Here is a 70,207-nt window from a genome sequence, read left to right as displayed (position 1 = left end):
TAACAAATATTTTTAGAATGATATTTCTCCACCAGCTAAGTGGAGAGTTCTCTAAATCAAGAATCATCCATGTTTCTGAATTTATATTTATAAAAAGGAACTAGCAAAAAGTATCTAATGAAAAGTACATTTTCAAATGTATCTCTTTTCATTTGTTTCATTTGATAAAAATGCTATTGTATTTGGATAAATCTTCTTATCATAGTTTCTATTCCCAAAATAATAATAATAATAATAGTGAGTCCTGCACAAAACATCCAGACTATCCAGTTAGAGAAGGATTTCAAAAGATCCCTTCCACAAGTTTGCCAAAGATGAAGATAAGTCACCTAGATTCAGGAACAGTTTGGGATTCTGCTTGCTGATGTCTAGGCGGGGCCTGCTCCCTGTTTTGTACATAGTTAATCCCATTAAGTTGTGAATGAGGACGACTTGGTTGAGTCACTTGATCCCTTTGAGGAAACTGCACTCCAGCACTCTAGAAAAAAGTAAAACAAAGCATTGACAAATAATAAACTAGTATTGACAAAAAAGTGTTTCCATATGATCATTTGTATCATATACACACACAAAGAGGGAATAGGAGAGTCATGACTGTCTATAATTCAGGTAGAAAATATGTCAGAATTTTTTAAGCAAAAATAGATACTCTAAAGCCATTCCCAGCATACTTGCAGACCACCCACGGGCTCTCTCTAAAGGAAAAATACCACAATTTGCTGTAAACAGAACTAACTTAGGATCACTCTTCCCACTTAACACAAACTTCTCATATAATCATTACAAATTTATAGCTGCGCTCCATACACTCAAAACGGAGAATCGGAGACTACCATATGACCCCACCATACCCAAATTTAGCATATATAGTAAAAACAAAAACCTTATATATTTTAAAACCCATAACACTTAAATTACTTCACTTCTTTCATACTCTGCTAAAACAATAGTCTAGCTGCCACTTATTAATCAAATAATCTATATCAGAATCATAAGGAAATCTCAGGGTTGTACTTCACTTATCTGTACCTACCACCAAATCATAATATGCATTATAATATTGTGGAAACTTTCCAGAAGCGCCACCTAGGGATGTTTGTGTGGCATCTAGTAGGAGAAATATCCGCTCCCTTACAGGCAAATCTGACTGCATGTAAAGGGGAAAAAAAAAACAGAGAGAGAGAGGGGATTAAGGAAAAAATGAAAAATAACTTTGCTAAAGAACAATAGTCAGTGTGGATAAATACTCACTTTTTTCTTCACAATTTTCACAAGAATAGGAATAATTCCTGTATCAATCACCAGCTGGTGAACAAGATCTCCAATATTGTTCATCAACATTTCCAGCAACTAGAAAATCAACAGATGATACACAAGTTAGTACCACACCATAATGCAGGAAACCAATTAATATAAATATTCAAGAGAAAATCACATAACCAATCTTCTCCATTTCAGGTATGGTGCAGGTAAAAACTATTTAGAAAATTCTCATGAAAAATTATAAACAGAGAAATACAGAAGCTGTTATACGCACCACAACTGCATAAAGTTGAATGTTAGGATTCTTGTTACCCAGCCTCTTTTTTATAGCTTTAATAACATCTCTAGCTTGCCTGAATATTCAGAAAAACAAAAATATGATGATCATGAACATCGACATTGCTTGGAGCCTAGGATTATTCTGGCACATTTATGATTTCATAATCATGTGACAGGCGGACAACCAGGCTCGAGCATCTAGGAGTAGCAGTGGACAAGTACCATGATCAATACAAAGGAAACAACATTATCAAGGTCTTAAATTATGGTCCCGGTCGCAATTGCGGCATTGTCACAATCCTTGATATTGTAAAAAGTTGCAGCAGTTGATGTGGCTGCAATTGTGATTGTGACATAGTCGGAAACTCCAAAAACCTTGATGTTGCCGTTGCAATTACAGTCAAGGACTATTTTTTAAAACCTTGAATATCATATAAGGAAAATAAAGCTTTGTGGGGTACCTTTGATCATGAGCTACTAATTCACAGATTTCAATATTTTTCATCCAATCAGTTTCAGCCAGTTTCTCACTTGTTGCAGCGTTGACCAGAGCTGCCATCTTTTTCTACATAAAAAATATAGGAATTCAATAAAATATAAAATTTATAAGATAGTTCAGAATAGAAAGCAAATATTAAACAGAGAGTAAATATCAATTAAAATTAAATTAGGTCCACTTTCACTAACTAGAAACACACGAGATCTATCTGTATAGAGACAAAATACAAACTTAAATAATAATTAAGCCAAACTGAAAACCAAAGAGAAAATAAGCATTTGTGCCTTTGAATGAACAGCACTACAGAATATAGTACTATAAACTAAAACTTGGATTCCATATTACATTAGACTGTTAACCATATACATAATTTCACAAGGGAAGTGCAAGTTAATTGATCCACAGCACACAAAAAGTTGCTATCGCAAGACTCAGAATTTGTCCTATATAAAACATCTTCCACCATAAGACAATTAAAGTGACCTCAGAAAGAGATGAAACTCACATGTTGTGGCAGAAGCAGAAGGGTAGTGCTAAACTAAATGCTTAGCAAGTAGCGACAAATTCTGAATTGCCTGTATGTCATGAACGACCTGCAACACCGAAAAATTTAAGGCTAGCTAATTCAGCACTTAAACTCAATTTCAATGTCAGCTCAAAGAAATGGAATTCAGAAAAATGGGCAAAAATTATAATCTTCATGCCCACAACCCAAATGATCAGATCTTAATACTTGACACATCAAACAAGTAAGTGGAATAAAAGAAAAAATGAAACATCAAAAATCAAACTTGCAGTGCTTATGATTTATGGCCAATATAGAGCCCACTCAATAAACAAAATAACTACAACAATAATAAAATATATATATATATATATATATATATATATATATATATATATTTTAACCTTTAGAAGGACAAAGATTATGAGGAAGATACCAAGGGTTCACTTATAAGCCTCGTAGAGCTTCAGCATTTCAATTGCAGCCCAGACCGAAGATCAATTTGGTTGCTGCTTTTTTTCTTTCACAGAGAGTTATTCTTTATGGTTAACTTTAAAGTGGGAAGCTTTTTGGCATATGACGATGAAATAGTTAATTGGGCAAGTAAGTAGTAAAGTTAAAGTTGGTGACAAATTGTCAGTTCCTCACAGAAAGTGAGAGAGAGATGATTATATGAATGTGTGAAGAAAGAAAGAATGAAATCTAAGTAAGGTTTGGGTTTGGTGTTGAACAAACAAACTTCTTCAGCACCGCCATCAGACTCTTCCAAAGGAGAAGCTGCATTTTGATAACCTCACCTTCCCCTTGTCTACTCGCCTATGCTGCTTCATGACACGTATGATTCAAGTTTTTAATTTAGAAAAAATCTTGAATTCTTCGATACTGCCTTTTTGGGCTGATTTAGTATCTAGTTATTGGCATTGTCAGTAACAAAGTAAGAGAAAATAATACGTATATATACTGGGAGTATATTTTATTATTATTATTAAATCATAAATTATGATAAATATTAATTTTTTAATTTTAATAGGAAATAATAAATATTTTAAAAGCTATATAAAAAGGGATTTTTAATTAATTGACAACTTAAAAAGGTAATTCTAGTAGCATATGATTTAGTTGACAAACAATTGTGGTCTTTAAATATGCGAGTAAAAGTATCTTCAAGTTTAATTCAACAAAAAAAATATCTTCAAAATGAAGTCTGTCTATATAAAAAAACGAGAAAAATCAATCTCTAATAAATTTTAGTACGCCAAAAAACGAATATTGTTATCTGATTTTGGAATAAAAAATATCTCCAATTTAAATTAATATAAAACCTGTATAAAAAAACAAATATGTTTCATTATTATCTTTTTTATATATATGTTTAATGTTGATTTAATTTCATAATATTACCAACATTATGTTTTATGAAAAGAGGAAAAGAGAATAAAGCAGTATCATGGAATATGATGTGAAGTTGTTCCCTCAGGCAGAAACAAAGAAGGTATGGTCCTCTGGAGTACACCACACGTCGTCGTTTTCTATACTAACCTTTTGTTGATTTGTAGTTCACTAACATTACCAACATATCGAGAAAAAAAAAATGAAAATGCGATTTGATTAGTAGCAAGTGATTGTACAGATATTTATATATTTTTAAATTAAGTGAAACTAAAACTTAAAATATATATTTAAAATGACCAGATAAATATGAACAACTCATTTAAAACAAAATAAATTTTATCAACGTAGAAAAGTTATATAACACTGTTTAATTAACCAGAAATTAAAACACTTTTTGTTTATATGTCGATTCAATGCGTAAGTGTCTATATCTAATCCACTCTTATGTTGGGATTTATATTCTTAAGCAGGGACAAGAAGGGAAGGTCAAAAGGATTGTGGTTAAATCATATTTGTTAATCTTTTTACAAGTAGGAGTTAACCATGGTCTCCTTAATGGTCATTTTTGCTACTGTCTTGTAATATATCAGTACTCCTTGTACTGCTTTATATTTATATATATTTTATTTGGTTGATAATAAAAATATAATCCACTCTTATAATACCTATTGAGCCATTTTTTTTCAAAAGGAAAACAAATTATATTTACTCCTTTTTTGTGGCTCTCATTTTGTTACATATATTTTATGAAACTTTATATTAAATTAATAGATTTTCGGATATTTTAATCAATATTTAATTTTTCTATTAACATTTTACAACTCAACATTAAAAAAAAAATTCTATAAGGAAATTATTTTTAATACTTTTCAAACTAAATGATATGAGTCATTTTTTCTTTTAATCTGTATTTATATATATATGAATAAATATAAAGAAAACATATAAAGAATGAAAATAATTAATCGTATCCGTTGAATTAAATTAGACTATTAGAATTAACGTCTCACATGACTTGTTTCTCTAACAATCGTTTTTGATCAATTTTCTTTGTTAATGTAAGTATGATAATTTATATTTTTTTGGTCATAAAGCAGTTAACCAGAATAGGTAAAGTATTAATAAAACATTCTCCACAGCAGATTTCACCCCTTTATTTCTTCTCAACATATTATTTTGATCCCTCAAAACGCATCAAATGACTAGCAGTCACCCAATTCTGAAATCCTCTCTCGGATTCGCTATCCACTAAATAAAAGAATAGCTGAAATCAACCAACACCACAGAGAAAATAAAATACGATGCAGAAGTTGTTCTTTGTCATCTCTGAACATATAAGGAGAAAATAAGAATCATAAGATGCTATCCATGGACTCAAACCAACCAAATTGCAGGGATTTTCTGGATTAGAAGGTCATGGCGGGGAAATATAAATCCAATTTGGGCTTTTCTACAAACTAATCATATGGGCGGCAATGGCCTAGAGAGTAAATTAGACGCTGCTGTTAATTGTGATTTTTAGACAAACAGGTCATGTGAGCCATTAGTCAGATTTTAAGTGACTAATTTAATCTTAACCGTCTAATCTAATCTAAGACATGAGATCAATAATTTTCATGTCTAGTACTCTAGTATATTTTTTTAGTTTTTAGAGTAAATTACATCCGTATTTTTTTAAACTGCATCTCATATTTCTTTTACATTATTTTTATTTTTATCTTTAAGGTTCTCAATTAATATGTAGAGACGAAAATATTTAATAACAAATTAATAATTGATCTTAGATCTTTGTTAAAACAATACTAATTTTTTTTTTAATATTTAACTCTTATTTCATTGTTATTTTACTAACACTTCTAAAAAATATAATTCTAAATTAAGATATTATATCAAACACTTAATCATAAAAAATAAATATTTAAAAGAAAATTTATCAATCAAATGATTCAACGCATAAAAAAATTAAACTTAAAAGAAAAAGAAGAAAAAATGATGTTAACACATACATATCAAGTTGAAAATAGTATTATATCTTTTATGGAGTTAAAGAGAAAGAAGATAAAAATATTTTATACATAAATTTTCATTAAAAGTCATATAATTAACCTATACTTATTTTCTGTTAAATTATTAAATAATGTTTAAGAAGAAAAAATCAACATGTAATATCATCTAAACAATTCAAATATTTTTTTATAGAATAAAAAAAAAAGAAATATTAAGTTCAATTTAGAAAAAAAAACACATAATGCGAGCGTAAACTTTAATTTTTATTATATAAAATTGTATAAAAGTAACTGTATCATCATATCATATGTTTTATCCGAATACGCAAGATTGGTCTTATCAAAAGGTTATTATCAAAATACTTACTTTATAAATAATTTACTGACTACTGCATGTCCTGTTAATTTCAATAGAAGTTTTTCAAATCAATCAGGTTAAGTTTCGAATCGATAAATTTCAAGTTTTTTTTTATTTAAAGTTTTTGAATTTATACTATTTTTATTTGTTATTTTAATTTTTTATTTGTATTTTATTTATTTTAATTAAATATTTACACGTGATAATAATAATTCAATTCAAATCAATTATCTTTTTATGAAGTATTCGATTTAAATAAATCTAAAATTTTAATTTAATCAAGTTAATTCAATATAGGCTGAATATAAAATTTTAAAAAAATTCATTCTCCCTCATTTAAACAATTTGGATCAATATTTCCTTCTAATTTAACACTATTCGACCTATGACTCCAACATTATTTTTTATTTTACAAAAAAAATTACATTAATTTCTTAAAAAAATCACCAATGTTAATCATACCATATTTATCCTTGATCGAGGAATTAAAAAGTGTTAGAACAAATAATGGCTTACCCATTAAAATAAAATAAAAGAAAGTATACTTGATTATACAAATATTTTTAGTAGTGACAATGGATTTGGCATTTGCTGCAAGTTGTATTATAGGTTGAGTTGAATATTAAGGTAGTAAGATGAGACGTCAAGTTTGGATCTCTATCTCATTGTTGATTTAGTATTAAATTTCTATGTAGTTGTTGTTTGTAGTAATCATCAACTCACTCAGTTGCCGTAGGTTGTCGTGATCCATCACAACACTTTGTCACTGAAATTCAGAAAAATGGCATCAGCAATGTTTCGTAGGAACATCATCACCCACTACTCCAAGTTTGCTTCTTCTTTGTCTTCGTTGCCTCGCCATTCCTCAATCTACAACCCTCTCTCTATGTCTGTTTCTTCATTTCATAGCGAAAGTGTTGGTGGTGGTGGTGGGTTGCCATCTTCCATGCGTGGAGCTGTGTATTGGGAACCGAACAAGCCGCTAACCATCGAGGAATTTCACATGCCTCGCCCCAAGGCCGGTGAAGTTCTCATCAAAACAAAGGGTAAGGGTACCCTTCAATTCTTGTGCATCCGCAACGTTAATGGGAACAAGGGTCTTCCTCAAAATTCAATTTTTATTTATTTATTTATTATACACTGATATGATTCTGAGGGTGTGCTTTGTACAAGTCAAGTGAGAAATGGAAGAGCGTTAAAAAAAGAAAAAAAAAATTGAAACCCTCATGTAGAGTAGTCAACTTTTTAGATACTAACCACTCTGAGTGATTGTTTTCAAAGTATATATAAAAAAAAAAGAAAAAAAAAGAGGGGGCTGGGGAAGAATCATAGTGTTCAATGGAGGGAATGAGATGTGTTTTTGGGAAGAGGTTTCTTATTATTGAATCTAATTGTGTTATGGTGTAGCCTGTGGAGTATGCCACTCTGATCTACATGTTATGAAAGGTGAAATTCCGTTTACCAGTCCTTGTGTTGTGGGGCATGAGATTACCGGTGAGGTTGTTGAACATGGAGCACTCACTGACAGCAAAACCATAGAAAGGTGAAAGTTATTGGCAATGTCAAACTCTTTTGCTGCTACATTTTTTGTGTCGTGATGTTCTACTCAATGGAAATATAATTTATTCTAGATAATGACTAGTAGGAATGACAATTTTGCTTCTCTGTGTTTCAGGCTTCCAGTTGGATCTCGAGTTGTTGGGGCCTTCATCATGCCTTGTGGCAACTGCTCCTACTGTTCAAAGGTAAAATATTGTGTTAGACACTTCACTCTTATATGTTGACTGGATTCATGTTCATTGTTGATGTTGTCTCCAAATGTTATACAGGGCCATGATGATCTATGTGAAGCTTTCTTTGCCTATAACCGGGCAAAAGGAACCCTCTATGATGGTGAAACTCGACTCTTTTTTCGAAACAGTGGTTAGTATGATTTACCTATTATTTCAACCCTAACTATTGTTATTGCTACTTTTGCCCCATGTGTACTATCAGCAGCTGCAGTAGTGATTTGGATATTATTCGAAAGTCTTGTAATTTGACTTTTTTTATCTTATTTATTCATCACACTGCTACAAGCAGCACCACTGCAGACACCTGAGCTACTTTTTTCTTGATAGTATACACATACTGCTGATATTACTAATCCTGAAGCACTGCAACTTCCTTTCTCATCAAAGAAGGGCCTGTTCTCAATATTTTTCATTTATTATACAAGCTTAATTGTAATGAATTATAACTTCATGCTAAGGGTGTGTGTCTATTATTCCCATTTTTCTGTACTATGATATTCTATATTCAGCTAGTACAAATTTCAATGTTCTTCAAGTGCATTTATCCCTAATTATGGGATCATTCATTATTGAAAATTTGGAAAACTGAAAAAGTTTGCAATTTATAGGAAAACCAGCATACATGTATAGTATGGGAGGGCTTGCTGAATACTGTGTTGTGCCAGCAAATGGAGTGTCTGTGTTACCAGACTCATTGCCATATACAGAGTCTGCAATTCTAGGATGTGCTGTTTTTACTGCTTACGGCGCTATGGCTCATGCAGCTCAAGTGCGTCCTGGTGATTCTGTTGCTGTTATTGGAACTGGAGGTGTTGGTTCTAGGTAAATAATCAATTTTTGGAAGATTTTTATGCTTATAAATCTTCACCAAGCTGTGTCTATTGCCTTTTGTAGTTGTCTTATAATTATCTTGAGTTAGTAAGAAGAAAAAAACAGACAGTTCTTGTTTATGATATGCAAAACATTATATGTGCTAGCCACTAGGCAATTGAGAACTTGAGAATAGCTATATAAATTGTAGAAACCCCACTGATCACTGGATTGGTTGATACTCATTTACGGTATAGTTGGGAATCAGTAGATTTCCTATGTTGACTGTGTATCAGCTCTATTGGCTCTAATCAAATTGTGTTTCCTTTTAACATTATCACCCATTCCAGTTGTTTACAGATAGCTAGAGCCTTTGGTGCCTCAGATATAATTGCTGTGGATGTACGGGATGAAAAGCTACAGAAAGCAAAGACATTTGGTGCTACTCACACTGTAAATTCAGCAAAGGAAGATCCCATTGAAAAGATACTTGTATGCACATTTCTCTTTTGCCTCATTGTTTACATCTCTATATGTATCTACCTTGAATCAGAATTTGTTAGATGACTTCCATTAGAAAACTTTCAAAGCAAAAAACCTTCTATGGCTCTTGAGTGACTTCTATATCACATAATTTAAAAAGGATTTGCTGTGTATTTCAATATGTAAAAAGGAAGAGCAATTCATTCATTACATGTTTATATTAACCTTGACATGCTTAATGGTTTGTGTACACTACTAAATCACCTTTTTACACATACACACACGCTCTGCCTATTGACTCCTGACATGTCCGCTCAAAACTATCAGGGCATCATTCTGTTCACTTGAAAAGACCCCTTTTTTAATTGTTTGCAATAATCACACAGGAAATTACTGGTGGAAAGGGTGTTGATGTTGCTGTGGAAGCCTTGGGGAAACCACAGACATTTGCTCAATGTACACAAAGTGTGAAGGATGGGGGAAAAGCTGTGATGATTGGACTGGCACAAGCTGGTTCTTTAGGAGAGGTGGATATAAATCGGCTTGTTCGCAGAAAGGTGTGTTCTCTGTACTTATATACTTAACTGTTGTAAATGTGGTTGTTACCGGTACTCCCACATGTTAATGGTTACCAGTATTTTAAATTGTTTCTTATGATTATACCATATTGATGTTTGTTTTCTTAGCAACTTTGGCTTTCTTTTTTCCAATTTCTCTTCTTAGTAGTCTTTCTCTTTCCCTGGCCAAACAAGTTTGGCTTTGAAGGACTAAATAGTAGAAGGTTTTTTTTTTGTCAGCAACTAGAAAATAGAAGTAATTTGCCTTTACTTGAACGAACAGAACTGATTGAAGATGATCTTTCGGCTGAAATTGTACATGAAGCAAGCAAGGAATGTTTAGAGGGTTAAGATCATGATGCACAGAGTGGATACGTTCTAACTAACTTTAGAGGAGCCTTGTTTTATCTTAATACACCTTCAGTACCTAAAATGAATATATTCAAACATTACAGAGTCTTAGTTTATCAAACACACTCGTTTAATATTGATTTGAGTTTTGTTAACATGTGAAATTAAAATAGAAACTATTAACTGAAAAGTAAAGCATTTAATATATTGAAAATCCAAAAAGCATTCGATATTTTCTTCAAATACTAGGATATTTTAATCAGGGATAACAAATGCTTCTTAGCCTGTGTAGGACGCATGTTAACAAAACCTGTTTGTTTTCCGTAATGTTAATGATTGTATTCTCTTTTCATCTAAACATGTTAAATTCATATTTGAGCAGATACAAGTTATTGGCTCCTATGGGGGCAGGGCAAGGCAAGATCTTCCAAAGTTAATTAGACTGGCAGAAACAGGTATCTTCAATCTTGGCCATGCTGTTTCAAGAACATACACTTTTGAGGAGGCGGGAAAAGCATTCCAAGATCTCAATGAAGGAAAAATTGTCGGTCGAGCTGTGATTGAGATAATATAGCTCTATATTCCCAGAAATGCTTTTCTGCAGCAGCAATAGCTATGCTTTTCACACCCCACAAGATATACATGCTTTGGAGTTGCAAGGTGTTGGTACCCTGAGAACATAAATAAATAGATGTCTTCTGATGTTTCATTGCAGGGGCATGTTCAAATGAAAACTGTTTTTCTTTTTGTGCATTTCTTTGCTTCTAACTCATGTAATCAGGTAGGTACACCAAGGTGAAGAATAATAGTCTCTGAATGCTCATCATTGGCGTGTCGTAAAACTGATGATGAAAATGCAGGAAAATAACAGAAAAGCTAGAGATGCTCCAAGAAAGTAAATTAAAAAAAAATGTTTCCGACATAAATTTATGTGCAGATTATGGGTGAATGCGGCTTTTACTTTTTAACTTAACGTACTTGAGCACCCAAATTCTTGAAAATCCATTGTTAAATAATTATTGCATCTCCAAAATGTCAAACAGGATCCTAATTCACATTTGTTAGTTGGTACTCTCCAAGGTATAGATTTAAATCCTAGTGGTCAGCAGTCCCACTAAACAACTCCATAAACTTAACAAACTTGATGATGTTAACATACCTTAAAAATTATTCGAAACATATATCCAATGTTAATTTTTAACTTTCCAAACTCCATAACAATACAACCAAAAGTAGAGAAAACCAATATTGATTAATGGTTTACTTTGTCAAAGTTTACACGATCACAGGAATTTGATTAAAAGAATTTACCTATGATTCAACTACATACCCGATCCAGATCATGTCAAAACACCAATTAAATTAGTGTAACCAAGACCTAGAAGTCTCGCTTATTGGATTTTTGGTTCAATTTTTAAAATACTGCTGCTAAGAATTTTTTCAGTTTGACAAGCACGGTCTCGTTCAATGGTCATTCCTTTCCAAAGAGATTCCCTAATGCCCAGGAGATAAAAGTGAGTTGTGTTCATGTAAGAAAATCCTAAAGGATACATACATGTGCCCTGGCAGTACTGGAATAACTTATCCTTGCTACCACAATAAAACAGAGGGAGTAACACGGCATTCAATTTTGCAGTTTCAGATATTATTGAATCGAATAATAAGTAATGTACAAAATTTCTGAAACAAGCACACACATGCTTGTCGATCATCCAAAAATGGATCGGAAAACTACTTAATCTCTATTACTGTGAAGGCAATGAATTAAACTCAGCTCCTTTAAAAGTGCCAAGTTCCATTTGTTTGAAGGTAACTTTACTGAATTTCCCCTTGCACCTCCTATTCTTCTTTATAGTACTTGTTTCTATATCTGAGGCAAGCATCGGAGGGGTTCTGCCTAGGTTGAGCTCTAACACGAGTAGACCTACGAAGCACAGACTCATCTACAAACCTGTGCATCAAATCCTTCGATGTTTTCTGGAGTTCTGAGCTGAAAACATAGAAATAAAAGGAATGAATCTAAAAAAACAAGGGAGGGAAAAATAAAAAATAAAACTTCAAGAATTAATAAAGTGAACACGGAGAGACCTTAGAAGCATCCTTCTACATAAGTAGAACATTGCAAACTAACATCACACATACAACAGCAAAATTTTATCTGCTAACAGTATAAGAGACCTTAGAAGCATATGTGCACATTGGACAAGTCGAAAAACCAAAGCTTCTGCTGAAGTATGTATGATATAACTTAATTACTATGCAAATAGAAAACAAGAGAAAAAGCTATCTAGGTAATCATACATTGAAAAACAAATCTGACTCACCATATTGTATTATAATATTTTTCTAGATGCTTTTGCAGTGCCCTTTCCCGCTCACCCTTGCAATTCAGTGAACTCATCAATGTATCAAGCTATTCAAGCAAGCCAACAGAAAATTAGGAAAGAAAAATGTGGACAGATAACAATGGAAATATAGAAGGCTGTTTTCATCTAGTTACCTCTTCCTTACTGCTGTAGTATCCCCAATTCTTGGAGTCACAGCTTTCAACAAATATCCTCCCATAGCGACAGAACCACCAATACCTATTGTGATCTCTGTCCTTACCTAATGGGCTTCTACGAATAAACCGTTTCTCCATCTCCCGTTCGAAATATTCTTTCTGCAATAGGCAATGTCAATAAAAGATCAATTTAAGGAACAGACAACAATCTAAACAGGGAGATAGGCAGCACCCTCTGTTCTTTACTATTCTTCTCTGATGAATCCTTATCAGCCTTCAACTGTTTCGGTGATTCCTTTCTGGATAATTCTTTTCCATTTTCCGTTGGTTCTTTCAGCTCTGAATTTAACTTCTTAAGTGTCTTTTTCGGAGCAGGATTTAAATGCTTGATCCCACTACAAATTCATTTTTAAAAGGAAATAAAGTGAAATGTAATAACCACCAAATAGAATAAGCCAATAAGGTATTTTGTAGATATATATTGGCAAGCAGAAACAGCACACATGATAAAATCTAACCTTCTACCCAATGGATCGTTTTGCCCTGATGGTTCTATCTCTATAATTCTTTTCTCTCCCACGTCTCCATTTTGTATACCGTGAATATTATTTGCTAGGACATTTGCACCGTTTAGATGCCCATCCACAAATCCATTGCTTTCTGACTCAGCTTTCATCCGCTCCTTTTCTTCTCTTCTCCTCCTACCATTTTCCAATGCTTCTTCCCTTCTAGTGGCCCCAAGTGCCTGCCGCTGTTCAATAATCTCATCTAACTTTTCCCTGAATATTGCAGTTTCAAGGGCTCGATTGACCAATTCGCCTAAGATTTTTAATTTAGCACTGGCATCTACAAGGCCATAATGTCCCCGTTTTATAGTTGTTTTATGTTGCCGTAGTTCAGGAATATTGATCATCTCTAGAAAATGACATAAATATTCTGTCCAATTATTGGTTGTAATCTGGAAATAAAAATGAATGAGACATTGTCAGTTTGTCACATTAAAAACAATGATGAAAAAACCATTCACCAAGTCACAAAGGAAACCGGGATAGGAAGAAGAAATGTTCAACTAGGGTCAAGCCATCTCACGAAATATGGACAATTATCTATAGCTGATACTAATAGTCTAATACTAACAAAAAATAAATGTAAGTGAGATGGTAACCTTAGACTTCAGTTTTCGGTTCTTCACAACCAAGGAGTATTCATCCTTATCTTTGATGAGAAGTCGAAAAAGTGCTGCATGAGATTCCATAAGGAGAGCCACATTGCTATCCTTATGGCAGATTGCAAATTCAAAATCTTCTAGAGAGTAGGGGCTCAGCTGCAACAGTCTACCAAAGGAACTAAGAAAATCCCAAACCATCAAGAGTTCCCCTACACAACTCATTGGAATATTGAAGTCTTTTGCTGGAGAAGGACGATCAGTGAATACAGGATCATCTGGACTAGGCGTCACCAATAGATCATCAATGGGGTATTTGATTGCTTCATCATTGTGTTGACCATTTTCTGGAAAATTTGTGGTTTCAGAAACCTTTTAGATAAAATTGAATCACAAGGGTAAGGGGTTTCATGATTTTTTTGTTAAAGAGATATTATGTATAATTATAGCTATATGATGTAAAGGGAAAATATATCAGACCGTTGTAGTTTCTAAACCATAAGAGAAAATGCTTTCTACATAGTACATAGGTAAACAACAAGAAGAGATGCACCTGCACTGCAGTCCCACCACACCATCCAATTCCAACAAAATAAAGACAAAGAGGAGATAAGGGAGAAAAATTAATTCCATAACTCCAAGCCTTATGGTAAGTATTTTATCAGGAAACAAATGAATTAAACAACTTCACACAATAAAAGGACAGAACCAAATTAGCATGCGGTCAACAATGATTTCAATCTCTAAAGTCTAAACTCTACCTTTCTCTTGGCTAGAATCGTCAACTTGTGCGCCATCCAACTTCTTCCTTTTACAGTTATCAGTGTCTTCCAGTGATTCCTAAACATGACAAATTTAGGACAGAAAATAATGCAATAAAATTCATTAACAAAATAATAAACAAATCATAAAAGCCATATATTAGGATATCTAAACCATGTTCCTATACTATCTCATTTATCAATAATATAATACTTCTATAGAAGAGCATAAAGAAATAGAAACTTTCATATTTTCCTTATCCTATCTACCTCGTTTTTCCTTTTCTTGGAGCAAACTAAAAGTCCATATTTGTAGAAAACCCTTCCTTGTAAGTCCTCAGGAATGTCAGTTGATATTCCATGATTTTTTGCTAGCTCATCATGTAAAACCCAAGGGGCATTCCGATATGTAGACTCACGAATAAAAGACTTCAAAATATTTCTACTAAAAAGCGGCTTCTTATGCACCAAATCTTCTGCGCTGACTTCTGCTTGTTCTCTAATATTCTTGTTTTTGTCAAGCCAAGCTACCTCATAAGAGACTGTGTCAACTCCTTTCTGAATGACTTTTAATATTTTGCATGGATGAACTCCATCATCCTTTTTCCCATGTAGTTCAGCACCCACAAACAAACATTCCTGCAATTTCTCAGCAATAGAATCAGCAAGATCCTTCAAAGGGAGCATACCTGCAAAAACAAAAGATCACTGATCAGTCCACTACAAAGTGTAAAATATTGCAAAACTTTGGATGAAAAGCAATGTATAATCAAACTTGAATCAACAGGTGGTATATTTATCAATAACATTACATGTAGCAATTCGTAAACATGTATGGCTTTTGTAGTTGAGAATCTCAATTCTCAGAAGCATTTCTTTTACTATTTTTCATAACTGTTCACAAAACACATTTTAAGGAGTCATAACTCCAAACAACTTTTGCTAATCACTTAACCACTTCTAGTTTATATCTGCAAGTGCAGCCAGCATTATAGCTCAAATAGTCAAAAGTCTAATATAATGAACAAAAATATATGATATACCTCAGATACAAGGAGAATAATCAAAATTATCATTGCTCACAATGTCAATTAGGACTTCTCTAAGAAAAACAGAAGTCTTTATATTCATCCAAAAGATAAACCTAGGACATTAGAAATATTCATGTGCAGAACAAAAAGAAATATCTGCAGAAATGCATAAAGGAAAAAAAAAAAAAAAAAAATATATATATATATATATATATATATATATATGCATAATTGTATCAACATATATTTCTTCATCACAGAACTCAGAAGAGAATAGCTCTTACTGTATTGAATAATGCTTAAAGCAACAGTCATCAGTTCTTTAGGAAACTGTTGAACTTTCTCGGTAGCAAGTTGTTCAGACACCAAAGCCTCTTCATAAGTCAAGCCAGTTTTTCCAGTGACTTTACACATCCAAACCCTCTGGCGGTATAGATTCAATTGCTTCAAATAATCACTACTCCATGTTAAGGAACCATTATCTCTCATTGCCGGGACTAAGTATGAAATAACAAAGACATATATTATTAACTAATTCACTTTGCAACAACTAGCCTAAAATGCTAAAAAATTAGACAAACCAATCAATGTATTTTAACCACTTTCAAGTTAAAGACAGTTAAAAAGCAACAATGCCAAAAGTAAAAAACAACAATAGATAACTATATAGGATACTGATAATCTTGAAAGATTTCTTTCGTAAACCGAATTTGGTAAACAGGCTCATATTGCTTCAAATCCTCAGGAGGCTCGGCCAAGGCCAAAGGCTTTCTCCTTATAAGTGGCATTGCGGAAGAACCTCAGTTCTCATCAAACAGAGAATTGTACCCTACACCGACAATTTGACAGAACAAAAACCAGTCAGTGGCATGACCTTAGCAGTTCCGTTGATTAGGGGGCAAAAAATAAAAGAATCTCAACAGTTCTGGAACAAGCAATGAGCAACCACAACACAGAAGCCACTCAAATAGTATATCTCAGCACTGCAGTTAGTTATAACTGTCTGAATTATCTTTAAGAAAATCACAAAATCTGAATATTGATAAAGAATATTACAAAGGAAGGGAAGAAAAAAAAAAGTGTCTTCATTGTTTTCTATTTGATCTCCTTCCTCAATCACAAGCAGCTTAAAAACTAAACAAGATGAAAAATATGACCAGTCTAACCCAAAACAAGCAGATAAACTTTCCTCACTAAAATACACAACTTTGAACCAAATAACAATCTCATGTCATTCAAACTCACTCGTCGCAGCTACTATTCTCAGAAGCAAGAACCCTAAGAAAATCCCAAATACTAAAATTGATAATTTAACAACAAAAACCAATCCACAACAATCTTCACGACAAAATTGAAAAACACCACAAAAGCCAAATCTAAAACCAATGCAACATACTAAAAAAGCAACAAGAGGTTGAGACAAAACCCCAAAAGACGTCGGTTCCAAAACCCAAAAAACAAAAAAAAAAGGGGGAAAAGACGACAATTACACCTTTTTTTCAAGTAATGCACGCTACGTAAAGCCCAATATTGAATATCGAAGCGTAGAGCATCGTAGAGTCCCATGAAGAAACCCCGACGCAAGAGGATAGAAGAAAACCCTAGAATGAGACCCTATTAGGGATCTCATAATAACGCGTAAACTCTCGGGGCAACGAAATACGCAAACGCCACTGCAAAACGCGGCACGGAATGTCCAAAACGCAAACAGAGAAAGGAACGAAGGCGCCATCCCGCAGTCACGAGAAACACCGAAACCAAAACGAAGATAAATCTCGAATCGGCGAAAAAAACCCAGTTCCCGCCACAACCAAATAACAGTTGAAAATTAAATAAATAAGTCAAAAGTTGCAGAGTGGAAGAGAGAAAAAGTGTGTGCTGTGTGTGAAATGCGAAGAGAGAGAGAGAGAGAGAGAGAATCTTACAGTGAAGAAGTTTGGTGAATGTTTGAAGGGAGAAGCGAAGCGAGACAGTTGAGTTGTGTCGTGTGTTCGTTTTCTTTTGTATATTCGGAATTGCGAGCGAAGAAGTTTCTAACGTTTTCGCTCTCCCCTCCTTGTGTATGGGAAAAAACACACACTTCTCTTTTTTTTTTTTTTATGTACTTGTAAGTTGTAGGAATAATAAATAAAGAATATATTTCTATTTCCATGGCAAATTTGCAATTGCACCCCTGCTAATTTAATATTGTGGCCCTCGACTCCGACACGTGTTTATTCTCGCTGCATCTTGTGGAATTCAAATTTCAAGTTTTCAACCCAACATTTACGGTGATCTTGGGATTTAATGCTTGAGTTAGTCTTTTGGGTTTAAGTAATTATTATTTTCCACCTTAATTATAATATTTTTTTCAATTAATTTAGGTCTCTTAATAAAAATAATTATTATATTAATTTATCAATTATTTATATTACAATTTTAAATTTTTTTTTATTTACGTAGTTGATTTTCATTAATGTTTAGAGAAAAAATGATTAAGTAAAGATATGTAAAAAAATAATTAATATATTTAAAAATTATAAAAAAATCTTATAAAAAGAGAAAAATAAATTTTTAAAAAAGATTTTATAATTAGAAAGAGAGGAAATAATTAAAGCATTGGCATTAACTAAAAAGGACTGTAAGTTAAGAAACACAACCTAGCATAATTTAGCAAATATGAACTTCTCTGTTTTGTGAATGAGCTTGTGTTGTTGGACTGGGTGAGATTATTAATTAAGGGAGGACCATGAGGGGCAAAGCAGAAGAGGCCAACGAGGTTGCACTAATAAATACAATAATTAAAGTGAAAAAGAATTACTATGATTTTGTTATGGGACTATCCCTTACACCAAAGAGTCGGGATTTCATATGAGCAATAGTTGTCAAGTTAAATTAACTAAGTTAGCACATTTTCTTTTAGTTAAGACCATTTTTTTATGGTAGAAAGGTTAGGGCCATACAAGACAAATGGATTGGAGATTCAATGGAAGTTTTGAACGACAATTATGCCCAACATCTGAGGCTAGAAGAGATTATGGTGATGGATTTGATTGTTGGAGAATCAAATCATTGGGATAGAGCAAAAATTGATGGGATCTTTCCAGCAAGAGTAGCTGCTCAAAGATAAATTGGTACGGAGATATACAAGAGATGGGAACTATACATAGAAATCTGGGTATATGGTGGCAAAAGGTGACTCTCATGGAAGTCATGCATCAACTAGTGCAGTTCCAGGAGATTTTGAAAGTAAAGACAGTCCCAGAGTGTAGTAACTTGATTTGGAGGGCGTGTAAGGGGATATTACCAATGAAGAACAATATGATGAGAAGAAAGATTTTTGAAGATTCTTAGTGCCTAGTGTGCGGGGATACGGAGGAAACGATAAAGCATGATACTGATCAGGCCCTAGCTACGTACAACAACACTTTTTCCTACCCTCTGACTATGATCCTCTCTGATTGTTGAATCATTAGCTTTTAAATGGAGCATTCAAGTGGTTGCTCATATGTGTTTTTCCCACACATTTTTGAAACTGATAGCCAAATGTTACATGAACTTTGGAAGCGCAAAAGTACACATGACCTCTCTTATGCTGCCAGATTTCTCAACGAGTGTGGAACTTTGTCTCACGTAGGTTTCAACATCCCACTCTCTTTCACAAAAGGAGTTGAGAATATGGTGGCGAACCATTTAGCCATGCTAGTTTTTCTGTTTACCGAGAACTGTTGGTTGGTTGGAGGATATGCCCCAACAAATTTTATCTTTAATACAAGCTGATGTAATGGCCTTGGATGACATTTCTTTTGCTGAATAAAATGTTATCTTTAACGTAAAAAAAAAAAAAAAAAAAAAACAATTTTTTATGTGTTTTAGTATGCTCAATTATATGTAGGTGAAATTGTTAGATTGCATTGGGATTCTCATTTCTACCATTTCTTATCAATGATTTCCCAATTCACTTAACAGTTAGGGAGGGCATTTCAAAAAGCCTCGGGGACACATTTAGATCTCAACACAACCTTTCATTTGCAAATTGGTAGAGACAAAATAGACTAATTAGATGTTGGAGGGTATGTTATGGGCATGTGTGTTAAATTTTGGGGTGATTGGGATAAACATTTTCCCGTGATAGAATTTGCTTATCATAATATTTATCAAAGCAAATATTTAAATGAAATATTTTGAATAACTTTTTGGAGGACAAAGTAGATCATCAGTCGGATGGTTTGAATTAAAAGAGACTAAATTTTTATGGCCAAATTTAGTACTAGAGTCTTTAGAAAAAGGTTAAAGTGATTCGAGAAATATTATTGGCAGCTCAAAGTAGGCAAAAAATTTATGCAGATTGTTGTCATTTAAAGTAAGAATTCATGGTAGAAAATCAAATATTTGTGAGTCTCACCGCACGAAAGGGATGGTAAGTTTTGGAAAGAAAGGAAAGTTTAGCCCACAATACATGGGTTCATTTGAAATCATGCCAATTGCAAAAAAAATAAGGACATATAGGTTAGCTTCCAAGGGAAGCAAATTAGCTCCCACTTCTAATGCCTCGGAAGCAAAGTTGCACACATATTTCCTTTTGAAGAAAAATGTCCCATTTCTATGTAGATGTGTTAATCGTCATTATGACATGTTAAGACTGTCTGTGTCCTAAAGATGACAAAAATGGATGAATTTGATACGCTCGCTAATGTGGAACTTAAACTTTAAATTTTGAGCCAAAATTAAAATAGGTTTTTTTACCCTAAATCAATCATGTCCCAGTGTGGGTTTAGCCCATAAAAACTTGTCGAACAACCTAAAACAATTTGACTTTTACTACACTTAGGCTTCACTTTAGAGGTTCAATTTCAATTTTTGAGGGTTCATATTGTTATAACTAGCTATTTGCGTTGGGCTAGCTCACATTAGGTTAGGAAGTCTATTTTGTCACCTCTATGTGTCCCCTTATTGTTGTATGTGTTTGTATGCTAAAAGGCTTTGGTAGGCTCTAAAACCTTTCTCCATTAGGCTTGAGTCTTTAAGGCCAACTAGTTTTGGTAATTCTTCTAGGCGATTGAATAGTGAGTGTGTTTCTTGTGCTTCAAGTTATTCATGGTTTGTTAATTTGGAAGGAAGGATCATATATCAACAACATCGACCAGTAAAAAAAAAGACTTTTTAAGCACAAGCGTTTGTTGAAGTCGACATGTTCGATTAGACAATTCAATATACAACGTTAATGTCGCAATCACAACCACAGTGGAACAATGAAAATAAATTAAATATAAGGAGTTACCACCATAGTTTATTAAGGTAAAACCCATGGAAAAATCCTAAAGAAAAGGCCTCAAACCAAAAATGAATTTAGGAGACAATTACATGTAGGAAGGTATTCACATCCTAAGACATTTGTTATAAAAATATTCCTTGGTATGTAGATAAAAGATATCCCACAAAAAATAAACCACAATGATGAGTGACCAAACATGTAATTTTTAAATTTATATTATTAGAGATATAAGGCTAGACTAATGGTTGGAAAGATGCAAGGGTAAAGAGAGAAAAAATAGGTTATGAGTTCAAATTCCTCCTCTGACATTTATAACAAATTAACATTTACCAATAACAAATAATTTGAATCTAATGGGCACAAAAAAAAAGTGTCAACAACAAAGAGTTATAAAGCATAGACAAAAAAAAAATAACAATAAAAAAGTAATAAAACAGAGAAAAGGAAAATAACAATGAAAAGTAATAAAACATATAGAAAAATAAAGATAAAATTGATGAACTTACCTCGAGACGACCATGATGTGTACAGTAATAGTTTGGGGCTCCAAGAGAGAAAACTACTAAGCCTGCACTTTTGGGATGAATTTATTGGTTAATGGTCTCTTCCTTATACAGGGTAAAGAGCGAATACTTAAGGGTAACTTGCCTAATGTGAGACTTCTTAAGTGAAGGAAAATAAAAGTGAAAGGAATGTGGGACTAGGTTTGTAACATGATTAAATAACCTAATTTGGGGTTGATTTTCATTAAGATAGAACTTGTTTTTTGGTGTATTTGGTAGAGACATGAGTCCTAGATCTTTCTCCAAACTTTCCAATTACACAATAAAATACTTCAAACAATATTTTGGAATAAGATTCGTTGATGTATCTACTGTGGAAAAGTCTTGCCAACACAAAAAAAAAAAAAAAATAGTACATTGTAAATTATACAAATATCATTGGTCAATAGTTTATGTAACATATGAGAAGTAAACATAAGGATGACATATATAAAATTAGAAAAATGCTATAATTCTTTTTTATTGTAGAAAAAAACAAGTAAAAAGAAAAACCAAAGTAACATGTACTAAAATTTTGGGAGGAGTATAGAAAAGTAGCATGTTTATATATTGCAATTTAATAAACTTACAAATTTTTTTTAATCTTTTTTGCTTTTTATAATTTTGATGAATTTTTCAATAGCCTATAAAGCAACCTTCAATGTTGTCTTTCATTTAATTTAAGTCTCCCAAAAGCTTTAGATATCAACATCCAATTGGACAATTTTGTACTCACGTAATAAAATCATAATAATAAAATAGAAATAACTAATATTACTAGTAGTTTAGAATGCATATGAGGACCAAAAGCTAACAAAAAATATATGATATATGAAAGTAAATCATAATAAATAATATATATTAAATAATCACATTAATTATATATAATAAACTAATAATGATAGTAATAAAATATGATAAATTATTTAAAGCATAACACATATATAATACAATAAACTAAATAATAATAATAAACTAAATAAAGCAAAATATGTAATATAATAAAATAATAATAATAATAATCATATATGCTTTTTTATGTGTGGTATGAAATTTAATTTTTTTTTTTAGTAAATGGGTCATGTGGTGATTGGTTCGACCATTGACTTCTACTGGATGACTATAACTGAATCAGATTTTAAAATTATGTCGTAATGACATTTTCTTTATGTTCATTAGATGACTTACATTTCCCGTCACTGGCATATATGCAGATTTTATAATTTATTATAGAGATGAACGATATGCTAAGATCTCCACGATATTTTCTGTTTCATACTTGACTTCCACATATGCAGATTTTTCATATTATAGAGACGACCGATACTCAAGTAACGAATAAAAATATGAAAACAATTATGAACATATGAAGGATAGACAGACATGTTATACAACTCGTTCTGTGTAATTTAAGTTCTCTGCTGCAGGTAGACGGGCTTATAGAATATTATACTGTATTTCGGAAATTGATGGGATGAGAGCTTGCATTATGCAATTGTTGAGAATTTTGGGAAAGGAAAAAGGGTCCAATATGTGTTGATGAGAAGGGTTAGAAGCCATTAACCATCCAACGTGTGGCATGCATGCTATGACCAGACACAGTGACATACTTAATTACCGTTAGTGAAAACTTGAAGGCTATTGAAAAAAGGGGAGCTGGGAATCTTGCTATATATATGACATTTTTGGCCAACTCGATCCTTAGCTATTATTGATATTGATTTTGACCCGACTCTTTTCCTGTTCATCCTTAATTGCATGTCGTCTTATTTATAATTATTATCACTTGAGTATACAAGAGATATTGATGCGGTCGTGCCTAATTAGTTATATATATATATTATATAGGTCATCTTGAATGCCTATTCAATTGGCAAAAGCATACATAGAATACGCTTATCTCAATTAAAGTATGATCTTCTCAAACAAACGTAATTTTTCTCGCTGTCAAAGGCTCAAAATCTGAATTAGGTTTTGCATGCATGGCGTTGAAAATGAAGAAGCTCACTAGTAGTATAAATGTCATGCTTATTCTGATTATCCGTGGAAATTTATCCGATTTTGGAGTTTTGTGGCGAGTTTAATTATTTATTGGTCATGGTTTTTGGGACACCAATATGATAGCCGTTTTCCACAAATTGCAACTCCGCGGAAATCACTTTGAGTGGCTTATGATTAGCTATACGTAAATATATATTAGTTTAACAAATTTATAATTAAGACAATACCGAATGTACGATAAATACAAACACGGAAATTTCGCTATGGTAATCCCCATTGACTGTTGTCTTGTTTGATTTCGAGTTTAATTTATTCGGTGGAAATATGGGTTAGTGACATCTAGGGAGTGCATTGTTGACCTCGAGAGAAGAGTGGATGTGCCCGTGATGACCCCTTGCCTTGTTGACAAAACGAACAAAACAAAAATGACCCAATTAAGACTTTTGTGACGATAAACATCTCCTGGCATGCATATATATAGCTAATTTTGAATTTATGTTACAAATTTTTTTCCTAATACTAGTCCGATAATGACTTCAAATATACAAATTAAATCATCGTGAAAATAATATAACAAAAGAAGAAGCATTTCAAACTTACATCGTATATTAAAATTCTCAAATTGAATAAAGATGGTTTATTAAACAATAAGCATGCATGTTACGGCTAAAAAGTAAAATAAAATAGTGTATTTGTAGAATAATATATAGTTCCCTCTTCCAATTCACTATCTAAGACACTAACCAGAGACAGAGAGTATTGCGAACTTTGAAGCTGTTAAACCCAAAAGGTTCCAGTATTACCAATCTTAAAGTTCTCAAATACGCATGTGGTGACTGCTAGCTAGCAAGTAGCAAGTATAAACATGTAGACATATAATACCAGGTATAAACGACAGGTGGACATAAAAAAACCAAGTATAAACAACATAAGTCCCAAAAAGGAGAAAAAATCATCCTTATTTAATTTATTTATAAAATGTGAATTTGGTTGGTTGATGATTTGGATTATTGTCTTTATGGACACCGTGTGGCCCAGAAATCATTGACCCAAAATATGGCCTATGATCTGATATGATGCATCATGCATCTTATTTTGTTTTATTTTTTTGGCCGACAATTATCAACAGATCAAAGTGACATACTTTTGTTTAAATGCTTCATGTGAAATCGACCTACTGAATCATCGCCGCACACAGACACACTACTTCTTCCCCCGTGTCTCCTAAATCACCGTGCTGGAATTGCATTTTGTCAAGGGAATTAAAATCTGTCGTCACAAATTAGTTACCTGTCCCACACAGGTTAACTAAACTACTCAAACTCTTGTAAAAACTTTCTATTTTTTTCAGGGTTTGAGACGCTTACATATAATTGGCTTTTATTAACTTTTTTGTAAACTAAGCAAAAAGCATGTTAGGGCTCACCGCTCACATGTATTCTTATTTAAAGGCACTTTTATTTGAGACATTCGGTCAAATTTTGAATTTGAATTTATGATATTATGTAACTACCATATTTTCCTAATAAAATGACTTGAGATCATAAAGATATACTAGTGTACTGTATTAATATTAGTGTCGGATCACACTAGTTCCAGTTTTAAATTGAAACGTGATTTGAGCATCATACCATTTACCACCGCACTATTATGTTGTGTTGTGTGACGCCCACCCCTTTCATTACAACAACTACTACTACACTTGCTACACCAATAATCAACTTTACGTAGTATAACAGTACACAGTACACACACGAATAGGTAACGTCGGTGACGGAGCACAAGAGCAAATAACGTTGCGAAAAAAAGAAGGAAAAAAAAAACATCCTTAGTATAACATTACATTTACGTACATGTTAGAAAGAGATAAAAAAGCAACACACATTACACATTGCTTTGCAGCAGCAATGGTTGAAAAAACAAACCTAGTGTAGCCACTAAAGCAAAGCAAACAACACAAACCTTCCTCCGCTCTCACCCTGTCTTATTTCTCCTTTTCTTTTTAGTTTCGCCGGAGATAATGCTGCCGCCGTTGCTTAATTCTCCGGCTTCCCTCCGCCGGCGGTGATAATCCATACCATGCAAGAGACCCTCCTCTCTCTCCCTCTCTCCCACCACGAAGACATCCACATTCTCCCCAAGAAGAAGAAAACGCAACAGCTTCATCACAACAAAGCGGGAAGCGACAACACCACCAACACCAACAGCCACCCCACTCGCGTGTCGCGGCGGGTGAGTCCGGCGGTTTCTCCGTCCTCCGGCGGCGGCGAGAAGTCTCTCCCGAACGGCGACATCTACAGCGGCGCCCTGTCGGGGAACGCGCCGCACGGCACCGGGAAGTACCTCTGGTCCGATGGGTGCATGTACGAGGGCGAGTGGCGAAAGGGAAAGGCCTGCGGCAAAGGAAGATTCTCATGGCCCTCCGGCGCCACCTACGAGGGCGAATTCAAGTCGGGTCGAATAGACGGGTTCGGATCCTTCATCGGCGTCGACGGCGACATGTACAGAGGCTCATGGGTCGCTGACAGAAAGCACGGCTTCGGCGAGAAAAGATACGGCAACGGTGACGTGTACGAAGGTTGGTGGAGGTGCAACTTGCAAGAGGGTGAAGGGAGGTACACGTGGCGCAACGGGAACGAGTACGTTGGGGAGTGGAGGGGTGGTGTTATTTCGGGGAAAGGGGTTTTGGTTTGGGCGAATGGGAACCGTTACGAAGGGTATTGGGAGAATGGTGTTCCTGTCGGGAAGGGTGTTTTCACGTGGTGTGATGGGAGCACGTGCGCCGGGAACTGGAGGAAGGAGTTTATGGAAGAGGCACGTGAGGAGAAGATGATGAAGAGGTCTTCGGTGGATGATGGGTTTAAGAGTGTGAGTTTTCCCAGGATTTGTATTTGGGAGCTCGATGGTGAAGCTGGGGACATAACTTGTGACATTGTTCACAATGCTGAGGCTTCTTTGTTTTACAGGGATGGTACTACTACTACTACTGCTTGTGAGTCTGAGAACAGTGGAGATGATAATAATAAGAGTCCTTGTTGGTCTCTTGATGGTACTGCTGGTGGTGATGTTAAGAAGCCTGGTCAGACTGTGTCAAGAGGGCACAAGAATTATGATCTTATCCTTAATCTTCAACTGGGTATTAGGTATTGTTATTATTAGTAATGCTTGTTCAAAGATTTGCTATGTTTAGTTTCAGCTTCTTTTTTTTTATTAAGGTGTTTTTGTTGTAGATACACTGTTGCCAAGCATGCTTCTATTGTGAGAGAGCTTAGACCGGGGGATTTTGATCCTAAGGAGAAGTTCTGGACGAGGTTTCCGCCGGAAGGGTCTAAGTTTACACCCCAGCACCATTCAGTGGACTTCAGGTGGAAAGACTACTGTCCCATGGTGTTCAGGTGTGTGAATAGTAACAATTTTCTTCTGTGTTGGTTTTCTTTTTTGCATTGATTAATGTGTTTTTTTTTTCTTAGTAAGGAAAGATTGGTTATTGGTTGTGGATGGTATACTAATTGTGTCTGTGTCTTGGTGGTTACTTGTTGGTTGGTTGGGGTATTTAGACATCTAAGGGAATTATTTGCCATAGATCCTGCGGATTACATGCTTGCTATTTGTGGAAGTGACACACTTAGGGAGATGTCTTCCCCGGGCAAAAGTGGAAGCATCTTTTATCTCACTCAAGACGACCGCTTCATAATTAAGACTGTCAAGAAGTCTGAAGTCAAGGTTAGTTGGTTGGAATGCATTCATTAATTTGAAGACATTATAATTTAGTGAGGTGAAATTTTGCTTTCAGCTTTGGTTGGTTACTTTGTTCTTTTATGTGTGTTCAATTGTGATTCGTTGGTGTCTATGTCAGGTGCTCATAAGGATGCTTCCAAGTTACTACCAACATGTTTGTCAATACAAGAACTCCTTGGTGACGGCATTCCTGGGCGTGCATTGTGTCAAACCTGTTGGAGGTCAAAAGGTATGGTTTCAGATTTGAGTTTTGTTTTGCAGCTGTAATTATGGTGGTTTACCATCTAAATGCTTGTTAAAATTTAATGAAAAGTTGTGATGCTATTGATAAAACAGACCCGGTTTATTGTAATGGGCAATGTGTTTTGCTCGGAGTATCGGATCCACAAGAGGTTTGACCTCAAAGGCTCTTCTCATGGTCGATCAACAGATAAGCCAAGGGAACAGATTGATGAGACTACCACTCTCAAAGACCTTGATCTTAACTTTGTCTTTCGCCTTGAACAGTCTTGGTTTCAAGAGCTTATATGGTATAGATTTTGCCAAGTTGCACATTCTTTTACATTCTGAGTTTTAATTTTGTAGTTTCTTACTTAAGAGTTGGTTTATGTAATGGATTATGCTTAGGCAACTTGGTAGAGATTGTGAGTTCCTGGAAGCAGAGGGAATCATGGATTACAGTCTTCTAATTGGCCTGCATTTTCGTGATGATAGCTCAGTTGATGAAATGAAAAGTTCACCTCGCAGTTCTCATTCAGGTATTTGTATAGTTTTTGTAGTTCTTTGATTCCTCTTCAAATGTTAAATCATCCTGGAGGGATATAAAATCTTCTGGGTTATTGATTTACCAGGCAAGAGAGACATGTTTGATAATGAGATGCTCACATGCCGGTAAGTTCTTTTCTCTTTATTCATATTTGAGCTTCCTTGTTGTTATAAATTTATTAATTGTATTAAATTGTTCTCAAAATCCTTTGATTTTTCATACATTATCTAATAGAAGACAATGGTTGGATATCTGGAGAAATCTTGATTCGTTTTGTGTCAGTTTCTGGCTTGAACTATTAATGCAAATTCCAACTCAGCATGTCGTGTACAAATACAGTTAAACAGGAGAATCTGGATTGATTTAACTATACACCAATTCTCAGTTACTATCCTAGATGATTTATAGGGGGGATAGCATTTTTGTCTTTAACATCGTTCTCTTTTTTTATTTTGTACCCTTGGTGGCAATTACTTGTATCCATGTGTCGTGTCCTTGATATGGTCCCGGGTCTAGAACATGCAGAGAGACTAAATGCTTTCTGTTTCAAAATTTCAATTTGGCCCATGCGCTTGCAAAATGCCAAGAGGATGTGGCCGCAAGTTGGGTAGAAACAAATCACTAGCTGTTGAATGAGCATTATATTTGCCATTCTCTAGTCCTGTCCATCTATGATTTAGGGGTGACTTATTGATTTCTTTTTAAGAATATGATCGCAATGGCTGAGAATTGAGATGCCCCGAAAGTGACCTGAGTTGTACTACTAAATTTGGAGTTAGTTTTGTTGACATTTGAAACAAATGCTGGTGGGGTCTTTTTTGATTTTTTTAGGTAAGGGCATACCTTTCTTTTCAACAGCCAAATGGTAGCTGACAAGGATTTTGATGGATCAGAAAGTTTTCTATGACATGAAACTTGGTAGATATGTTTGCATGCCAGATGATAAACATTTTCATTGTTTGCAAACGTTCCACCATTTTTTTTCTTTTGTATTTCAAACCTAAGTGCATGGTATATTAATCTAGTTACTTTCAGAAAAATCATTGCTACTTATAGACTCAGTAATTTTGTTTCTGTTTGGCCTGACATATGGTTTGGATCCAAATTATGCAAATTCTTGATCCATAATTGTGATTCTTAATATTCCAGGGGACCTCTAATCCGGCTGGGAATGAACATGCCTGCCACAGCTGAGAGAGTGTGCAAGGCTGGATTGGATCACCAAACAACTAGTGGAAGTAGTAATAGCCAGATCTCTGATGTAATCCTCTACTTTGGAATCATTGACATTCTCCAAGACTATGATATTAGCAAAAAGATAGAACATGCATACAAGTCACTACAAGTGGACTCCACTTCTATCTCAGCTGTTGATCCCAAGCTATACTCCAAAAGGTTTAGGGATTTCATTCACAGAATCTTTGTAGAGGATAAATGACAAATGAAGTGCTTGGAGACCAAAGGAGTATAGAATGCGAACCGGAACCAACTCTGGCTTGCTAAGGTGGCATTCCATGCACCAGGAAATGCTACAAACATGGGTGATCTAAACACACATGTAGATTGGAAAACATCATGGTTGTTGATGGCTAAATTTTTCTCATAGCCATTGCAAACTTTATTGTTGAAACGGATGGGGGAGGGGAGAATTTGGACACTAATGACATTTTTTTCACTTTAGTTTGGGAGGGAGAGGGATTGTCACACTAGCTTGTACAGGGCATGTGATTAGAGTTCTTTTTTTATTTTATTGCTTTTGTTATGGATGTAGACATTGTGGGGTGTGGAGAGAGATTCAAATTGACTCAGGAGAGGGGATAATAACTGTACAGACAGTCAAAAGATTGATAAATAGAATTGAATTGAACATACCATTTTTGGTTGGAGCAATCAAAAAGAGTTGAGCAAGAAAGAAGAGTTCCAAGAGGCCCCCCCTTGTAGCCCTCAACTGATGTGCATTCAAACGGGTTTTTTTAAAACTTTTGCAGCAATGCATGAAAAGAAGAGAAAAGCAGAAGAAAGAAAGGAAAGGAAGAGGTGGGTGTTTCGTTGGTTCATGTCCCTTGCAAAAACGAACTTTGAAAAAGCAGAATAACAATAATAATAATACAGTGTTGTAATGGTATGGTATGGTAATGTACTAATGTTAATGTCCCTTTTACTTGTTTTAAACAATACCGAGAGGTAGATGCAAACAAGACGACAAAAGCAATCACGTCAATGTGGACCTGTGTGTGGACCAGTTTGGCATCTGATAGCTATTTATGCATGTTATGTCTCGGCTATTTTAATAATGAGAAAAATGATGGAACTTGACAGAGAAGTCTCGGGTTCACTCAATATAAGTGACCCCACAAAGACCAAAAAAATAGTGATATTGATATCTCATCACTCATGTGGTCAAATCAGAAGGAGGGAAGAGAATAGTGGATTTTGTGTTGGCAAACAGATCCTAATGCAATGCAACAACTGCTGTGAGTGATTTGGCAGTTTTTGAGCGTGACCATGTCCGACACTACTGCGAGTGAAACATACTTGTAGAGTAGTAGTAATTATACTATACATACTGAATCTGGCACTGTCTACTTGGTATCTGTTGTTGGTTTCCAATTTCTTCTGATTTGATTCACCCACTCACATTGATTATTTTTATGATATTTGGTTGGCCAATGAACTTTCTATGTATGCATTTTCATTTTTCACGTTCCAATGGAATTGAACCTCTACTTCTCTCCCTTCCCAATTCTTTGTCATCAGGCTAACCTGCATGAATCACCCACCTTCTCGTCAACTGACCTCTACCTGTAATCTGATTGTACTACCACTACGTAACGTTTTCCTATTTTATATGCTTTTGATGCTTACTAGTGCTTGCTTTGTTATAGGGTAAGTAGCTTAACGTGCTCTAGTATAAAATATTTAACTAAAAGGTTATATTCCAATCACGTTTAATAGATGATACACTTTTTTTTTCTTCTCAAATCTCCAATTGCATGCACAAGGACAAAGCCGTACATGAGACTCAGATCAATGGTAATAAAGTAATGATATTGCAGATTTGTTAAATTGGTGGATAAATTGTTTGAAGTTGATTGCAGAACGAGATTGGTGGATAAATGGTTTTTCGGTGAGTTTTTAATGCTGGTAATAAAGAAGTGGTTCATGACGTTGAAGAAATGATTTTACACCGAATAAATTTTGTCGCTTTATGAATCAGAGAAGAAATCAGAATAGTAAATAACAAACACATAATAAATTAACTCCATTACTTCGATAAAATAACAATAAATTTTAATTTTGGTCATGAATTGCATCTCTTTTTCTTGTCTCTTGACTAGTTGACTGATTATTAACATAACACCATTAAGTGTTTTAACATACAATAATATTTTTTTACTGCTCAAAAATACAATATTCTAAGCATAACGTTTTTTTAATTATATTTAGCTTAATTGAGTTTTTTTCCTAAAAATAATTTTTTATCTATTTTAATTACAATTGATCAAATTACACCACTAAAATTCATACTAACTATTATTCGTCTTATTTAATAACTTTTTGTTGAGTAATTTTGTCTTTAAATATATTGTTAGACTATTTTTTTTTATCATATTCATCATATGTACAAAATCTTATATCACCATAAATTTATTTAATACTCCATTAATGTGCATCGAAATTGACATGATATATATTTTAAAAATATATAGATATGAATTGGTAAACAAAAATATAGATATACAAATAAGAACTCTATGATTATATACTCATGTTTGTTTAGTTTTAATAAATTTGCTAGAAACAATGAAGGTAATATATAATTATATTTTAATATTAAATTGATAAAAATTACATTATGTATAAAATAATTAATGATGCAATTTGATTCCTTAAAAAACAACAAAGAAACTCATAAAAATGATCATTTTATTAGTCTTTTATCAATTCTTTTAAATATCATGACTTTCTTATTTAGTTTTCTTAAAATAGGAGTGCAAATGTAAGATTTGTAATATTTAAAAGAACCCAATAAGAGACAAAACGAAAAGTAAGTGAAATGTGAGTTTCCAGCTATGTTATATTGTTAATAGTGTTCTGTACTAATTCTAACTAGGTGTATTTTATTTTAGAAAAGTGAAATTGAGGTAGAAGAAAATTAAAAAGGTCAAAGAATCTACAAGTCTAGGACCATAGCATTAAAATAAAAAGATGCACACCACCATAAGGCTGAAATAGCCTCAAGAATTTTACTTTTATGATCCTATTCCTAGCTCACTACACTAGCTCAACGGTCAGAAAAAAATTACATTTTGCCTACCTAATATCGTGCCATAGCACTAGCAGTTGCTAAAATAGGTTACACAACGGAAATACAAAGACGGGTTAAAATATAGTTTTATTAAGAATGCTAATATTTTTTTAATGTCAATATATTAACTTGAAATTCTTAAACAAGTTTTCAATTTGTGAATAAAAATATAAAACTGACTTTAATCAATTAATACAAATGATAAAAAAATATAAAGAAAATAAAAAATCACTTTAAATTTTTACTTATTATTTGTCAAAATTTTAAAAAATCACTATTTATCACATCTTAAAAAAATGAATAATAGAAGTTGAAAGAATTGATAAACAAAAGCATAATGCAAATCGAAAATGACATTTTTCTTGGATTTTCAATTTTATATAGTTTACAAAGGCTAATTTGTATAATTGAATATTTTTTCTCGAGATTTTACGTGTTTCACTGAAAATAAGTTTCCAAAATGTTTTTTTTTTAAGATTAACAATGTTTTTATAAAGAGTAAATAATTAATTTTATTGTTGAAAAATATGAATTAAAAATAATTATTATACTTTAATGAGTAATTTTATATCTAAAAAAGGTGAAATATAAGTTTTTAAATAAAATTACAATAATTTCAATAAATTGTTTTATTTAATTTAGAAAATCCTCATTTTGAAAACCATTTATTACTTTCTCATTTATTACTTTCTTCTACTCAACGCAGGAGCTAACGTAGAAGGAAAAGTAAAACTGGTCTCGTATGCAGTTGTATTTGGAATCTGTTTAGATAGATTTGTTTATAAACATTTATAGGAGACACAAATAAGAAAGAAAAATTAAATATTTTCTTTACTTTGTGTTTGAATTGTTTTAAGTATTTTTCGGGGGGGATAATTGGATTTTTTAAAACGTTTCAATTTTAAAAAAGAACAATATTTTTATAACAAATTGAAAAACAAATAATATCATAGAAGTATTTTCTTAAAAAAAAAATCCAAATTCATTGCTTTATTCTGATGAGCAGGCCCAACCCAGGGCAGATGAAACTGGACTCACAATTGTATTCTCTGTCATAGGCTCTGATCCATAGTCCAATAACCCGCCCATCTAATCTAACTTTTTGTGGACCATACCCAAAATGACTACGAGTGCTGAATCACTATTAATAGTCACGCTTAATTAGACACCCCCCTCCTCTAATAAAAGGGCGTGCTTAATTTACTTATTGTGTTGTTAAGAATATAAAGAAAATAAAAAAAGTTCCATTAGCTGGTGAAAATTTTGTTTACATGTGAACTTTTTATTTTAACAGATTAACGAAGACTAGATGTTACTTGAAAGTTTTTTTCAACATACATCATCAGTTTCCTACCCTTTATAAAGGCCAATTTAACAATAAACAGGTTTGTATTTATTTTAAGATTTAATTATTCATTATTTTGTCTTTATAGTTTCACGATTTATATTTTTTTAGTTTCTATAATTTGAAAGTGATTTTTTTTGTCTGTATAGTTTACATTTTAATTTTCTTTTAGTCTTTGTAGTTTGAAAAGTAGTTTTTTAGTCATTATAATTTACATTTTAATTTCTTTTTAGTCCTTATAATTTGAAAGTGGTCTTTTTGGTCTCTATATTTTATATTTTAATTCCCTTTTAGTCCTTACCATCAAAATATGAACAATATTATCAATTACAATTAATTACAAAAATATTAACAAATAATTCATAATTAATTTATCATAAGGTAATTTGTAATAAAAAAATAGTTGATAATTTATAACTAATCTGTAACTAATTATTTTTATATATATTTTTTGTAGTGAGGACTAAAAGCTAATTAAAATACAAATATATCACTTTCAAACTATAGGAACTAAAAAAGAATTAGAATACAAACTATAAGGACTAAAAAAATCATTTTTAAACTATAAGGACTAAAAGAGAATTAAAATGTAAATTATAGGGACTAAAAAACTACTTTCAAATTATAGGAACTAAAAAGGTATGAATTATAAAATTATAGAGATGAAATGATTAATTTTATTTTATTTTAATTTAACTTGTATAATTTAACGTTATAACATATTTTAGAACATTAAGTTATTTATAAAACGAGTTAATCTTGGTTTCCAACTGCAATGGAAATTGTATATGTAAGGTTTATTGTGGTCCTATTCAATTTAAGTAACAACTTTCGTAAAAATATTTTGTAAAAAAAATAATATTGTATATGCTATAAAAATTACATTCAATGTCTTAGTAAAATTTTATTTACATATATGTCCATAACATAAAGCCCATGTTTCAGAAATTTGTTTATATAACCGTACACTGAAAATAAGAGTTTAAAACAGTAGAATATGTTTCTTAGATTTTATTTTTAACTTAATTTTTTTGTTTGAAAAGTAAATTGATTAAAATTTTTAGTTTTGTTTAAAATTAGTTAATTAACCTTGAGTTTAAAGAAGCAAAAGAGACAAACTTGCCAGCATAAACATTGTTCTCGTTATAAATGTGAGATATTTAAAATTGTAAGAAGAATTTATACAATTAACCAGCGATTGAAAATATACCAAGTCACAGTATGATAATATGAACTTGATCCATGGTTGGTAACAACTAACGACATGGTTTAATAACTAAAAAGCCACGTGGTTAAATTTTTGTGAGGAATAACACAAACTTGATCGAACCACTAATCTTCCAATTTCTACCAGTCTTACTAGTTCTTAATTAATAGGTCCGGTTGTGAGAGTCATTCAAATTTGCCACTGAATTGATTCATCAATTATCAATTATTAGACCCTATGTTATAGTTTGATTTTTCATAATATAGATTCAGTGTTGGATCTTTAACTTGATGCGTTCATCATCATACTTTATATTTTCTATTTGCAGGATTGGAGTTGGAGGGAAACACCTGAGCTACAACCCTATATTATGCATGATTTCATATTTCACTCCAATTGGTAATTTGTTTGGACCTATGCAAGACAAAAAGGAAATCACACGGAGACAAGATTTGAGGTTGTGCGTATGGAAATCCCCGCGTGATGTGATGCGATCGGGTGCATGTCCAATGCTCAATTTCCACGTAACTACCTTAAATGCCACAGGCAATGAACCAAAAAACGTACTGTTACGCATGTATATAAATAACCCAGCCAGCTATCATAAAACCCGAACACGCTTCCTTCATTCAAAGTTAATTAATGTGGACATTCTAATGACAATAATTCTTTTCTCATCATCGATCCTAAAATATAAAATGTAAAAATAGGGTTGTTGACTGGATCGTTTTCAGGCCAAATTTGTGTTTTGATTTAATTCATTTTTCTGGTTTAAAAAAAAGAATTTGGATTTAATTTTTGTATTAGTTCGTATACCCTTAATCATCATAGAAATAGTTGATAGTGGGACCAATTACCAATTGAAATAAAAACGTCACGCAATGCAGTCTAAAAATCCTACGAGTTAGTATAGTAGTATAACATTACCAAATCTTGGAAACAAGCCATTTTGTAATTCAAAAGTAACACCTGTTGCAAACTAATCAGTTTTCACACTTCACACATGAGGACATTTATTTAAGAGACAAATAGTAATAATAATAGAATAATTAATTAATTATTTTCCCCTAATGGTATTTAATATTTTAAAATTATTGAAGGAGAGGAATTAGGAAGTGTGGCTTAATAGCTACGACCTCATCAAATGATGGATGTACTTACACTGTTTCATTTCAAACGGACAGCCCCAGAATCCCTGCGTGGCAGAAACCAAACCAATACTAAAACCTAAGTACTGCCTTCTTAGTTGTTACGTACTACATAGCCCCAAACTGAACAGAGCAATGGTTTTTGAGGATTCCTTATCGCAATCTGCTCCATCATCGGAGCTCTTCCGTATCGCTTCTTCATCTTCTTCTGCTGAATCCCACTTTCGTGAACTCGATGATGCATTCCTCCAGGTTCATCTCTCTCTCTCTTTCACTGTCTCGATGATTGCTTCTTATTGTGATTTAGTAACCGATTTTATTGTTTTCGCTTTTAGATTCGGATTGTGTTAGATAGATTGTTTTGATTTAGAATCGAGAATTGGGATTGACGTTGGGTGGATATGTATAATTTCATATCAAGTTAAGTCGTCCATATTGATTGTTATGTTTTATGTTTTGGCTATAGGATGCTTATGTATGCCGCTATTGTATTGTGTAAGTTCTTCGAACAGGGCAGAGAAAAGGAGGAAATGTTTTGTGTTCTCATAAGTTTTACCGATATTTAATGGAATTCATTTTGAACTGATAAGTTAGGTAACTAAATAAAAATGGGTGGATGGAATTTGGTTTATGAGAAAATGAAAAGTTGAGATGATACATAAATGAGCTGCTTTGGCTGTTAATGGCTTAATGCTTGAGAAATATCCCTAGTTACTTATAGCCACTTGATACTGGTAGAGAATTTGTGGGAAAAATATCACTCCTTTTTTCTGAAATTATCCGTATAAAAAATGGAAGTAGACTGAAAAAGTCTATAATTCAATAATGTCATATAATTGAGCATTATTATAATTACTTTAAAAAATCAAAATTAGGATAATTTTTCATTGTTTGATAGATTAAAAATATCTTGTGTATCAAAATTAAACTCAAGAAAGAAACATCTCTTGCTTATTTATGGAGGGGCTTTCGTTTCTTCAATGTGGAATTTGGGGTGGTAATGTTGGTGCAAACTTCAGGTTTTAAACCATGTAAAGTTAAAAGTTGAATGAACTTCTTCATTATACGTATGACGAATAAATACACGCAGATATAGAAGTTGCTATTAAATATTAATCACTAGAGAATCATAATTGTTTTTCATCCTCTGGCTGAGACATGATCCGTAGTTCTCTGGTTCAGTGTTGGTAAATAAATCTTGCACCATATATTATTATAGGCTGTTTTCTTTCCCTTTCCTTGTCACTAATTTTTACATGATATGGTTTGTTCATTATATCTGTAGCTAATTTGTTTTCCAATTTACAGACTCAAACGAGAAATTGGCTAGGAGAAGTATTGCAGATAAGACTAGATGGGCAACTCATTATATCAGAACTACTTGCTGATGGAGAATTGCTGTACGTATACTGATACTATGTTATGTTAATTTTTTTGATGATTATTGTTGTTGTTAACATATTAAGCTCGAGATACTTTGAAAAACAATTCATAATATATTATGTTTACCTCTAGTCTATTAAAAATAAAAAATTTAAATTGTTTCTCAACATTATTAAGATTATTAGCATGTTTAATGTAACTTTTAAACTTGTAATGAAGATGAAAATGTCCACCCTAGATGAGAGGGGATCATATGAAGGAAAGATTTACAAATTTATCTATAAAAACTTATATTAAATATGAATAAAATATTAATGAAGCTTCACTACCTAATATATCTCATTCTTATACAAATATCTCTATAGAAAACCCATCAAATAGAAGGCAGATTAGATGATTTTTTTTGTTTGGTTAATTTTGGATAGAACATAATTAAAACTACTCATAATTAAAATTACTAATAATGAAAACAATTAAATTAAATTTTTGAGGATAAAGTTTGAGAGAATTTGAGGAAAAAATATTAGTGAACGAGTAACACATATGATTGTCACACCTGGATGGAAAGTAGTAGGAGTTGGAGAAAAATCTTTTTGTGGAATGTTTCTATCTTTTTAAGGATTTTCTTTAAAAAAAAAAAAAAGATGTGTTTGAAAAATTATAATAATTATGTACGTTTTCCGAAAAAACCTTGAAAAAAAATATTCTGAAACTTTGATAAATTGAAAATGATAGTTTCTGAATAAAAAAAAACTAATAAAAAATTACACCATAAATTTACCTTTTAGAATATAAACAAATCAGCCGCTATCGATTCTAACATTCATTTGTAAAAATCTTTGTGTTATAATTCTATTCTACGAAGAATTTCTGAAGAGTAAATCCTAAATGTTCTTTTGTTTTATTCCAGGCAAATCTACATGTTCAAATCAACTCCTTATAAGAATTTGATTTCACCAGAATAAAAAATTGAAGAGTGTAATTTACTGTGTCTCTTTTATATGGAAATTAAAGGATGGGACTACTTTCATGTCCGAGTAGTGAGTAGAATCTAACTCCCAAGAGGCATTACACAAGTAGCTCCTGCACTGGCACTTTAGATTGCTTGGAATCCGAATACAGTTTTAATTGGTTTTCAGGTTTCAAGTATCAAAAGTGGTGTGGAAATTGCTTTTGGCAAAGCATATGGAGCTAAGGCATATTAAAGCATACAAAATCCAGTCATTTGCTTCCAAGAAAAACATCGCGAGATACAGGCCTTATTCTAATGTTGATTCATTTCTGAAGGTAAATTGTTTGATTATCATGTCTTCTTTTTGACAAATTAAGGGAAAAATTGTTATATTTTCCTTCCAACTTATAAGAGGATATAGTTAGAATGCTTTTTGAAGTGATTGAACAGATCAGTGACACTTATTACCAGAATATAGTTAAATTACATTTTCACTAATTTTCTGATACCAGCAATTTTCGTTGATATTTAATTTGAATTTAAAGGCATGCGGTTGCGTGGAAAATGGTACTGGCTTTTGTAATCTGAATCCGAATTGAAACGCAGTTCTGTGGATGTTTTTTACTTATGAAGTTCTGCTTAATCATTCTTTAGTTCTTCCTTTCCCTTTTTAATGTGTTTGGAGTCGCTTAATTATGGTTGACTTATGGTCTTCTCTATGTTTAATGTTCTGTACTATTGTGTAATTGAATTGCATCACCTTGATGATTTCTAATTATTGACCATTAAGATGCGAAATAATTATTGACCATTGGGTTCTTGGTTTATCACAACTGTCATGAGTGGCGCCGTACTCGGCCATGGGAGGCGATTTCCAGCCACCATCGAATATGGATTGTCCCATCAAAGTATGTCTGTTTTGGCTTTTTTTGTTCTTGATTTCAGTCACATGGTAAAAAATTTTGTGCTTGCCATGAGTGTGGATTCTTCATGGTTGGACTCTGTTTTCTCATTTTTTGTTGTTGCTTACTCTGACTCCGTTGTTCCCATGTACATTGCCATCTATTGTTTTGTTCTTGTTCTTCTTTGAGATCTGGTTGAAACAGGAACTATTGTTAATCGAGCAAATTCGAGCCTTAAAACACTTTCTTTGATGATATAATTCATGGTAAGCAGATAGTGGAAGAGAAAAAAATGGAGGAAAGGTAAAAGTGCGTATTATTAGGACATTACTCAAAATGAGTAAATCGAGTTACAATAGTATGTGGTGTGATTTATATGGCCAGACTATCTACATCTCTAATATTCCCGTAAGCTGGAAGTGAAGTATATTCACAACACTTGCAGCTTGGAGAGGACAATACAAAGTTACATCAAAATATCAAATGATAATGAAACCAGAAAATACAAGGTTGATAAGCAAGAAAACAATGGAGAGAAATGGTGCGACCAAGGTGAGAAATGGTGCGACTGAGGTGCATAATTCCTAGATGTCTTCAACCAACTACAAGGCCTTTAGAACTTCTTTCGGCATCTCCATGACACTCGCTCCAATGGAACTAAAAGTCCAAATCAATCATAAAAAACTTGACCACCAAGTAGAAGCCACAACACAAGGCCACTTGGCAAAAGCTACAATCATCAATCCATGAAACTATCAAAGCTTAACCATCAAGCAAAAATTATACCTCAAAATTTAATCACTTGACAAAAACAACAAGGCTTAACCATCAAGAACATAAGTCAAAACAATGCCTAATCACTCAAGGCAGAAGCCAAACAACAATCCAATGCTTAACCATCCATGGCAAAAGCTCAAACAATGCTTAATCACCATAGACAGAAGCTTACATCAACATAAAACATCAACAAATAGAAGAACACAAAATCTGTTTTCAATGAGAGCTTTTCACAAACACTTTGTGAACGCAGTAGCAACCACAACTCTAATCTGTCATCAAACAAGAATACTCACAAACAGCTTGAAAGCAAGTAGCATAATACCAAAAGGAAGAGAAAATTCATCAGCTAATCAAACTGAACAACTCCAATAAGAGGCTTCAACAATCTCAAATCAGTGCTCAAACAAAACGCCTAAGAAGAGTCCACCGTACACAACATCTGTCTAGATCCAATCAGAACTAATCAAAGACTATCTTCAAACAAGATTAATCATAAACATTTGGAGAGCACTTGAAGCATCTCAATATCAAACATAAACAGAGCAATCGATTGAGACAATGTTTTTAGAGAGAACAACCAGCATCGTAAGCATCTAGACACAACGGCGGTTGAAAATCGTTGTCATGATGGAGCACGGTCGCCAGAGATCACTGGTGTGACGGCGGTGACAAATGTTTAGGGATTTTGTTGCGGACGCGGAGAGGAATTGATTGGTGGTGGTGGTTTCACGAATCGCGACTCAAATTGGCAAAAAATCAGAGGAAAAGATGGTAGCTACGGTTCGTAAAGGGAAAGAAAAAAGAAGAGGAAATCGAGAATCCCTTGCAATAGGCCAAATTCGAGAATCAAAACTGAAGCCAAAGACGAGAAATCAAGAAAGGAGACCAAGAAACACATATTCCTTCTCCGAAGCCAATTGAACCTAAAAGAAACTTGGAGTGAAGAGCCATGAGTTGGAGATCGAGAAAAAGAATTGAAATCGAAAAAAAAAAGGAATAACCAACCGATTTGTGTTTTGATTTTCTTGGGAGCGAGAAAGAAAAAAAAATTGAAAAGTAAAACAGATAATAAAAAAGATGAACGAAACAGTGAGAAAATTATGGGTGGATGGTGGTATAACTCTAATACCTTGATAAAATTGGAGGTATAGAGATGAAAAAAGAAAAAAAGAAGAGAAATTTGATATTATTTTAGAGAATATTCAAATGAACAAATCAGTTCTTGCAAATCTTATAAAGCTAATGTCAGTAAGCTACGGCTATAAAATTGGTTACAAGAATAACTAATTTGTAACTAAACTAATTAATGCTAATAACACTAGTAATCTATTTCTTTAATAAAATGATCAAAATAATCTCATTACCTTTTAATTTGCAGATTTGCAAAATTTTGGGATTGACTGGCGTTGACCTCTTCTCTCCATCAGATGTAGTTGAGAGAAGAAATACTCGAAAAGTTTGCATGTGTATACGCTCATTCTCCAAAAAATCAAGATCTATGAATATAAATGTAAGAAGGTCTCATAATATTCGTCACAAATCTTAATTTACTTGCCCTTGCATTTTATTCTCTAAACAGTGGTTTTTGCTAATGTATAAACGTGGTGACAGGTTCCGGATTTTGACATTGTGATCTGTATGGTAGCCATGCCCAAGGATTTGGTTGGATGCAGGCGTAGAAGCATAGAGCTATCGCACAACATCCTTGCTGATTCCTCTGGTAGCTATTACTTACAAAAGCATGCAAGAAGAAAATCTAGACAGGTTTGTCCTTGAATTCACTAATCAATTAAAACAAAACATTAAAGTGCTATGCCAACGAACCTTTGAATCAATTGGCACCAGTCTAATTCTTTTAAGACTCGGGGTTGAATTCCCCACCAATCCGCCTATCCTCTTGTTCTTGTATCCAAGTGTTTTGGCATCCAATTTAACCACAAAAGAACAGGTAAATAAATTGCCAGTGAGTATGCATTTATGTTAATGTCATGTGCTGTACCATGTGCTTCTACTTCTACCAAATCATTTTGCTACTTGTATTTCTAATTTCTAAAGCATGCTGCTTCTGTAGGGTTACCCCGTTACAGACTCCACCAAAGACTATGAGACGTATTCAGATCAATCTGTGGACACAGAAAACAAACATCTAGTGCTTCAATTTGATGACTTGCATACTGATGACTTGTATGATTATACATCAGACATAAACTACAACATAGCGTCTCCAATGGTTGAACGTGATTATTTGCCAGAAGATTTACATCAATTGGACATCCAAAACCAACAGAGAAACGGAATTTTTAATGATGACTTTGAATTGTTATGTTCAAAGGAATCCTTGCAATATCATTGCTCTGAGGATATAAAGCATGACTGTGAGCTGACTTGGTCATCATCATCATCATCTCCTAGTGGGGACTTACATACTGACCTTATTGACATGACATCTCATTTAGATACTAAAAAGGAACAAGTCCAGGAAAGTAGGAGGATTATGGACTTGGATTACTTTGAGAATTTGTCGTTAAGCAGTAATTCTTCTGTCATTGTGACTCCTAAGAATGACAAAACACCAGGTAAAAGAGATGCTAGCTTGCTTACAAAAGATAGAAAGGGCACTGATCTGTTTCATGAAGACAATAGTACACCAAATGTATATCAAAGTGCCAGCTCTCATGGTTCAAATCCAACTCCACAGACAGCTGAAAATGGTAAATTATTTGAAATTGGTGACGACAAGGAGGTTCTGCTAGTAGCTTGCGTGAACTGTTATTCAAGGGAAGTGCTGAACTTGGGAGATCAAGTCGATGCAGAGAACAATTTTAAAAATATTGAACCTTTCAAAGTGCACAATGACAAGAATGGTCAATTGGACACGATAAAAAAAGAACATGAATCTCAAGGCATAGTAAAATGTAAGGACATGCCGTATCAAATCATTTCTAGCACAGGATATTCTTATTCTGTAAAGAAATTTGAGGAAACTGAGCCTTTGTTATATTCACCTGATTGTTACTTCTGCAATACTAATTCTCTGGATACAGTTGTTCTTCATAGCAATGACACTAGCTCAACTTCACTGAAAAAATTTCTGGCATATGAAGAGAGAGATTCTCAACTTGATTTGGATAATGCTAGTTGCTACCAATCTCAGGAGTCACTGTCCTGTCAGTCTTATTATTTGCCCGAGTCTTGTAAATGGGATCAGAAAGGAAAATGCGCTATAACATCATATAAAGATGAGAAAATTTCGCATTTTTTGGAGGATGGATCACATGAGGAAATTACACCTTGTAAACAAAAAGCTCCTGAAGTCTTGATGTCCACTGTTGTTAAGTTGGACACTGATGGTGAAAAGCTAAACATTGACTCTCTGGCTCTGGCCTCAAATGCTCTAGCTGCTGATGACTGTGAAAAATGTTCCACTCTTGGTGATGGTCCTAATGATTTCTTCAAAGGTGACACAATTCAAGACATTGGAGAACAAGGTCAGAGAGTGCTAGATATGTTAACCAATGAAGTTGTAGTTCCTGCCAACTGTGATGATGATATATCAAGTCCTGAATCTTGCATAAGCTCAAAACTTGAATTGAATGGTGATCATCAAGCATGTCAATATGAAAAGGATCCTGTTTATCGTTCAGAACCCACTCGTGTGGTGCATCTTAAAGTAAGTTGTTTTGACCCTTTTTCAGGCACATTCTGTGTTAATGATTTTTGTTTGTAAATTGAATCTGTTTTGCAATTTTGTTATATAGGAAGAAATAAAAGCAGAAGATGAGAGGGCGCACTTCTTAGAAAATTTTGCTGGAACAGAAGAGGGAGATAAAGAAATAACAAAAGCAAAACCTCAAAAGAGGCTACTGCTAAGATCAGTATTGGGTGGTGCAGCTGCAGTTGGTTTGTTATTCATGATTATGCACCTAAGGTTTGTGTTTGACCCGCTTTTTGTGCCAGGTAGTGCTGATTCAATTAGTCCATCGATTTGACATTTTGGTCTTTTGTTTGATAGGAGGAATGGCGGGGAAAAAGCTCCAGAACCAAGTATGGCATCTAGTCATAAAGGCAAAGAGAAGATTAAGAAAAAATCTACTTGGAAAGTAAAGACAAGTACAACAAAAGGGGTTTATCCAGCTGAAAGGATCAAGTTAAAGTGATTAGGATTTGGGTCTCTTATATTCAAATAAGAATAATATTGAAAGAAAAAAAAAAGGTAATAGTTTCAACTTTTGAACCTCGTTGGTTACACATTCCAGTTAACTGAAGCGATATACAACAAATGGACGAGAATATACAGATATGCTATGTTTCCTACCACCACCAAACACGACACAAGATGGCTAATGTCCAAAATATAGGATACTGGAACACTATGTGTATACATGTATACATAATCAATATTACAAGTGGTAACAAATTGTATCATTTAATTAAGTGATTTAGGATTTGAATCCTAATTGGATTACTTTCGAAGAGGACAACTTTATATCAACACTATGATTAACAAAAAAAATCAACATACAAAAATCTAAATTGATAATTAAGATTTATATATACAACTTCTAAAAACGAAGTTGCTAAGCTTTAAAATCACAAAAAGAATATTAAGAGGGATTGTTCACAATGCAATCTTAAAAAAAAAACTCATAAAAAGATGAATCACATCTCTTAAAAAGTTAATTCAACCAGTTAAGTCATACACAATTTATTATCCACTATCACGTAACAAATCACAATGATCATTACACAGACGTTATGTCATAAATACACTAAGACTCAATCTTATATGCAATGTGATACCATGTTAATGAAAAATCTTGTCGGTTGTTTAGGAGTACATGATAAAACAGATCATACACTGGTAAGTCAGGTCATTCTCACTAGGTAAAATCATAAGAAGACCAGTTAGGATCACATTGTTTTGCGAGAATACTCCAATTATGTGGGATTGACATAGACTTAAAGGAGTACTCAAACTGGGTGTAGTTACCCTTAAGGCCTAGACTCCAAAGAGTCTGTCAAGGCCTCTCCCTCCTAATTCAGGTCTAATCCAGAAAATATTTTAGCATGCAGACTCTATCTATGAATTGTACAAAACAAATGACTCCTCAATTGTTTTCAAAATCATTTTAACTCGTCGCACCTCAAAGTGATTCAACTTGTCGAGTTTCCATGGTGGATCGCATCACAATATTTGTCACGCATTAACTCATCGTCTTTAAAGGGTTTTACATGTGATTGTATGATTCATAGCTCAGAACTCAATGCACACAACTTCTCAATACACGTGTGATCCCACAATTTAACACATACTCAACTTGTCATTTACACACAGTTCATTACACTTTCATAATCCTAAAACATCACGTTATCACGATTCATGCATCATATACATATCACACAATAATAATATGAATATGTTATGTTCATATGACTAATCATCTTACTAAAACAGACATTTAAAATCATATATGTGCCACTGAAGTTTAAACTATACAATAAACACAACTACTCAATTATTTTAAAAATCATTTTAACTCGTTGAGTTCCCACACTGAATCTCATCACAATATTCGTCGTGCATTAACTCTTCGTCCTTAAAGGATTTTATAGTTATGTGATTATATAATTTATGACTCACAACTCAATGTCATTACTTTACATTTCACAATAACATGTATAATCACATTGAGGAACCTATTAATCTCACACCTGTTCACAACATATGTCTCATCACGCCTTCTCACTAACACATTATTACACCATGGGAAACAAAACCCCTCAATCAATTTCAAGAATCAAGAATTCCCAAATTTCTAGATTTCTAACATTCAAAGTCAAACACTCAATTAAACCATTCAATTCATAACAAGGCATCAATGGACCGTCAAACATGAGCAATTCCTAATTATCATTGCATAGGAAAAATTAAAACGCATAAAACACCCTAAAATTAACCCCAATTTGATCCTCTAAGGATCCCTACACATGTTTACTCTAATCCCAATTGCGATAAACTCATTTCTTACCTCTAAGCAGGCTCACGTGTGTAATCCGGCAACGATAGCAGCGTCTCTAATGGTTCCCTAAGATTCCTCAAGTTTTTTTTTTCCTGGTTGTTTTGTTAAGATTTCCAAGCATTAGAGAGAAGGAAAAAGAATTAGAGTCTTAATTTCACTGTCTCCATATGAGGGTTTTTTCTCTCTTTACAAACATTAGTTTGCAAATCCCAACGGTGAGAATGTGCATAAATGAGTTCCAAAGGTGGTGTCCAAATTTCACAATGATCCAACAATTAACAAGTCTGCGATCGTAGTTTTAGTGAAACAGATTTGAGTATATGTGGAAAAAGAGAGAGTTTTGGGAGAGAAAGTAAAGAAAATGAAGTTGAGAGAAAGAAAAAGTGTAGAGACCTATAAACTGACTTAATATGTCTCTATTTATAGTTAGGGTACTTTCAATATATTATTTACTCTATTTTTTTTATTTTATAAAAAGAAACTCTATTTTATTGTTTCATCGAATAAATAACCAATTAAAACATTTATTGTTTTCTAAAACATCATTTCACTTTATTTATTTTCTAATACTATGAAACTCTTATTTTAATTAACAAAAACTTTTTTCTCTCATTTATTTAATTTCTAAAAACTATTAATTTTTAAATAAAACTCTTTTTATTTATTTGACGAAAAATGAGATGTTATACCACCCAACAAAGAAAGTGGTCAATTTAGTTCATTCAAAGAATAAGGTAGGAACTGTTTGGTTTCCTACTTTTACTTTAAAAAAAAAATGTCACCTTAATTTCACTTTGTTTCGGATTTCAAAGATTTGCATACAACTAATGAAAATAAGATGACACTTTTGTTTAAAAGTAAAAATGAAACCAGCAAAGGAAAAAAATAATTTTTTAAAAGTAAACAAGCCCTTAGATTTACTGTGAGTAGGTAATACCATTTTTCTTGACATAATGATCATTTTCTTAAATTTAGATAGAATAAAAAAAGACAAAATTCTGTTAAATATTTGTGCAATCCTCGTTGATAAATATCAACCTTGAACCGCTTTCTTACGGTTGTTCAGAAACGACTCATGGACTTGAGAGATCTAAAATAAATTTAAGAATGATATCTTTTATTTATTCATAAAATAGTTTATTAAAATTATCATTACTTTATTTAAAATTTATTTTTAAATATAATTTTATAATAATTTTTTTGAGGTATAATAGTACTTAAAAAAAATTGAAGTTTTTTTTTTAAGACCTAAAGTCCTTACTTGAGTTGAGCCGACGCCGCGGTTGTCAAAATCTGTATCTTGTGTTATGTCAAAACCCAATCCAATTGAGTTTTTAAGTTTTTACTTTTTCTTAAATACGAAGCCCAGCAACTTTTAAGTATATATTTTGAATTTACCTTTAAAAATATAGGATTGAAAAATGAAAAGAAAAGAAAAAGAGTTTGGTTAAAAAGTTACGCGGAAGCAGCTGGACCTCACCAATAATTAGTGTTTGTGAGGTGTAGTAGCCGCCCTCAAGCTTTGACTTTTTCTAGAAAGAAACCCCTCCATTCCGATCAACAGATTTTTCCATATGATCATAGTATTGCTCTATTTAATTATTTTATCAAGAATGCCACCAAATTATTTTATCAAGAATTTCTCGCACACTTGGATTGGCCTCTACTAACACAGTCAAATAAAAACGACAACCTCATTCAGTGTTGCACTTGTTTCTATCAAAGATGCATATAAAAATAAAAATACAAATTATTTTGTTTCATCATTCCAAATTGGCTTTCTTTGGCAGTGAACCTATGTGCACCAGAAATTATACATCGTCATGTACATACATGCTTGTTCTAAACAAGAATAGCGGAAGTTAATTTTTTACAATTCATTTATTTATCTATTATTGCTTTGGCCTCATTGTTCAACTATTTTCTAAACTCCTGATGTATGACAAGGAATTCATTAATATAATAAATCAGTTTACTTTTAGTGCTGGTTAAAACTCAAAATTTATGCGAATAACGACTATGCATCAATTAAGTAACATGAGTGAGAATTGAGATTTGAAAAAGAAATGCGGTTGGATTGCGAAGAAAGGAGACATTAAGTATAATTTTTAAGTTGTGGTTTGAATGAGTAAAGTGACGAGGAAAATAAACAACAACAACAATAGTCTAATGCCACCTAAGTAAAAAGTAAACACTATAATTTTGTCATACCGTATTATGTAACACTTAAAAACTTTTACACAAGTAATGCATATCAATATTAATTAAGAGTTTAATATCTAAGTAATAATATATAATAATTTTATAATTATAAATTATTATTTAAATTATTTCAAACTTATTACATATAAAAAACCTTTTTTCATTAATGAAACTATAAAGAAAAATAATATATTCTTATTTTTAAAATTAAAACAAGTAACCATGAGATAAAATTGCTTTGAAATTGACAAATGGAGAGAGTCAAGCATGAAAACATTGATCCTCCAACCAAATAAGCTGTGTTTGGATTGACAGTAACACTGTTCATTTGTGTTCAACGTTAGTTTGGAGGAAGCATCAACTTTTTTATTTCTGCCTCAAAACTTTGCTTACCATATCGAAGATGGTCAGGTCTGAGATAGCAGATCAGCCAAGAGAAGTATTTTAATTTAATTTAGCAAAATTAGAAGAGATAAAATTAAAATATAAAAAATTAAAAGTACAGGAGTTGAAAACTGAAAAGGGTTTAGATTTTAGAAAGTTGGAAAACGTGACTAGTTTGACCAGTCTTGTTTGTAACATTAGGCAAGCAAGCAAGTAGTATGATAATAATAATAATACTACGTCTCCCTTTGACCATAGACATTACATTATCAAACAACCCATTCCAATTCTCGTGAACTCCATTCCATTGCTTCTCTTCTTCACAAATTCCATTCCTAGAGAGAGAGAGAAGCAACAACATCATAATCGGAATTTGATTGAATTCGATTTGGGTGATGAGCGCGTGAAAAAAGAAGAAGAGGAAGAAGATGGCAGGGAAGAAAGGGGTGGCGGCAGAAGACGCAATAAGGGCCATTGGTTTAGGTTACGATCTCACAAACGATCTCAAGCTCAAATTCTGCAAGAACCACTCCAGATTGATCGCTATCGACGATGACAACCTTCGAACTGTCGAACTCCCTCCTCGTATTTCTATCCCTAATGTCCCCAAATCCATCAAGTGCGATAAAGGTGACCGCATGAGATTGTGCTCCGATGTCCTCTCTTTTCAGCAGGTACTACAATATCCCACAAGCTGTGAAAAAATGTTACTTACAAGTTTCTAAGTTAATTTAAAAAGCAAATGTTGTGTTTTTATATAATAAATATTTTTTTAGCAACAAAAATTGTTTTTTTTTTCATTTTTATCATGGGTTTTAAGTGTAGAAAATATTTTTTTTTTAAGTCAAAGGTTTCGTGTTGTTGGCCAAATTTGTTCATGTGGGTGGAGGAGAGGAAGGACCTATTCAGCAAAATAAAGAAAAAGGAAGGACCTGTTTATTTTAAAACTCAGTATAATTAATTTTGATAGAATTGAATTTAAACAGTTAAACGATGTGTTATAGCTGGAGAATTGTTTGTGAATATTTGCCAAACAGGCACAAAGTTGCTTGTGTCCAGTGTCCATGTTGAAATGTATATATTTAATAAATAAAAAAATTTCTCTGTTTTTGTTTTGGAAAATGGTGAATTACACCCCATTTCTGGGGAGGGTGGAAGGAAAATGAAGAGGCAGATAAGAACAAAAATTGAGGTGAAAGTGAGATGTTAGAAAAAAATGGATGTATGATAATAATAACATTTTTGTTTTAGAAAATCAAAATACTTTGGCATGTCTGTTATTGTTATTATGTTGTTGTTGAAGAGTGTGGATGATTGCTTGTTTGTCTGACAAGGCATATGTACCTTGTTTTAGATGTCAGAGCAGTTCAACCAGGACTTGTCACTGTCTGGTAAGATTCCAACGGGCCATTTCAACACTGCCTTTGGGTTTACAGGAGTTTGGCAAAAAGATGCTGCCAATACCAAGACTCTTGCTTTTGATGGTGTATCCATCACACTCTACGACATTGCATTTGAGAAAACCCAGGTAGTTCTTCATGATCATGTCAAACAAGCTGTTCCTTCGTCCTGGGATCCAGCTGCATTGACCAGGTACTTCCTTGATTCACCAAAATATAGTATAGTGCATAGTTGAAGTGTTCAACAAGGATCTAGAAAGAGCTAACTATATAGTGAGAAACAGAGTCCAATAAGTTTATGCTAATACATACAACCCATCTTGTGTCCTCTGAACTCTGACACCACTTGCAAACCCTTTACCAAAGGTCTTGCTACTTACTGCTTATAACATTTCCCCTACAATCGTAATAAGTGTAGTGTACACATTTAACTGCTTTGCCAGTCATTTCCTTTAACAAATGCACTTGCAATGTTTGAGTTGCAACTCATCTTCAGATCTTTTCATTTCAGATTCATTGAGAAGTATGGAACTCATGTTATAGTTGGGGTGAAAATGGGAGGAACTGATATAATCTATGCAAAGCAACAGTACTCATCTACTGTCCCACCTGCTGAAGTACAGAAAAAATTAAAGGACATGGCAGACGAATTCTTCATTGACAAAGCCGGACAGTATAACAGTATTGGTGGGAGGTTTAATGCAAAGGAAAAGGTTTGAAGCTTTTCTAGTTCAAATTTATTTTTATTCTCTTTAATTTTGGTAAATGCTATAAGATTACACCTTTTGGTGATGGGGTTTGTGAATACATGGAGGGGTCATCAAGGACTTTCGTATAACTATTGGACTACGTCAAGGATACGTGTGACAACCATGTCATAAGTAGGATCCAATGGTATCTGATTGTGTACTGCATCAAGGTCCCGATTTGAGTCCAGCTAGAGTAACCACCATGAAAAACTGACAGCGTTGCTTGTAAAAAGTTTCTGCATCAGTAGTAAAGGGCATAAGAGTAAAATATTCTGCGATCAAGCTTACCAAGGTATGCCTTGGAAATTTTGACCGAGGCTGGAATGCTTGATTGTCGCCCGAGCGACACTCATATGGATCCTAATGTTAAGCTTCTTCCGGGTCAGGGGGAGCCTATGGAAGACCAGGGAAGATATCAACAACTTGTAGGCACACTTAATTATCTCACTGTCACCATACCAAACATCACATTTGTTGTCAGTGTGGTGAGCCAACCCATTCTTGAATGCTCTCTGTGATAGTCATTATGATGTTGTCACATGTATCCTTCGATACATCAAGAATAACCAGGCTCTGATACCATGTAATAGAAGTGTTTGGTGTAATTGTGTTGTGTCAAGTATGACCACACCTGATCTTTATTAATTGGAAATAGAATATCAGATTTCTATATAATAATAGATACAAGATAAACGTATTCTCACAAGATCAAATAAAAATATTAGGAAATGAATCCAAATGACCTTCCTATTTATTTGTGGTAAAACCAGTCCGCTTATTTCACCCAAAAACAAAAAAAAAAAAGTCCACTTATTAACATTTATACTTTTTTCTAAAGAAAATATTATATAGCCCTATGCAGACAGCCATCACAACTTGTATTTTCCTCTTTTTTTCCCCACAGTTTATGAAGGACAATGTGCTGAATTTCATGGATATTCAAGCCCGTTCCTACTATGAATCAGAGGTAAATACATTTTATTTTAAAAGTTGAATTTATGCCATGTACAGGATCCTTTATGTTTCTCCAATAGGCTTGGGCTTAAAGAACTACTACCCAATTCCCTTGCCATTTTTTTTATAATTTAAATTGCTGTGTAACATTTGGCTGATAGACTTATTTGTTCTGCTTTGCTTTTGAAAATTCCTGTGTTTTCCAATGCAAATTTTAATATCGTTACTAACCAGACTTTTCCTGCTCTATCAGTTGTTGTTAGTACTTCATTAATTCATAATTATTTTACTTTTATTCAATATACATCATTGTGTTCTTGACATTTAATCTTCAAAATTGTTTGTTGAATCTGGTACTTTCATGTTGAATACCAAAACCAGCATTTAAGCATCTGAAATTGGTTTGGTGGATCAGTATTATTTGTTTTGCCTCAATGCTTCATTGATTTAATCATTCCAGCCAAGAAATTCATCAAATTGATGTCTTTTTCCGTAGCAATGTCCTCTTCTTCAGTCCAAAAGCAAAATAAATAAATAATACATAGGTCACACAGCAATTATTCTTACTTTTTTCCCACTTTTCATTAAACATTATAGGCGCAGGATATCAAGTTCATGTGCAGGAGGAAAGGTGGAAATGGGAAAAGATTTTTGTCCCATAGTGAGTGGTGCCAAACTGTTCTGTCTCAACCTGATGTGATATCAATGTCATTTGTACCAATTACATCTCTACTTGGTGGAATAAATGGGAGTGGATATTTAACTCATGCCATGAATCTCTATTTACGCTGTAAGGAACTAAGTGTGACTCCATTAGCCATTTTCTTATTTACATTTTGCTTCAAAGCCTGTTGATTCAACAGATACTATGGCAGTATAGATTCATTTTACATATTTTACTTTGAGATATGATGATATATTTTGGTTTGTTAGAGAAAACCCATGAATGCATGATTTCTTTTTAGCATAGTTACCAATAGTGTGCTGTAGCAGTGTGGCAATGCTGAGCAGCTATGGGCTGCCCACCACAAAGTTTTAAATAGAAGTGCATTCTAGAGGCTGTAGAGTGAGGCTTTTTTGAAAACCCATTTTCACCCTCAAAATAGCACCATTTTGGGGATTTTTTAGGGGCAAAGTTGAGACTTCCCTCCTTTTATGGAATTTAAAAAATCCCTAATTGATGTATTTTCCCATGCTTTTATCTACTACAAGACTCCCACATTGTTTGACTAACACCCACCCATTTCCAGCTGTATTTCTTGCGACAATCACCTATTCTAGAGGCTGTAGAGTGAGGCTTTTTTGAAAACCCATTTTCACCCTCAAAATAGCACCATTTTGGGGATTTTTTAGGGGCAAAGTTGAGACTTCCCTCCTTTTATGAAATTTAAAAAATCCCTAATTGATGTATTTTCCCATGCTTTTATCTACTACAAGACTCCCACATTGTTTGACTAACACCCACCCATTTCCAGCTGTATTTCTTGCGACAATCACCTATTCTTTTCTCTACTTTGAACTCTGAATCATCTTTGTTTTGAATTCTGAATCTGCAACCATCTTCGTTCTTTTCTCTGTGCAACACTTACCCTCACTTATTATTCAATGTTTAAGATGTTTTGTATTTGAAATTTGAAATATGAATATGCCTTTTCATTTTGTTTATTTCCTTGACTTTTATTGTTATTTACTTGTATTTTTTTCTTAAAACCTATGACCTTTTATTGTTAACCATGAAGATATCATAAATAGAGAGTACCTTTTAAATTTTTGAGCATTTAGATATGGGCGGAAAAAATTATTTGATCTATATATACAATCAGAATAACGGCCATCCCCATATTTGCTATACCACTACAGTGTTTTTGGGGTCAGCCGCTATGCTTTTCAATAATGTTATACAGATGTTGATGCAACTTTAGTTAAAATGTAGGTCAGGTGTTGAACATTAGTTATGGTATAGAAAACTGGAATGGAAGAACATATTTTTCTTGATTCAATAGGATGATACGCCGAAAAATATAAAGCATGATATTGGGAGCAAAAAAGGAAACAGAACCAATCCTTAATAAAAGGAATAAAAACTTGCCTAATTAGTTTTCTAAGTGAATCCCCAGATTTAAGATATTTTCAGTGGATTCTCCTAATGATCTTATTTACATACTGACCATTTAACAATCTCCCTTAAGCTGACAAATAGATGTCTTCCATTCCCAGTTTGGCAGATCATAAAAACCCAAGCTGTTTAGCCCCTTTGTGTGAACATCAACCAGTTAGTGTTGTAATGGAACATGGGACATGCACACCAGAGCTCCCTCCAACTTTTCTTTAATGAAATGCGTATTTATTTCAATATTCTTTTGTCCTCTCATGCTGCATAGGATTATTGGCAATATTGATAGCTGACTTGTTACCATAAAGCTACATTGGACCCTTCAATTCAATTCTTGAATCATCTAGTATAATGTTCAGCCACATTAATTGACATAGACATTTTGCAATTTCTTTAAATTCAGATTCTGCTGAAGATCTTATATATTTTCTCATTTTCTTGTCTGAAAATTCATTGGGAATGATTATAAGAAAATTATTGTTTGTAACTATAGTTTTGTATGCTATTGGAGATGGTCTAAATATATGCCATAATTGTAGTTCTTAATCTTTGCATTGGAGGTTAAAAAAGCATGTATTGAAGTAAATTATAGCCATCATCTGTTGTAATTTCTAACTGCAGATAAACCAGGAATTGAAGAACTGCATCAATTTTTGGAGTTCCAGCTTCCAAGGCAATGGGCCCCTGTATTTGGTGAGCTTGCCCTTGGTCCTGAAAGGAAGCCACAAAATACTGCTTCTTTACAGTTCAGTTTCATGGGTCCCAAGCTCTATGTAAACACAACACCGGTAATGCTACTTGTTTTATGTTAAACTTTTTGTATCCAGTTGGTTTGTTGTTTTATTCTCCCCATGAATTATTAGATTCTGGGTCTAGTTCAGCAATGATTGGGGAAGGATGAATGACAATTATGGCTACCTATTTTATCCATGAATTAACGATTTAGAGTTAAGATCACCATCTCGTTTATTTAATTGGATATTTTAGCCAAAAGTGAAAATTAGAAATATTGGTATCATATGATGTGGTTTTTCTTTCTCCTGCTCCTGTCTAATTGATTATTACCAAATATTGCCACACAAATGAGTAGATGAACAAACTTCTTTTTAAGTTTTAGTGACTAGATTTCATGTTTCTGGTGGCTGTAATTGCAAATCACTCTCATCAGTTGTCACATACTTTTCAACCCAATATCTGTGGTTTTTGTACCAAAAGTCTAGTTAGATTTTCTCAATAATTTTGGCTGAAAATGTAAACCTGTTTATGACATTAAATTTTGTTGGTCAATACTCAAATAGTTGTACACTTGTACAGATGAAGAGTCTTCTATTTTTTTATCTAGTCATTGAAAAGTAGTCATCTTTTTTTTGAAAGGAGAAAAGTAGTCAGCTATTGTATGCATTATTAGATCTTTTGTACATATGGTGATTTAGACTGACCTTGAACTACTTACGTACAGGTTGATGTGGGAAAGAAGCCCGTGACAGGCCTTCGATTGTATTTGGAAGGAAAGAGAAGCAACTGCTTGGCAATCCATTTACAGCACCTCTCTTCCCTGCCCAAAACTTTCCAACTCCAGGATGAGCCTAACGGGAATGCGTCTAATGACTCTTCAGAACGCAAGTACTATGAGAAGGTCCAGTGGAAGAGTTTCTCTCACGTTTGCACAGCTCCTGTTGATTCAGATGATGACAATGCTGTCGTGACTGGTGCTCACTTTGAAGTTGGAGATACTGGCCTTAAGAAAGTTCTATTCCTAAGACTTCATTTCTGTAAAGTTGTTGGTGCAACCCGTGTGAAAGTACCCGAATGGGAGGGTTCTCCTGGCTTGACCCAGAAATCTGGAATAATCTCAACATTGATCAGCACTACCTTCTCAGGTCCACAAAAGCCACCACCACCACGGCCATCTGATGTAAACATCAACTCTGCTTTATACCCTGGGGGGCCTCCTGTGCCTACTCAGTCACCCAAACTTCTAAGGTTTGTTGACACAACTGAAATGACAAGAGGACCTCAAGATTCTCCTGGCTACTGGGTTGTGTCTGGGGCAAGGCTTTTGGTGGAGAAGGCTAAAATATCACTTAAAGTAAAATATTCTCTTTTGACTGTGATACCTGATGAAGAGGGGGCAAGTTTTTGAAATTATCAAATGAGGGTCGTTGGAAGATAATCTCATCAGGTAAAGTTCAATGAGATAGGCGTGTGTATATATAATATTCTCTGATTCTGATCTCTTTGTACATTTGCCATTACCATTATTTGTGTATACCTGCACTGCGGACACTTTTGGGGAATTCCTTATTGTAGTTTTGGAAAAGGCTTGTGTAGTCATGCCCGTTACATTTTTTTACTGTATGTTTGAATGTTCTCTTATGTTAGTGACCACTTCTATGCAGTAGTTCCATTTAAATTTTACTCTCAAGACAATGAGAGAATATTCATTTTATACCCTGGGAGAGTTATTTGGCGTGTGATAGGATAAACAACTTAACTAAGTATTTATAATGTGAGTGATTATGTATAAGTTATTTATATTATCAAAGAGGGGATGAGACTAAATTATTTTTAAATAAGTTGTAAGTTATTTTTACAAGTTATTTGGAGAACTTATTGAAAAAAATTAAAAATAATTTAGACATATCATAAACTATTATTATAAACACTTTCAGAAGTCTTGTATCATACTGAAAGATAAATTCAAAGTAAGATGTGAATAAGTTGTCCAAATGCACTTTTAGTATTAAACGATAAGTTGCGTTTAAATGTGTTTAGAATGATGTTGAAGATGCATGTATTTGATTTTCATGTTCAATTAGTATTTTGATGTAAAAGTTAATATCAGTTGCTTTACAAAATTCACGTCACGTCTGACCCGAAAATTTTATTCAAACATGCTATAAATCAATTGTCATTTTGAACGGATATTATTTATAAATTTATATTAAATTTGGTAAAAACAAAAAAGTCAAAACCGACATTGAACTGGTCTAAATTGATACGAAACTGAACGAAGTTTTCAAAATATTGCACTATCCTATTTCTTGAAGACTGAAGAGTGAAGAATTGTTGGTATAAAAATATAAAATATATTAATTCGGGAGTTGAGGATGCAAGAAATCAAATATAAATCCAGCATGTTTTCAACAATAACATTGTGATTAGTAAAAACATTGCACAAGATGATTTTGATTTCAAGCAGTAAGCATGATAATGCACATTAGTTAGCCTTGCAATTAACTAATCATAAATAAATAACTAAGAATAAACTTTTGAGTGGGTCCCGCTTTTGTTCTGATCTGACCAAGGCATTTTTCTAATGTTGTAAATTGACTGACTTGATGCAACCAACAACTTTTCTTAGGTCAAAGAAAACATTATTCCCGCGTTGCGTGCAGCGGCCGGCATCCACTTCGCTTCCGGGCACGATTCCTCTAAGAAACGAAAACTAAACTTCTTTATTATTTCGAACAAGCATTTTTTTCCTATTATTTTGTTTTTTTATTATTTTATTTAATGACATATATGCATTTCTAATAAAAGTTTTACATAAGCATTTAATTATCCCTCATCATGTAAAATAAAATTATTGGCTATAATTATTTTAAAAGTCATATTATTAACGACAAATTATGATTGAATGCCAATATAAAAGTATTTTAAACTTATATATTTTGTTTTCCACTTTTTGATACCATTTAAAAGGTAGATGTAGGGAGACAATGATCTATCACATTCACAAGCATGATCAACATTTGAGAAAAATAGTTACCATTTTCGGCTGTGTCAATAGGCATATAGGCAAGGTAACCAAACCAATAATTATACATGTAACAAAAACCAATCGTAAGTACCATATCCTCAGTGTCTATACACTCAAGAACAAAAAAACAGAATCCACTCCGCTCCAATAGCGAGTGGCCACTTCAATCACATTGATACAAGCAAGAATGATTATCACCTCAACAATTTCCTTGGTTCCATATCTACATCATGATGTGGAGCAGCATATCACCAAAACAAAGCACTCTAATGAAGCAAAAGGAATCCAGGGTGCCAAAATTTGGCACTCAAGACTTGCAGCATTTGTATGCTTGTATATTTACACAAAGAAGTCCCATTCGTCTGTCCATGTCTTGCTACTACCCTTTCATTTCAAAGGCACTCAAGAATAGTTGCAAATTATCTGACCACGTCTAATCTGTCAATCACATCCAATGCTCTCTTTTTGTCAATACCAAAATCAATAACAGGAAGCTTAGACAAAATTCTATTAAAAGATAATTCCTTGCTTCTACTTGTTGATGAATAAGAATAACTGCTACTCTTAGTAAGTCTGTCATTATCTGCCATCACACTGTCAAAGTCTAAGCTTTTACTGATCCTTCTTATACGAATTTTATTACTAACATCTTGCAGCATTTTCTGCTCGTCAGTTGTTAACAATGGCGATAAGGCTTTTGTTGATTGTTGATTTGTAGTTTGAAGGGCAGTGCCAACTTGGGACTTTAAGGTAGACCTTGTTTCTCCGGTATCGATGCCAGCTTTACTTTTGACGGCCAAGCGGTGAAGCCATAGGAGAAGTTCAAGAATATAATTTTCTACTTTATCTTTATCGGCATGGTGAAGCGTTTCAATCCGCAACACATCAGCCTTCATGGTCTTCTTATTCAGCTCAGAACTGCAAGAATCAAACAAGAATTTGAAAACAGAAAGGAAAAGCATAAAAATAGATTAAAAAAAAAAGTGGAAACTGGTAAAACATACAAGTTTTTATTTCAAAAGAGAAACAGAAGATTGTTACTTACCCAGTGCTTGCCCACTCCCCTACCCAACCAAAACCATGATGTGCTCTGAGTCAATTTTAGAGTAACCAACCAAAAGAACAAACGGTTTAGTTTGTATAGAAACTAAATGAACTGGTACTAAAAGAAAATTTCTTATTCATCAGAAAAAAAATTCTCAAAAAGGAAGTACGGAGCAGGACATCTTACTTGGCCGTGTTTGTAGCAATCGGAACCAGCCAATGCAATGTTTTCTCCATCTCTTGTTTAATATCTGATATGGTGAGCTGCAGGAAACAGTAAATACACACAAAAAAAAAAAAACTAAATTTATATAGAAATTTTCTACATTGGTCGATAGTAGAAAACTGAAAGCAAAAGAGAAGTACTAATTTTTTTGTTGATCATTATCCTTGTCATTCAAATTATATATGAAGTAGCAATGTATTAGAAATATAAGGAAAGTCCTATGGATTATCAAGTATTGAATGTTAAATCCAGGGTATTAGTTGAGGATTGATTATGGGAGAGAAATTGAGTCTGTTAAATAGGGTGCTGATTGAGGGGTGATTAATCAACAATAACAAAAATACAATTGTATATTTGATCCTCTAAAGGCTTTTAAATCGTCTCGATCTCCAACTTTTTCAGAACAGTATCTTGTCTCTTAATTTTTTAACAGTGGTAATAGGAGAAAATACCAGCAGATAAGACTGTACCTCTTTTACAACATGAAAGCTTGGTAATTTGGAACGCAAGGCTAATTTTATATTAGGAGGCAAGCTCTGATACAGTGCATCCCTTGTATTTGCAGGCATAGAACTGGATCTGGCAACCTGACAGCATCAACAATGGCAAAGTACAATGTTCTTCAGTGCATAAGCTTAATCACACATGACAGTAAGCAGACAATTATTTGAACAACTATGAACTAGAATAATTACACCCAATACAGACCAAGAACTCCAAAGTGATCAGCCGCAAACAAATCATATACCAACTCGCAAATGATAAAAAAAATAAATGTACAGCCTGATAATGCTCAAGAGTCTTGAATAAAGAGTGGCCTAGTTCCCTATTACTCTAGTTGAACTTTTAACCAAAAGATATAGATAAAGCACTGTTTGTACTAAACCAAGTTATGAAATAAACGAAATAAAGAAGAAACACTTACAAGAGTATCAATTTGGAGCACTATATTAGCATAATGTAAAGCAAGGCCTGCAGGACCCAATTTTTGGCGATTGCTGATGGTTCGAATTAATGGTTTATGGTCATCTGCAGGTACCCGTGGATAAACAACATTACAATCATGAACAAAAACACAGCTTTCATTACAAAATTGATTGGAAGAGTAATTTGATGAGAAATCAGCTTAATCTTTCCTTCCCTTCTTTTTCTCTCTTTCAAATATTAAAAACTTCAGAGAACTAAAAAATAAGGGTAAAATGGATGAAATTTGCAGTGGCTATCAATGATATCAAATAAGTTATTCTATTGATAAATAATGATTAAATTAGGTGATAATAGAAGAGTATAATACAGCAAGTGAAGCAAGTATGCCTTTAGGGGTACATACCTGCAGTGCCAAAGGCATTGTTTATCTCCAAATGCAAAAAATGGACTATCTCTACAAGCTTCTCCATAATCTGTAATCCATTAGATTATGAATTATACTCTACTTTGCTCAACTTTCCATGTATGTTATGCTCAAAATGAACACACCTCTATCAATAAAAACATTTTAGAGTCTGTGTCCTAGTTCTTGCATTATACATGGATAGAGAATACAATGAAAGGATAAAACATGTCAAGTAGATGAGAATAAGAGATAATAATCATTCATGTACAGTAGTAATCTAAAGTTACCTCCTCCAAACTTCTGGACCAGAGTGACTTTTTTTTCAAATGTTTAACTTGCTTCTTTTGACTTTTAAGTTCTGCCCTCAAGATTGAAAGGCCATCACCTACATGATGAAGAGAGAGAGTCAACATTTTATACATAACGAATTACCTATAGAAATAATGTACATTATAATACAGTCAAACTTCTAGGTCAGAGTGACTTTTTCTTTGAAAGTGCATTATATAATAAGCAATCCATTGTGCCTTCATCACATGCTCAACAAGAATACACAGTGCAGGCTCCAAAAAAATTCAAATAAAATATCTCCGAAAATCAAAAGAAAGTGCTTTGGTAGCTGTGACCTGACTGAACAGTCATACACTTATTCTTTAATGGGGGTCACTTGCCATAAGATTACTTACCCAATGCAAATGACGGCATTCAGAACAGAAAAGCCAGTTTATAATGGCTTAAACAAATCAAGCCAAGTTTTTATATCCATTTCAGAATCCATAGTGAATTAATTCTACTCCCTACTTGTTAAGTTTGATAACAACCACAGTAGTTAACATAGGAGTAGTACAAATCCTGGAAGTGTATCAGCCAGAAACATTTGAGGGTGGCCATAAGTAAAAGTCAAGGATAATTTTCACTAGAAATCTGAATAATTGAACAAGTAAAGCAATCAGTTTAATTTATGTGGATCTTAAATCATGGATTCAATAACACAACATTTGGTGATCATTTGCAATATAGCCACAACAAATAGTAGATAACACTATGATATATCTTTCTCCACCATTTCAGAATCAATTGTGTTCAATGAGTCCTGTTCAAGTTTCATAGACTCCACCATCTAAATGCTTATTTTACAATACCAAAATTAATCATCTCTTTCAAATTAAAAGCCTTAATAGAAGTTTGGATTTTATGTCAATAATTGCTTGTCACAAACAAAAATTGCAGATTATGTCATAGGTAGTACTCTTCAATTACCACTTTGAGCTGCACCTGAATTATCATCCTCTTCACGCTTATGCTGATAATCTTGTGCAAATCTATCCAAAGCATGCAACTCATGGTATAATTCCTGAGGCCATAAAAATCGATTTTCCAATTTCTTTCAGACATAAATCCCACCAACACCAAAAGAAATAAAGGCAAAGTTGAATGAATTAAAAAAGCAGGGCAACAAGTTCACTGTGTACAGATACTTTATAAAACCCTGGGTTGTGCACAAGAAAAATAATAGAAGATATTGGAGATAATTTTTTCATAAAAATGTATTGAAAATGAGTCCCATTTCCTTTGCCATGAAATAAACATGAGAAAGTAAATATGAGAAGATACCACACAATGAGCATAAATACAGTTCCTACCACCTCAGCTTATTTAATAAAACCATCAGTATATAAATAAGTATATATAATACTTTCACAATGATTTATGAAGTTATATTCCTTAAAAAATAATCGATTTGTACCTACTCAATCATCACAGAAAGAAAATACAGCCAAGCATCACATTCATTTCATCCCGAAACATTCATGTTACTACAAAGTAGTACTGAACTACTCAGATATATTGATGTCCAATTTATTAGATTACAAGCTTTACAACAGGATGATAATAGAAATTATAGCAGTATAACACCCACAGATTACAAGTTAAACTTGAATAGAGTAATTCCAATTAACTTTGAAAATAAATCATGATACAAATAAGAGACACAAAGTAGGAATAGAGAAAGTGGGGGATATGTAACACAGGTATAACAAAAGTAGTGAAACATCTTTAAATCAATTTCCTCAGCAAGACATCTTTGGCAAATAGTACAAAAAAATAAATTTTGGTAAAAAAAATTCCAATTAGGAACAATTAATTACTCAAGTATTTAACAATATTCAAAGAGTGGTTAAAATGTAACCATTTAGTGATTGAACCAACCACTTGAGTGTTTTATTTTTCAAAATAAATAAAAACCATCTTTTAGTAAAGAAATACACTCACAGCTGTAAACTGAACCATAGTCATCAATTGTTGCATTAGTAATTCTGCCTCCTCCTTTGATTGTCTTTGAGAATTAAGTTCTCTACTAACTCTAAAATTTACAATAAAAGATGGGTCAGAATGAAAACATGAAAGGCTAAAATTTGTTTTCCTGTAAAGCTGAAAACTTAGATGAATTGAGTGAGTACAATTCATATTACTTCTCAAAGTATCGGTCCAAGTTGTGCCACTGAGGATCCTTTGAACGATTTCCAAAACGAATTACCTCATCAGAAAAGACTTTCAACTCATCCCTGGAAACATAAATCATAATCACACACAGTTTAGCATTTTATAAAGTAGTGGTAAACTAAAATAGTTTAAAGTTGGCCTTGTTATGAAACAGAAGCCCCCCTAGTTAGGAATTTGACTTAATTCAATAGTTACCTTTTGTCTGCACCAACAATCTTTAGAAGTTCATCCGTATCCTTTGATACTAAATCTTGCACAGCCTCTAATTGAAGCACCTCTTCTTTTAAATGCTTAATATTTTTTGTTGAAAGAGATTCCATAAGACTAAAACCCTTGACAATAGTGTTTGCAACCTCAAATGCTAAAATTCCAATTTCATTCCCCTTTGTCACAGCTCCAGATACAAACCCACCAGCACTTAAATTTGTCATACTGCTCCCCAGAGTGTCCAAAACGTCAATACCAGCTCTGCCCAGGCGTAAACTCACCTCTGAGACCTGAAATGGAAATATCTTAGTAGATAACTTCAATTTTACTACCCTGTGTTAGTCTATTTATCCCTTTTCTACTTAAAATAAAGGGACACTATAATGAAGAGTAGGCAAGCATGTTTGCAGTGGTAAATTAAAAAAAAAGGGGGGGAAATGACTAAAAGCAAATCAAAGCAGATTCAACCAGTATAATGAAGATGAAAAAGACAGAGAATGTGATGTTCAGAGACTAGACGGGAGTACTTCAACTTCAAACAATCCAATGTACTACTAGTCCGCATTCATTTATTTTAGGACATTGGTTACTCAAACTTACAGTTTTCTCTTATTATTTCCATCGGCAGGATTTCTGTATAAAGTTTTGCATTTCATAATCTTCAATTATTCTTTACTCTAAAATTTGGAAAAATAACCCCCCATCCCCCCACCAAAAAAAAAATAAACAACAAAAACATATAAAGGAAGTATCTCAAAAGATCATCAAGTTCCCAATATAACAAATTCAACAATAATGATGAAATCCCCAAGATGGATAATATGCTTTACACAGGCAAAGCAAAAAAACCCTAGTAATGCTACTACCAGAAAACCTAAGCTAAGACTCAAGTAAACATAAACTGGGTCAATTAACCTGTCCAGAAACTACATATCCCAAGACTCAAACAACTGAGTTCAGAAATTCCAAGTTAAAAATAATATATAAAGCCTAAATCTCCTTAATTCCCAAATTATGAATGTATCCATCAATCTTAAACAATACTTTCTCATACTACATTTCTCCTCTCATGTTGAAGAAGCTCCTTGTTGATTTGAAATAAGGACTTAACAGGAGAGTGTAACAGGTGGCAGTGGAATAACCAACAATGAATTGATGAAATTAGGAAATAACAGAAAAGTGAAACAAATGGTGGCTGAAACAAAAATGGCAATAGGTGGTGGAAGAAGCAATGCTAAAATCACCTTCGAATTACAAGATCAGTGGTTTGCTAATAACATTATCTTAAACAGCAATCAACCTTCGAATTACAAGAAGTAATGTGTTTCTAAACTTGACATAGTTGTTCCAAACATGCTTTTATGAATTAAGTGACTGCAATTTGAATGAAGTTTGTCTCTAATAGTAAACTGAAGAACAGCAAGAATAGTTAAATGAGTGAAAATCTCCAAATAAACTCAAATACTTAATATTCATACTCCACAACCCAATAAGGCTGCCAACAACCCCAATACTGATTAGGACAAGCAACCTAACCTAACCTTAAGACTCAAGTATACATAATCTATGACATTTGAAATTCTTCATCACACAACAATATAGCGTCTCCATTCCACAACGTCCAAAACCAATCCTCCTTGTATAAATCCCATTCCCTAAAAGCTATCCTTTCAATCCGAATCAAACGTGTAACATAAACTAACCAAATTTTCATTGCCAACAACACCTGAGAACAAAATAAACAAACAAATAAAATCTAAAGTAGTAGTTTAAGGACATCTCTACTTTCACCCGGGATCTATCTAACACAATCCACTAACAACTGCAACATGTTTCATGAGTACACCAGGCTTCTGGTAGACTTAGATTACTGATTGATCAGTTCACAAATTAAGCAAGAAACAAAATGAAAATGTTACAAAAAAAAAAAAAAAAAAAACAGATTGGTGAAACTGAACAAGGAGGGAGAGAAGCCAAAAAAATAACCAACCTTTGCCACAGCATGCCTTGATTTTACTGACCTAGACTTGTGGGGAAAAGAATCATTAAACCGTGGGATTCCATCATAGAAATCATCAGAACCATTCCCTGCAGCAGCATCAGCTTCTTGTTTTTTCTTGTCCACTCCATGATCCCCTGCACTTGTCAAATCACTAGGCATGTTGGTGGACTTGTGGTTCTTACCATCAGATTTATGGTTATCAGAATGTCCATCTGATTTAGCAAACACCTTGTCACCTTTCACAGACTTTGAACAAAGACCCCCCATATCAAAAACTCAATCTTTGTACAGAAAAAAAAAAAAACTCAAACTCCTCCTCTAGCAGCTCAGCTCACCCAAATCAGGAACTGATATAAATTATAATAGAGCACCCTTTTATTTGTTGTGTTCAATAAAGAATTATATAGCAGTAATAATTATAAGGAGAAATAATAGGTGGAAGTTTGAGTAAGGGAAAAAACATTGCAAGTTGAGAAGAAATTAAACTGTTCCAAATAGAGAATAGAAGAGAGTGGGAAGAGGTATGGGACTGAGACAAAGATTGAAACTTTGGGAATAAAAAGTCCACCCTCAACCTCTCTTTGGTTGCTAAGAATATATAATATAATTTTCTTTTATTAGTAGTATTATAATAATAAGATTAAAGATGGAATAGAAGAGAGGAAATCATAATTTAGTGTTTTTGATGAGAAAAGAAGAAGAGAATTGGGCTGAGTTGATGACAATCAAAAGCATATGAATGAGGCGGCGATTTAGTAGGTTAAGGAGTAGGCAGTAAGCGAACGCTACTCTCTCTCTCTCAGATTACTGCCTTGGACTACCAACATTGGAACTGGTCATGTTCAACCTTGTCGCTTCAACATAACTTTAATTATAATTACTTGACACCAACAAAACTGAAACTAATTACTTTATTTGTGTATCTGTTTCAAATGAATATTGGTAGCATAAGAAAGTTGGTAAAATACACTCTTTCTTTTGAGCTCAATTTATGTTAAACCTTTGGATTCGTCTCAAAATTCATGCCACAACAAAATCAAACATGCATTAAATTATGTTCATTTAGTTCTCTAAAATCAATTTTATTTTAATTTTTCAAAATCACATGTCCGAGTGTTTATGAATTTGAGTTTCTTATGCGAGTGGTCGAAAATTTGAATATAACTCGTGTATGTAGAAAATTTGGAGATAATCCACTTTTACGAACCTTCGGATCATTCAAGAAAATTAGTCTTTTTTGAATGATAAGAAAAAAATTAGTCTAACTGAAGTCGAAATAATCCACTTTATAATTTTTTTTTCATTAAAATCATAAAAAATTCCTTATAACTTTAAAGTTGTGTTAAAAAAAAGTAAAATCGTAATTTTAATAGTTTATTACTTTCAATAGTAAAATCATAAGTTATCCTATAACTTATTCCTTTTAAGGTATTAATTTAAATTTTATCCTCATTTGTTAATTTTGAAAAAAAAATTACTCCTTTCCGTAGTTTCGCCCCTATATGATATTCGCTTCATGGTTTGAATTATGGAAGTGTAATGTTATATTTTTCAAAATTTTTATAGTATTTTTATAAAAATAAATATTAAATAAAAAGTAAATATTTAATATTTTAGAAATATAAATTATTTAATAAAAATATAAAGGTATTATAGGAAGATTGAAAATTATCATTGTGAGATAGAATGATGATAACAAAAAAATCTATAATATTTATGAGAGTTGCAGAAATATATACACGAAATAAATGGAAGTTAGTAAAATAAAAGTAAATGAAGTAATTAAATTAAAATTAAAAAAATTCTACGTGACAACATTAGCAGAAAAAAAATTAATTTTATATATTACAAATTAAATTTACTTTTTAATACTAAAAAAATATAGCTTATGCCACTTACTCACTTTCAAATTAAAACTAAACTGATATGCTACTTTTTTTTTACATTTAATTAATGACGCGGTACTAAAGGTATTAGTATTCGATAATTTAATTCTTAATATTGAATTTATTTTTCTGACTTTAGTACATTTATGCATGCTAATGGACGTGAGGATCAACTTGGTCATTAATTATCTAAAGTTAAATCAAAGTTTTTTTTTTTTGCAGAACCATGATCAAAGTTGAGATTTTTTTAGACAAAAAATTATTTATTTTTTCATAATATTAAAAATTATAATTAATTTACGTTATCTTCAGAAATAGGTTGATTCTACTCATTTTTTTATACTTGGTCAATAAAGTGGTTTAATTTTCTTTTAATATTATGTGGTCTAAAATTTATTTATTTTTTATAATTATTCCAACATCCCTAACCATCTCACTTTTTTATTTTCAAATAATATACTCTATTGTAATTATGAAAATGTTATATAATTCACTAAAAAGAAAAAAATATCACTCTCTTGTTTTTCTATTGACACTTATCTACAAGAGGTAATCCTATTCATACTTAGGTTATATATGATTACCACTATAAGTGAGAAAATTTTCTTTGTAAATATTTAATGTCATTGTATATATGAGTATTAATACTTAAATTTAAAACTATTGATTAAACTAAAACAATTTTATCCACGGATACAAATAATTAAATCCTTGTATTTGGTGATGTCTCTTTGCTTGTTAGTGCCATTTTTCTTGTATATATCATGCACATTAATGCAACTCCAAATCAAGTCCTCAAGTCTCACCTTTTGGCTTTTGCCAGTATACAAATGTGTACGGGGAAAAATAATATAAAATTTATAAAGTACTACTAATTAATATGATTTTTCTAACTCATTGATAGAGAAAAGCTAGAATATGACATATTGAAGTTCTCTTCTCTCCATTATCATAATTTTAAATAACCTGTATTGAAAAACATAATTTTAAACAACTCTGTGTAACCAAATACTGGTATGGATCAATATAAGAAAAATCTAACCTGTTTTTGGTGAAGGAAAAATCTTTGGTAAACCCTAAAATAACTGTCCTCCTTATTGGTCAACCAACATGACACAAACCAAAAGGTCTTGCCATTCTGAATCTGACAGATGGCTATGGATAAAGAAAACCCTGCATTGCACGTTCCCCTCACCGTGTGATGTGGGAACGATTGACCTATTCCCGTGTGTGTGCAATGCAACCAACTTCTTCTTTGAATATTTTCGTTACATACATATATATCTTACGTACGCTTCAAAACTTATCCATATTTCTTAATATCATCATAACAATATTGAATATCAAGTTCTTTCCGATTTTGTGTTGATTTATCTATCATTAATATATTAATAATTTTATATAACTATTTTAATATCCCGTCAACAAATTAATTCGTCCGTACTAGCCACGGATTTATATATATAGAGAATTTGAAGCCAGAGCGGTGATAATTTAAATTGGGCAAAAATGGAAAATCTAGAAGGTGGCAAGGTCAACCTATGACTGTTAAGTCATGAATGGAGGAGCAAGAAACCAATAACAAACAAACAAACAAACTTGTTTACTATGAAAGCCAAGAATCATTAGTTTGAACTTTGAACAAACAATGTAAACACGCATATTAGTGTATACACATGTGCATAGAAGAATACAATAAATAAATCAATAGTGTATCAAATTAATCTATCATAAAATAATAGACAGGCGTAAAGGTAGTGATGGGCTCCGAAAGCAAGTAGTTTATTTTTTTTGGTGTATCACTTTTGTATACTTTCAAATCCCCCGAAGTATATTAGTCCTGAAGATACTCCTTACAATTATATTTAAGAAAAAAAAAACTCTCGTTAACTTTGCCTAATGAGTAAGGAGTAAACTCTCCAACAAATTTGGCCGTCAAATCACTTTTTGTATTACGAAACTAATATCATTTTTATAATTTAAAATTAAAATTTGTAGATTTTCTCACAAAAAAACTGTTCATTAATTTCACGTTAGCAATCGCATTTGTGGTGCACATTTGACTGTTTTGCACATTCCTCAAAACAGTCTAATAATTATGTCTTGTTTTATCAATTGAAATAGTCTAGCATGATAACCCCATGCATACACCGTCCATAGACAGCAAAATTTGCTCCCCAACAAAATAAGATAATTAGTCAATTGAAGTCACAAACAAAATAAAACTCTCACGTACGGGCTTGGACACAGTATATGGAGGGAAAATGCTCATCGAAAAGGACAGGTATATATATATATATATAGTTCCAAATCTGGCCAAAATTTGTCATGCATGATGAGATCTTAGATTTATAGAAATATATAGATAATCCTAGGATTTAAAAAAATCATCGATAAAATGATTGGGGTGTCTTCTGTGCATTGTGGGATCAACTGTTATTGTGCTCCATGCACCTGAAGAGAAGTCTCTTGGCTCTGTACAAGAAATATGGGAATTGGCCATTCAACCTGGTATTCTGTCAGGGTTTCATTGATTATCCATTACGAAAAGCTGCCTAATGGTATTTTCCTGATTATTGCTTTCTGCTTTTTGCATCCAGCATTCCTCTCGTACACTGCCTCAGCAATTGTCGTGACATTGTTCTTGGTTTTATATTGCACTCCCCGTTATGGCCAGACTAATATTTTGGTTTATACTGGAATATGCTCGATAATTGGGTCCTTTACTGTAAGTGACTCTACTCAGTTAACCTTGTCATTTTTGATATTTTTATCATTTTGGATATTTCTGTACTTTCTAGTGGTTGACTGAGTTGTATACCATAGTACACCGTTTGCTTCATCTTTCTGATAAAATTATAATTTCTCAGGTCATGAGTGTAAAAGCAATTGGCATTGTGATAAAACTTACAATAGAAGGTGCAAGCCAGGCTTTCCACTTTCAGACATGGGTTTTTACAATGTTTTCTGTCACCTGCATCATTGTCCAACTAAATTACCTTAATATGATCAGTGCTATTTTATTTGTTTTGTTTTGTGCAATCATAATTTTTGCATTACACATTAACTAGCTGTTAAAACTATGCGTGCTTACTTCAGATACTTTGTTGCACTCTGTTGCTTTGTTCTCTGTGTTTTATATATACAACACATCCTATTGAAGACGAGTTAGGCTGTTTGTGTTTGGTGAAACTTGTGATTGATGAAAACTATGTGAAGTTTGTATTCTTGTTTAATATCCTCTTAATTGTTTTTGTCTTGGAGGATACACTTATTCATGTTTGCAGACCATTTAACAAAGTACTGTTGTTAGGACTGTATATGCCCAAAATACTA

General features: G+C 33.1%; 8 protein-coding genes and 1 long non-coding RNA gene across 13 annotated transcripts in view; 5 read left to right on the top strand and 4 right to left on the bottom strand.

Moving 5' to 3' along the window:
- The window catches only part of LOC114422189 (TOM1-like protein 5), a 5,836-nt gene extending 2,446 nt beyond the window's left edge, over positions 1–3,390 (bottom strand). Inside the window, exons 1-7 of the mRNA XM_028388411.1 lie at positions 2,983–3,390; positions 2,547–2,634; positions 2,004–2,107; positions 1,538–1,616; positions 1,252–1,350; positions 1,034–1,147; positions 330–478 (exon numbers count right to left, since the gene is read on the bottom strand). Of these exons, the coding sequence (XP_028244212.1) occupies positions 330–478; positions 1,034–1,147; positions 1,252–1,350; positions 1,538–1,616; positions 2,004–2,101 (539 nt within the window). The 5' untranslated portion in view covers positions 2,102–2,107; positions 2,547–2,634; positions 2,983–3,390. The remainder of the gene's footprint in view (positions 1–329; positions 479–1,033; positions 1,148–1,251; positions 1,351–1,537; positions 1,617–2,003; positions 2,108–2,546; positions 2,635–2,982) is intronic.
- Positions 3,391–6,897: 3,507 nt separating this feature from the next.
- Positions 6,898–11,230, top strand: LOC114420951 (alcohol dehydrogenase-like). The gene is made up of 8 exons (XM_028386672.1): positions 6,898–7,348; positions 7,710–7,845; positions 7,978–8,047; positions 8,132–8,225; positions 8,704–8,917; positions 9,256–9,397; positions 9,775–9,945; positions 10,679–11,230. Exons 1-8 carry the CDS (start codon positions 7,084–7,086, stop codon positions 10,868–10,870), a joined length of 1,284 nt encoding a protein of 427 aa, XP_028242473.1. The 5' UTR covers positions 6,898–7,083; the 3' UTR covers positions 10,871–11,230.
- Positions 11,231–11,909: 679 nt separating this feature from the next.
- On the bottom strand, positions 11,910–17,842 carry LOC114420950 (DDT domain-containing protein DDB_G0282237-like). 2 transcript variants are annotated; one of them, XM_028386670.1, is made up of 11 exons: positions 17,682–17,842; positions 16,432–16,585; positions 16,041–16,213; positions 14,996–15,414; positions 14,726–14,804; positions 13,965–14,311; positions 13,318–13,757; positions 13,032–13,194; positions 12,797–12,958; positions 12,621–12,709; positions 11,910–12,286 (listed from the first exon to the last, which is right to left on the bottom strand). In XM_028386670.1, exons 2-11 carry the CDS (start codon positions 16,542–16,544, stop codon positions 12,136–12,138), a joined length of 2,136 nt encoding a protein of 711 aa, XP_028242471.1. In that variant the 5' UTR covers positions 16,545–16,585; positions 17,682–17,842; the 3' UTR covers positions 11,910–12,135. The 2 variants fall into 2 exon arrangements, with proteins under 2 accessions (XP_028242471.1, XP_028242472.1); XM_028386671.1 differs by lacking the exon at positions 17,682–17,842 and adding an exon at positions 17,249–17,569.
- A 7,394-nt stretch (positions 17,843–25,236) lies between these two features.
- Positions 25,237–30,213, top strand: LOC114421844 (phosphatidylinositol 4-phosphate 5-kinase 1-like). Its single transcript, XM_028387935.1, has 8 exons — positions 25,237–26,696; positions 26,784–26,948; positions 27,111–27,276; positions 27,410–27,520; positions 27,628–27,821; positions 27,919–28,049; positions 28,143–28,182; positions 29,207–30,213. The coding sequence occupies exons 1-8, from the start codon at positions 25,633–25,635 to the stop codon at positions 29,493–29,495; spliced, it is 2,160 nt and encodes a 719-aa protein (XP_028243736.1). The 5' UTR covers positions 25,237–25,632; the 3' UTR covers positions 29,496–30,213.
- Positions 30,214–36,034: 5,821 nt separating this feature from the next.
- On the top strand, positions 36,035–44,540 carry LOC114420948. Of its 3 annotated transcripts, XM_028386667.1 has the most exons (9): positions 36,035–36,318; positions 37,375–37,466; positions 38,360–38,489; positions 38,589–38,736; positions 41,462–41,593; positions 41,695–41,847; positions 42,155–43,753; positions 43,842–44,011; positions 44,096–44,540. In XM_028386667.1, exons 4-9 carry the CDS (start codon positions 38,635–38,637, stop codon positions 44,238–44,240), a joined length of 2,301 nt encoding a protein of 766 aa, XP_028242468.1. In that variant the 5' UTR covers positions 36,035–36,318; positions 37,375–37,466; positions 38,360–38,489; positions 38,589–38,634; the 3' UTR covers positions 44,241–44,540. The 3 variants fall into 3 exon arrangements, with proteins under 3 accessions (XP_028242468.1, XP_028242470.1, XP_028242467.1); XM_028386669.1 differs by lacking the exon at positions 38,360–38,489 and having other exon boundaries at positions 38,589–39,309; XM_028386666.1 differs by lacking the exon at positions 38,360–38,489 and having other exon boundaries at positions 36,036–36,318.
- Positions 39,597–41,561, bottom strand: LOC114420949. The gene is made up of 2 exons (XR_003668467.1): positions 41,448–41,561; positions 39,597–40,033 (listed from the first exon to the last, which is right to left on the bottom strand). It is a non-coding gene; the product is annotated as an uncharacterized LOC114420949 (long non-coding RNA).
- A 4,393-nt stretch (positions 44,541–48,933) lies between the features above and the next one.
- On the top strand, positions 48,934–56,354 carry LOC114420947 (MACPF domain-containing protein At4g24290-like). The gene is made up of 7 exons (XM_028386665.1): positions 48,934–49,363; positions 50,044–50,282; positions 50,601–50,802; positions 51,743–51,805; positions 52,390–52,582; positions 54,527–54,693; positions 55,365–56,354. The coding sequence occupies exons 1-7, from the start codon at positions 49,118–49,120 to the stop codon at positions 56,046–56,048; spliced, it is 1,794 nt and encodes a 597-aa protein (XP_028242466.1). The 5' UTR covers positions 48,934–49,117; the 3' UTR covers positions 56,049–56,354.
- A 1,301-nt stretch (positions 56,355–57,655) lies between these two features.
- On the bottom strand, positions 57,656–65,822 carry LOC114420945. 2 transcript variants are annotated; one of them, XM_028386663.1, is made up of 12 exons: positions 64,974–65,822; positions 62,972–63,273; positions 62,746–62,838; positions 62,546–62,636; positions 61,532–61,625; positions 60,559–60,656; positions 60,269–60,338; positions 59,864–59,967; positions 59,409–59,525; positions 58,900–58,976; positions 58,714–58,758; positions 57,656–58,586 (listed from the first exon to the last, which is right to left on the bottom strand). In XM_028386663.1, exons 1-12 carry the CDS (start codon positions 65,250–65,252, stop codon positions 58,088–58,090), a joined length of 1,869 nt encoding a protein of 622 aa, XP_028242464.1. In that variant the 5' UTR covers positions 65,253–65,822; the 3' UTR covers positions 57,656–58,087. The 2 variants fall into 2 exon arrangements, with proteins under 2 accessions (XP_028242464.1, XP_028242465.1); XM_028386664.1 differs by having other exon boundaries at positions 61,547–61,625.
- A 3,423-nt stretch (positions 65,823–69,245) lies between these two features.
- LOC114424664 (probable magnesium transporter NIPA7) overlaps positions 69,246–70,207 on the top strand; it is a 2,446-nt gene continuing 1,484 nt past the window's right edge. The window contains exon 1 of the mRNA XM_028391528.1: positions 69,246–69,599. Within this exon, the coding sequence (XP_028247329.1) occupies positions 69,360–69,599 (240 nt within the window). The 5' untranslated portion in view covers positions 69,246–69,359. The remainder of the gene's footprint in view (positions 69,600–70,207) is intronic.

Source organism: Glycine soja, chromosome 8, assembly GCF_004193775.1.
Source record: "Glycine soja cultivar W05 chromosome 8, ASM419377v2, whole genome shotgun sequence".
NCBI lineage: Eukaryota > Viridiplantae > Streptophyta > Magnoliopsida > Fabales > Fabaceae > Glycine > Glycine soja.
This window is presented reverse-complemented; position numbering and strand designations above follow the sequence as displayed.

Coding starts and splice junctions, on each gene's coding strand:
- LOC114420951 (XM_028386672.1), top strand. CDS start 7,084: ATGGCATCAGCAATGTTTCGTAGGAACATCATCACCCACTACTCCAAG. Junction 8,226..8,703: donor ACTCTTTTTTCGAAACAGTG/GTTAGTATGATT, acceptor TGCAATTTATAG/GAAAACCAGCATACATGTAT. Junction 9,946..10,678: donor ATCGGCTTGTTCGCAGAAAG/GTGTGTTCTCTG, acceptor ATATTTGAGCAG/ATACAAGTTATTGGCTCCTA.
- LOC114420950 (XM_028386670.1), bottom strand. CDS start 16,544: ATGCCACTTATAAGGAGAAAGCCTTTGGCCTTGGCCGAGCCTCCTGAG. Junction 13,195..13,317: donor AACGATCCATTGGGTAGAAG/GTTAGATTTTAT, acceptor ATGAATTTGTAG/TGGGATCAAGCATTTAAATC. Junction 12,287..12,620: donor AAATATTATAATACAATATG/GTGAGTCAGATT, acceptor CTATGTTTTCAG/CTCAGAACTCCAGAAAACAT.
- LOC114421844 (XM_028387935.1), top strand. CDS start 25,633: ATGCAAGAGACCCTCCTCTCTCTCCCTCTCTCCCACCACGAAGACATC. Junction 26,697..26,783: donor AATCTTCAACTGGGTATTAG/GTATTGTTATTA, acceptor TTTTTGTTGTAG/ATACACTGTTGCCAAGCATG. Junction 27,277..27,409: donor TCAAGAAGTCTGAAGTCAAG/GTTAGTTGGTTG, acceptor TGTCTATGTCAG/GTGCTCATAAGGATGCTTCC.
- LOC114420948 (XM_028386666.1), top strand. CDS start 36,070: ATGTACTTACACTGTTTCATTTCAAACGGACAGCCCCAGAATCCCTGC. Junction 38,737..41,461: donor ATGTTGATTCATTTCTGAAG/GTAAATTGTTTG, acceptor TTTAATTTGCAG/ATTTGCAAAATTTTGGGATT. Junction 43,754..43,841: donor CTCGTGTGGTGCATCTTAAA/GTAAGTTGTTTT, acceptor TTTGTTATATAG/GAAGAAATAAAAGCAGAAGA.
- LOC114420947 (XM_028386665.1), top strand. CDS start 49,118: ATGGCAGGGAAGAAAGGGGTGGCGGCAGAAGACGCAATAAGGGCCATT. Junction 49,364..50,043: donor ATGTCCTCTCTTTTCAGCAG/GTACTACAATAT, acceptor ACCTTGTTTTAG/ATGTCAGAGCAGTTCAACCA. Junction 50,283..50,600: donor GATCCAGCTGCATTGACCAG/GTACTTCCTTGA, acceptor TTTTCATTTCAG/ATTCATTGAGAAGTATGGAA.
- LOC114420945 (XM_028386663.1), bottom strand. CDS start 65,252: ATGGGGGGTCTTTGTTCAAAGTCTGTGAAAGGTGACAAGGTGTTTGCT. Junction 63,274..64,973: donor CAAGGCATGCTGTGGCAAAG/GTTGGTTATTTT, acceptor TTTCCATTTCAG/GTCTCAGAGGTGAGTTTACG. Junction 62,839..62,971: donor ATTGTTGGTGCAGACAAAAG/GTAACTATTGAA, acceptor TTATGTTTCCAG/GGATGAGTTGAAAGTCTTTT.